The sequence below is a fragment of the Heptranchias perlo genome, chromosome 20, assembly GCF_035084215.1.
Source record: "Heptranchias perlo isolate sHepPer1 chromosome 20, sHepPer1.hap1, whole genome shotgun sequence".
Classification (NCBI taxonomy): domain Eukaryota; kingdom Metazoa; phylum Chordata; class Chondrichthyes; order Hexanchiformes; family Hexanchidae; genus Heptranchias; species Heptranchias perlo.
This window is the reverse complement of record NC_090344.1, coordinates 20,354,814-20,426,902: the sequence shown is the minus strand read 5'-3', so window position 1 is coordinate 20,426,902 and position 72,089 is coordinate 20,354,814. Positions and strand designations below refer to the sequence as shown.

Genomic DNA, 72,089 nt, shown 5'->3' with positions numbered 1-72,089 from the left:
TAGTAAACTGACCGCTACTTTTCCGTTAGTAAGCCGCAACTCAGGCCCGACCCTCCCAGTCTGGTTCAATTGCTAAATGTTCTCGAACTCGAATTCAGACCTGTCATTCTCAGGGAAACTGACGAGGTCTCATTTTTTCTGTGCCGTACCCGAGAGCCAGTTTATGGCTTTAATAAGCTGGCAACAATTTTTTGCAAAGGTGGAAAGAGGAGAAAAATTACACGAGCGATGCCTCAATTCACAAGGGACCGCGAACACTGTGACACCAAATCGAGGGCAACTTATACGGGACACCAAATCCGGGAACAACTTACACTGAGACACCAAATCCAGGGACCACTTACACTGGGACACCAAATCCAGGGACCACTTACACTGGGACACCAAATCCACGAAACACTGACACTGAGACACCAAATCCAAGGACACGGAGACAGGGATACCAAATATAGGGACCACTTACACAGAGACACCAAATCCAGGGACCACTTACATTGGTACACCAAATACAGGGATCAGGTGCTCAGAGACACCAAATCCAGCGACCACTTATATGGTGACATCCTTTTTGCACCTTCTCCAGTATCTCTATATCCTTCATATAATATGGAGACCAGAACTGTTCACAATGCTCCAAGTGTAGTCTAATCAAGGTTCTATACATGTTTAACATAGCTTTCCAATTCTATCCCTCTAGAAATGAACCCCAGTTCTTGGTTTGCTTTTTTATGGCCTTTTTAACCTGCATCACTAATTTTAGTAATTTGTGTATCTGTGTCCCTAGATCCCACTACTCCTCCACCCCATATGGACTCTTATTGTCCAAGCATTATGAGGCCTCCTTGTTCTTGCTACCAAAATGCTCCACTTCATCCTCATCTTTATTCAAATTAATTTGCCAATTACACCCCCATTCTGCAAGTTTATTAATGTCTTCTTGTATATTCTTGTAGTATTCATCAGTATCAGCTATACCCCGCCCCAAACTGGTGTCATCCGTAAATTTTGAAATTGCACATCCAATTCCCGAGTCCAAATCGTTTATATAAATTGTGAACAGTGGTCCCAGCACCGATCATTGTGGAACACCACTTTCCAACTTTTACCAGTCTGAGTAGCGACCCTTAACCCCGACTTTCTGCTTTAGTGCAATGATCAAGAGAAACTTCTTTACACAGGGAGTTGTGAAACTGTGGAATTCACTTCCAAAGTTCTGTAATGACAAGTGGCCTCATGTTTTTATCCAAGACATCACACAGCCAAGTCATTTACTCCAAATATTGATGCAATGGTTCAAGCTAAGAGATGCCAGGTATCGGGAGCAGCAGTAGCAATAAATAAAATCTAAACGTAAGTAAGTACCAATATAGTTCATCTTCATCTACTTCTAGTTTAATAACTTTTGCTGAATGTGGCCCAGGCCAAGTGCCATGATATCGGATCAGGCTCATAATCGAAAATGAGTTTGACAAGTCTGAAATAGAAAATGTGAAGCGGATTACCCTCATCCACTAACCCAGCAAATTCTTCAAAAAACTCAAGCAAGTTTGTAAGACACGACCTTGTTTTCCGGAAGCCCCGTTGAGTATCTCAAATGGCCCCTTCTCTTTCCCCGTGGTCATAAACAGCATCGCTTAGGATCCCTTCAAGCATCTTCCCTCTGATCGATGTCACACTGATGGGCCCGTCATCGCCTGGCTCTGATTTGTCCCCTTGAATGAAAATGGGAACTACGTGAGCTACCTTCCAATCTCAGGCGACAATCCCTGACTCTATTGAGCTGTTGAAGATACAGGCAAGGGGTTCACAGAGCACCCGTCCCATCTCTTTAAACACCCGGGGGTGGATATCATCTGGACCTGGAGCACAATCTATTTTGAGATTTCGTATTTTATCCAAAATGACATCCCTTTCTATTTTAATATTTATGCTGTTATTGTTGACAGCACATCCCACAGCTGGAATCTGAGCATCATCCACAGGAGTGTAGGATGATGAGAAATAGTCATTTAACATCTCTGCCATAGCCTGGGAATCTGTCCTGAACTGCCTTTCAGTGGACCTAAACTATCTTGAATGGTCTTCTGACTCCTGACGCAGCTGAAAAGGCGTTTGCTTTTATTCCCACAATTGTGCACCATCTTCTTTTCCAATGATCTCGTAGCTTCTCTAATGGTTGATTTTGTCTCCCTCGATTGTGGGTGATATTTGACACTATCCTCCTGTCAACTGAATTCATCCTGATCTGACCTGAGTTAAATATGAGGCAGTTCGGGGAGTCTGGAATCATTCACCATGAGACCTAAACTTACAGGTAAAACCCCAGACGGTTCCTTCGTAAGGTTTCCTCTGGTTCCTCGGCATATATTTGTCAGGATGCCGAAACCCAGCTTTCTTACAGTCCACTCCTGGAGGTTCCACTCCCTGAGCCTACAACCTTCAGCAGTGTCAATGGTGGAGTTCACAAATGAACTGAAACCCTTCGGAATGCGAAAACAATTTTGCGTTTCCAAAATAAAAGGACTGACATTTATTGTGGAAACAGTCTGGTGTCGCTCACTGCAGAAACATCCATGTCAGAGTGAAGCGGATCTCCTGCAATCTTTGGACCTTGTCTGTGAAGAAGAATTCTAATTTCCGTGAAGGCAATCTCAGGTTAAATGGTGGAAAAACAGCCGTGCTCAGCTGGCCATCGAAACCGTGCATTTTTTTGCAGACAAAACATATATTTGAAACCAGGAAATACGAGACCATGAATCTGAAGGTAAAAGTTTCCATCACGTCCCTGGGTGGACTCGAACCACCAACCTTTCAATTAACAGCCGAACGCGCTAACCGATTGCGCCACAGAGACACGACCTGTTTTTCTTTGAACCATTGATTCAACCAGCTAAAAATTCAGGTTGCAGCGATCAAAATAACATCTCTCTGCTATCAGTTTACTTTTCCAAAATAAAGGGTGTGAAGTTTGCACGAGTGAAAATCTGTGCTCTATTATTTCTGAACATTAAACTCACCTTGCCATTAAACAGCTGAATGTTGGAAGACTTGGTCCCATTGTGGTCGAGAGGATTGAATTCTCGAGCTGTGATTCTCCATTCTCTATTCCAGTAATATTCAAGTTTGATACAAATGAGAGGAGATGAAACGAGCAGGTCCAACGAGCAGATCTGTGACACTACACGGTGTCGACAAAGTTGTCTCTTGCACTTACAGTGAAGCTGACGTCAGTTTTCACTCTTAAACCAGTAACTATGATGTTAAAAGAAAATGTGGCCGACAAACACTCGATTTCAGCGCGGTGACAACAGGTCAGAGTAAAGTTCAGTCAATGCGATTGCCGAGTGGCGAGAGGGTGGATTTGGAACTCCTGTGCGGCTGCACTGCGCATTGTCCAGATCTGCTTGGAGCGATATTCATTCAATTCATCACGGACAGGGACAGCTTGATTCAACGTTTCTTTTCTCTGGTAATTGGTGAGATTTCAAAAGTAGAAAACAACCCGTGCTGACCCCAACCTCGCCACTTACAAGCTGACAGATACAATGCGGTCACAGTCTGGTCAATTGAGATAAAAACCGAGAGCGATTTCACAGTCGAATGCAACGGCGAACAAAACTCATTTAAAGAAAGTGCAGGTCACAGAGGTACCTTTAAAATCCCGTTTGTTCGAAGCGCAGAACTGGAAAATGCGTAATGCAGCCGCACATGAATTCCAAATGAACTCTACGTGGAGGAAAAGGAGTGACAGGAGCATAAGGAGATGTCACGTGAAATATTTGGACCCAGACCTGCTGCATGAGACTTTAAATGTTGTCCACCTTTAACTGTCGCTCACAGTGTCAGAACTGTCACTGTTATCATTAGCCTTCTTGCACTGCATCTCGTCAATAGCCCCGGGTTATCACAGCATCGCTTTCTTCAAATTGAATCCCAGTGTGAAAACTTACACGATTTCAAACCCAAGCAAAGGTGTGCGAGATTGGAAGGAGAGTGCGAGTGGGGATCATGGGCCGGGGTGGCGGGGTGGGGGGGGCGCGCAGTGATATCATAACCTGAGGATTAAGATATCCGACATACCAAAGAAGCAGGGAGATGAGATTTTTGTGTCTATTTTTCCCGGCATGTGCAAAATCCATCCCTTCTCAAAGGCCAGCACTGTTCTTTCCCTCTCTCTCCCTGCTGTCCAGGTCAGGATGGGATTCATGAATTCCCCTGTGTTTGCATCAAGCATCTAATTCACCTGGCAGCTGGAGGAGTAGAGGAAACAGGAGGGGAAGAAAAGTCAGAAACAGGAGATGCCACGTGAAACGGGCGGAATCTTGTGTGTTTCAGCTGCTTCAAATGAGCCACTGCAGCCCTGCCTCGCCTCGGAGCTTTCCCAGGAGCTGCATCGATTCGGCCCGTGCGTGCGTGCATTTTGGAAATGGAAACAGAGACATCCGCTGCTTGTGGGAGTATTTCACCTCACTTTTCCATTTCATGCACAGGACTATCCCCACTCGGTGTGCGGATATTACACAGTGTGCTGAGAGTTCGGTACGTGTGGGAGTTAGGTGAAGTGGGGGAAGGAGGTGCTGCTTTGCCTTGCTTTTCCTGCAGAGCGGTAGTGGACCTGAGAGCGGTGAGAGGCGGGAGAGAGCGAGACCAGAGCGGGGATAAAAACAGCGCGGAGAGAGCGAGACCAGAGCGGAGATATAAACAGCGCGGAGAGAGCGAGAGTTCAGTCGGTGAGCGGCGGGAGAGAGCGAGACCAGAGCGGAGATACAAACAGCGCGGAGAGAGCGAGAGTTCAGTCGGTGAGCGGCGGGAGAGAGCCAGAGCGGGGATATAAACAGTGCGGAGAGAGTGAGACCAGAGCGGGGATATGAACAGCGCGGAGAGAGCGAGACCAGAGCGGGGATATAAACAGCGCGGAGAGAGTGAGACCAGAGCGGAGATATAAACAGCGCGGAGAGAGTGAGACCAGAGCGGCATATATAAACAGCGCGGAGAGAGCGAGACCAGAGCGGAGATATAAACAGCGCGGAGAGAGCGAGACCAGAGCGGAGATATAAACAGCGCGGAGAGAGCGAGACCAGAGCGGGGATATAAACAGCGCGGAGAGAGCGAGACCAGAGCGGGGATATAAACAGCGCAGAGAGAGTGAGACCAGAGCGGGGATATAAACAGCGCGGAGAGAGCGAGACCAGAGCGGGGATATACACAGCGCGGAGAGAGCGAGACCAGAGCGGGGATATACACAGCGCGGAGAGAGCGAGACCAGAGCGGGGATATAAATAGCGCGGAGAGAGCGAGACCAGAGCGGGGATATACACAGTGCGGAGAGAGCGAGACCAGAGCGGGGATATAAACAGCGCGGAGAGAGTGAGACCAGAGCGGGGATATAAACAGCGCGGAGAGAGTGAGACCAGAGCGGGGATATAAACAGTGCGGAGAGAGCGAGACCAGAGCGGAGATATAAACAGTGCGGAGAGAGCGAGACCAGAGCGGGGATATAAACAGCGCGGAGAGAGTGAGACCAGAGAGGGGAAAAAACAGCGCGGAGAGAGTGAGACCAGAGAAGGGATATAAACAGCGCGGAGAGAGTGAGACCAGAGCGGAGATATAAACAGCGCGGAGAGAGTGAGACCAGAGCGGGGATATAAACAGTGCGGGGAGAGTGAGACCAGAGCGGGGATATGAACAGCGCGGAGAGAGCGAGACCAGAGCGGGGATATAAACAGCGCGGAGAGAGTGAGACCAGAGCGGAGATATAAACAGCGCGGAGAGAGTGAGACCAGAGCGGCATATATAAACAGCGCGGAGAGAGCGAGACCAGAGCGGAGATATAAACAGCGCGGAGAGAGCGAGACCAGAGCGGAGATATAAACAGCGCGGAGAGAGCGAGACCAGAGCGGGGATATAAACAGCGCGGAGAGAGCGAGACCAGAGCGGGGATATAAACAGCGCAGAGAGAGTGAGACCAGAGCGGGGATATAAACAGCGCGGAGAGAGCGAGACCAGAGCGGGGATATACACAGCGCGGAGAGAGCGAGACCAGAGCGGGGATATACACAGCGCGGAGAGAGCGAGACCAGAGCGGGGATATAAATAGCGCGGAGAGAGCGAGACCAGAGCGGGGATATACACAGTGCGGAGAGAGCGAGACCAGAGCGGGGATATAAACAGCGCGGAGAGAGTGAGACCAGAGCGGGGATATAAACAGCGCGGAGAGAGTGAGACCAGAGCGGGGATATAAACAGTGCGGAGAGAGCGAGACCAGAGCGGAGATATAAACAGTGCGGAGAGAGCGAGACCAGAGCGGGGATATAAACAGCGCGGAGAGAGTGAGACCAGAGAGGGGAAAAAACAGCGCGGAGAGAGTGAGACCAGAGAAGGGATATAAACAGCGCGGAGAGAGTGAGACCAGAGCGGAGATATAAACAGCGCGGAGAGAGTGAGACCAGAGCGGGGATATAAACAGTGCGGGGAGAGTGAGACCAGAGCGGGGATATAAACAGCGCGGAGAGAGCGAGACCAGAGCGGGGATATACACAGCGTGGAGAGAGCGAGAGTCCAGTCGGTGAGCGGCGGGAGAGAGCGAGACCAGAGCGGAGATATAAACAGCGCGGAGAGAGCGAGAGTTCAGTCGGTGAGCGGCGGGAGAGAGCCAGAGCGGGGATAAAAACAGTGCGGAGAGAGTGAGACCAGAGCGGGGATATGAACAGCGCGGAGAGAGCGAGACCAGAGCGGGGATATAAACAGCGCGGAGAGAGTGAGACCAGAGCGGAGATATAAACAGCGCGGAGAGAGTGAGACCAGAGCGGCATATATAAACAGCGCGGAGAGAGCGAGACCAGAGCGGAGATATAAACAGCGCGGAGAGAGCGAGACCAGAGCGGAGATATAAACAGCGCGGAGAGAGCGAGACCAGAGCGGGGATATAAACAGCGCGGAGAGAGCGAGACCAGAGCGGGGATATAAACAGCGCAGAGAGAGTGAGACCAGAGCGGGGATATAAACAGCGCGGAGAGAGCGAGACCAGAGCGGGGATATACACAGCGCGGAGAGAGCGAGACCAGAGCGGGGATATAAACAGCGCGGAGAGAGTGAGACCAGAGCGGAGATATAAACAGCGCGGAGAGAGTGAGACCAGAGCGGCATATATAAACAGCGCGGAGAGAGCGAGACCAGAGCGGAGATATAAACAGCGCGGAGAGAGCGAGACCAGAGCGGAGATATAAACAGCGCGGAGAGAGCGAGACCAGAGCGGGGATATAAACAGCGCGGAGAGAGCGAGACCAGAGCGGGGATATAAACAGCGCAGAGAGAGTGAGACCAGAGCGGGGATATAAACAGCGCGGAGAGAGCGAGACCAGAGCGGGGATATACACAGCGCGGAGAGAGCGAGACCAGAGCGGGGATATACACAGCGCGGAGAGAGCGAGACCAGAGCGGGGATATAAATAGCGCGGAGAGAGCGAGACCAGAGCGGGGATATACACAGTGCGGAGAGAGCGAGACCAGAGCGGGGATATAAACAGCGCGGAGAGAGTGAGACCAGAGCGGGGATATAAACAGCGCGGAGAGAGTGAGACCAGAGCGGGGATATAAACAGTGCGGAGAGAGCGAGACCAGAGCGGAGATATAAACAGTGCGGAGAGAGCGAGACCAGAGCGGGGATATAAACAGCGCGGAGAGAGTGAGACCAGAGAGGGGAAAAAACAGCGCGGAGAGAGTGAGACCAGAGAAGGGATATAAACAGCGCGGAGAGAGTGAGACCAGAGCGGAGATATAAACAGCGCGGAGAGAGTGAGACCAGAGCGGGGATATAAACAGTGCGGGGAGAGTGAGACCAGAGCGGGGATATAAACAGCGCGGAGAGAGCGAGACCAGAGCGGGGATATACACAGCGTGGAGAGAGCGAGAGTCCAGTCGGTGAGCGGCGGGAGAGAGCGAGACCAGAGCGGAGATATAAACAGCGCGGAGAGAGCGAGAGTTCAGTCGGTGAGCGGCGGGAGAGAGCCAGAGCGGGGATATAAACAGTGCGGAGAGAGTGAGACCAGAGCGGGGATATGAACAGCGCGGAGAGAGCGAGACCAGAGCGGGGATATAAACAGCGCGGAGAGAGTGAGACCAGAGCGGAGATATAAACAGTGCGGAGAGAGTGAGACCAGAGCGGAGATATAAACAGCGCGGAGAGAGCGAGACCAGAGCGGGGATATAAACAGCGCGGAGAGAGCGAGACCAGAGCGGGGATATAAACAGCGCAGAGAGAGTGAGACCAGAGCGGGGATATAAACAGCGCGGAGAGAGCGAGACCAGAGCGGGGATATAAACAGTGCGGAGAGAGCGAGACCAGAGCGGAGATATAAACAGTGCGGAGAGAGCGAGACCAGAGCGGGGATATAAACAGCGCGGAGAGAGTGAGACCAGAGAGGGGAAAAAACAGCGCGGAGAGAGTGAGACCAGAGAGGGGATATAAACAGCGCGGAGAGAGTGAGACCAGAGCGGAGATAAAAACAGCGCGGAGAGAGTGAGACCAGAGCGGGGATATAAACAGTGCGGAGAGAGTGAGACCAGAGCGGGGATATAAACAGCGCGGAGAGAGTGAGACCAGAGCGGAGATATAAACAGGCGGAGAGAGTGAGACCAGGGAGGGGATATAAACAGCGCAGAGAGAGCGAGACCAGAGAGGGGATATAAACAGTGCGGAGAGAGTGAGACCCGAGCGGGGATATACACAGCGCGGAGAGAGTGAGACCAGAGCGGGGATATAAACAGCGCGGAGAGAGCGAGACCAGAGCGGGGATATAAACAGTGCGGAGAGAGTGAGACCAGAGCGGAGATATACACAGCGCGGAGAGATCGAGACCAGAGCGGGGATATAAACAGCGCGGAGAGAGTGAGACCAGAAAGGGGATATAAACAGCGCGGAGAGAGCGAGACCAGAGAGGGGATATAAACAGCGCGGAGAGAGCGAGACCAGAGCGGAGATATAAACAGCGCGGAGAGAGTGAGACCAGAGCGGGGATATAAACAGCGCGGAGAGAGTGAGACCAGAGCGGGGATATAAACAGCGCGGAGAGAGCGAGACCAGAGCTCACTCTGAGAGCGAGACTCTGAGACCAGCGGCAGTTCGGGGTGACGTCACCAGTCAGAAAGTGACGCGGCACAGGGGAGGCAGCTGATTGGTGAGTAGGTTCAGGTGAGTATTTCTACCATTTTACTGTAAGTAAAGTAATAAGAAAGGGAAGATCTGCAGGTTTTATAGCAGGTAGTGTTTTTTTTAGTGAACCTAGGTCCCTAGTATAGTTAACATTTTCTAATTTCAACGTAATTTAAAAGGGGTAACTCAGCTAAGGCAAGTCATGGCAGCAGACCTCGCACCCGTGATATGCTCCTCCTGCAAGATGTGGGAAGTCATGGACACTACCAGTGTCCCTGCCGACCATGTGTGCGGGAAGTGTGTCCACCTGCAGCTACTGACCGATCGTATCTCGGAGCTGGAGCTGCGGGTGGACTCACTGTGGAGCATCCGCGATGCAGAGAAACTCGTGGATAGCACGTTTAGCGAGTTGGTCACACCGCAGGTAAAGGGTATACAGGCAGGAAGTGAATGGGTGACCACCAGGAAGAGTAAGAGATGCAGGCAGGTAGTGCAGGGGTCCCCTGTGTCCATCCCCCTCTCAAACAGTTATGCCACTTTGGATGCTGTTGGGGGGGATGACTTATCAGGGGAAGGCAGCAGCAGCCAACTTCCTGGCACCACGGGTAGCTCTGCTGCACAGGCTGGGAGGAAAAAGAGTGGCAGAGCTATAGTGATAGGGGACTCAATTGTAAGGGGAACAGACAGGCGTTTCTGCGGCCGCAACCGAGACTCCAGGATGGTGTGTTGCCTCCCTGGTGCAAGGATCAAGGATGTCTCGGAGCGGCTACAGAACATTTTGGAGGGGGAGGGCGAACAGCCAGCTGTCGTGGTGCACATAGGCACCAACGATATAGGTAAAAAAGGGGATGAGGTCCTAAAAGCAGAATATAGGGAGTTAGGAGGTAAATTAAAAAATAGGACCTCAAAGGTAGTAATCTCAGGATTGCTGCCAGTGCCACGTGCTGGTCAGAGTAGAAATAGGAGGATATTTCAAATGAATACGTGGCTAGAGGAATGGTGAAAGGGGGAGGGATTCAAATTCCTGGGACACTGGAAACGGTTCTGGGGGAGGTGGGACCAGTACAAACCGGACGGTCTGCACCTGGGCAGGGCCGGGACCGCTGTCCTAGGAGGAGTGTTTGCTAGTGCTGTTGGGGAGGGTTTAAACTAAAGTGGCAGGGGGTTGGGAACCTGAGCAGGGAGAGAGAGGAAAGCGTAACAGGAAGGGACAGAAGGTATGGAGTAATAGGTAAAGTGTTAAAAAAGGAAAAAGCAGGAACTAAGCGTCACAAAACAGATTTGAAAGTTCTTTATCTGAATGCACGTAGCATTCGTAATAAAATGGACGAGTTAACGGCACAAATAACTACGTATGGGTATGATCTTGTGGCCATTACAGAAACATGGCTGCAGGGTGACAACGACTGGGAATTAAATATGCCAGGGTATTTAACAATCAGGAAGGACAGGCAGGAAGGAAGGGGAGGTGGGGTGGCTATGTTAATAAAGGAAGGAATCACTGTAATACAGAGAAATGATATTGGGACAAAGCATCAAGATAATGAAACAGTTTGGGTGGAGATAAGGAATAATAAGGGAAAAAAAAATTAGTGGGCGTAGTATATAGGCCTCCTAATAGTTGCAACTCTGCTGGAAGAAGTATTAATCAGGAGATAGTCGGGGCATGTAATAAGGGAACAGCCATAATTATGGGGGATTTTAATTATCATATTAACTGGACAAATCAAATTGGGCAGAGCAGCCTTGAGGACGAGTTCATTGAGTGCATCAGGGATGGATTTCTTGAGCAGTATGTAACTGATCCTACAAGGGGGCAGGCAACCTTGGACCTGGTCCTGTGTAATGAGTCAGGATTAATTAATAATGTCCTAGTTAAGGATCCCCTTGGAACGAGCGACCACAACATGGTTGAATTCCATATCCAATTAGAGGGTGAGAAGGTTGATTCTCAAACAAGCGTACTGAGCTTGAATAAAGGAGACTATGATGGTATGAGAGCGGAATTGATTAAAGTGGACTGGGAAAATAGATTAAAGGGTAAGACGGTACATGAGCAGTGGTGTTCATTTAGGGAGTTATTTTACAACTTTCAAAATAAATATATTCCACTGAGGAAAAAAGGGTGTAAAAGAAATGACAGCCACCCGTGGCTAAGTAAAGAAATCAAGGATAGTATCCGACTAAAAACAAGGACATATAAGGTAGCCAAACTTAGTGGGAGGATAGAAGATTGGGAATTCTTCAAAAGACAGCAAAAAGTAACTAAAGGATTGATTAAGAAAGGGAAGTTAGATAATGAAAAGAAATTAGCAAAAAATATAAAAACAGATAGCAAGAGTTTCTATAGTTATATAAAAAGAAAAAGGGTGGCTAAGGCAAACATAGGTCCCTTAGAGGATGAGACCGGGAAATTAATGGTGGGAAACATGGAGATGGCAAAAATGCTGAACAAATATTTTGTTTCAGTCTTTACAGTAGAGGACACTAAGAATATCCCAACACTGGACAAACAGGGGACTCTCGGGGGGGGAGGAGCTAAATACGATTAAAATCACTCAGGAGATGGTACTCAGTAAAATAATGGGACTCAAGGCGGATAAATCCCCTGGACCTGATGGCTTCCATCCTAGGGTCTTGAGGGAAGTGGCAGTAGGGATTGTGGATGCTTTGGTGATAGTTTTCCAAAATTCCCTGGACTCAGGAGAGGTCCCGGCAGATTGGAAAACTGCTAATGTAACACCGTTACTTAAAAAGGGTAGTAGGCAGAAGGCTGGAAATTATAGGCCAGTTAGCTTAACATCTGTGGTGGGTAAAATTTTGGAGTCTATTATTAAGGAGACAGTAACGGAACATTTAGATAAGCATAATTTAATAGGACAAAGTCAGCATGGCTTTATGAAGGGGAAGTCATGTCTGACAAATTTGCTTGAGTTCTTCGAGGATATAACGTATAGGGTGGATAAAGGGGAACCAGTGGACGTAGTGTATTTAGACTTCCAGAAGGCATTCGACAAGGTGCCACATAAAAGATTATTACTTAAGATAAAAAATCACGGGATTGGGGGTAATATTCTGGCATGGGTGGAGGATTGGTTATCAAACAGGAAGCAGAGAGTTGGGATAAATGGTTCATTTTCGGACTGGCAACCAGTAACCAGTGGTGTTCCACAGGGGTCGGTGCTGGGTCCCCAACTCTTTACAATCTATATTAACGATTTGGAGGAGGGGACCGAGTGCAACATATCAAAATTTGCAGATGATACAAAGATGGGAGGGAAAGTAGAGAGTGAGGAGGACATAAAAAACCTGCAAGGGGATATAGACAGGCTGGGTGAGTGGGCGGAGATTTGGCAGATGCAATATAATATTGGAAAATGTGAGGTTATGCACTTTGGCAGGAAAAATCAGAGAGCAAGTTATTTTCTTAATGGCGAGAGACTGGAAAGTACTGCAGTACAAAGGGATCTGGGGCTCCTAGTGCAAGAAAATCAAAAAGTTGGTATGCAGGTGCAGCAGGTGATCAAGAAAGCCAACGGAATGTTGGCTTTTATTGCTAGGGGGATAGAATATAAAAACAAGGAGGTATTGCTGCAGTTATATAAGGTATTGGTGAGACCGCACCTGGAATACTGCATACAGTTTTGGTCTCCATACTTAAGAAAAGACATACTTGCTCTCGAGGCAGTACAAAGAAGGTTCACTCGGTTAATCCCGGGGATGAGGGGGCGGACATATGAGGAGAGGTTGAGTAGATTGGGACTCTACTCATTGGAGTTCAGAAGAATGAGAGGCGATCTTATTGAAACATATAAGATTGTGAAGGGTCTTGATCGTGTGGATGCAGTAAGGATGTTCCCAAAGATGGGTGAAACTAGAACTAGGGGGCATAATCTTAGAATAAGGGGCTGCTCTTTCAAAACTGAGATGAGGAGAAACTTCTTCACTCAGAGAGTGGTAGGTCTGTGGAATTTGCTGCCCCAGGAAGCTGTGGAAGCTACATCATTAGATAAATTTAAAACAGAAATAGACAGTTTCCTAGAAGTAAAGGGAATTAGGGGTTATGGGGAGCGGGCAGGAAATTGGACATGAAGCTGAGTTCGGATCGGTCAATGCCCTGTGGGTGGCGGAGAGGGCCCAGGGGCTATGTGGCCGGGTCCTGCTCCGACTTCTTGTGTTCTTTAGATTTGTGGTTGGGATCAGATCAGCCATGATCTTATTGAATGGCGGAGCAGGCTCGAGGGGCCGATTGGCCTACTCCTGCTCCAATTTCTTATGTTCTTATGTTCTTACTGTCATGGCCTGAACACGTCTTTCGTGTTCTCAGAGAAAATGCCACTTTGTGCGAGCAGGTGTTTGGACTGGACTGCACTGAGCTGAGTCACTGACGATATTCAATCAATGAAATCAGTACTTCAAACAGAAAACATTCTTCACTCACTCATCCTGATACATTAGCGTCTCGATTCTTGAATTATTGTTTCATTCATTGCAAAATAGGAACAGGAATAGGCCATTGAGCCCCTCGAGTCTCCAGGTTAATACATACTTCTTGAGGTGGGGTGCTCAGAACTGAATGCAGTCCTCCAGATGGCGTCTCACCAGAGCTCTGTGCAGCTGTAACATAACTTCCACCTCTTTGTATTCGAACCCTCTATAGATAAACGGGGAGAGTGAGAGCTCAAAAGAGAAAGCGAGAGAGAGCAAAAGAAAGAGGGAGAGAGAGCACTATGCATTGGACAAACTTTCTCAGGAGTTCATTTGAAACCCCACTGAGCTTTCGAACCACTTGCTCTACCGCATCAAAAGTTCATAAGCAGCATATGGGTAATGTGAAATCATATAATTCATAACCGGTTTAGTCGCGCAATGGGTAACACATCGGACTTTTCGCTCAGAAATTGTGTGTTCGCATCGCACCACCGTTAAATTTTAGTTCGTTGATTTCGGAGCTGGGAAGTGAAATGTTGCAGCAAAACCGGAACAGGATCATTAATATCTGTCAAGGAAGGGAAACAGCCCCATCCACTTCCTCTGATACAAGTGGCTCCAGTCCCACCCGAATTTATAATGCTTAAACCACTCTGAGCTGGATTGGCGAAACACTCTCAAGAAGGAGGCTCATCATCTGCTCACCGCGAAAGTCAATCTGCTGGACTTCCAGTACTGTCAGACGGGATGTTCCTTCAGACAGGTTTCTAACTGGACACATTCATCCTGCTGCGGTGCGAGCATTGGTGCTTGAGGGGTAGAATTCTTGCTTGCAGTAATTCTATTCCTGTAAAAGTAGCTCCTGAAGATCGCAAGATGGAAAGTATCGTGGCTGAGCGGCCCAACGCGCTGGTTTAAAGCTCAAGCTAAATCCCATAATTTGTAGATGGATCAAAATCATAGTTTGTGTCTCCAATTCCGAAGCCTCCCTCTGTAAACTAAGAAGACTAAACATCTCATCTGCGATTGCGACAGAGCAGGCCGGAGGAACCACATGGGCTGAACAAATAACTAGATGCATTACGGAACACGCCAATTGTAAATAGAAACTTAGAAAATAGGAGCAGGAGGAGGACATTCGGCCGTTTGAGCCTGCTCCACCATTCAATATGATCATGGCTGATCCTGGACCTCAATACCATATTCCCGCTCTCTCCCCATACCCCTTGATGCCTTTTGTGTCCAGAAATCTATCCAGCTCCTTCTCACATATATTCATTGACTTGGCCTCCACAGTCTTCTGTGGTAGAGAATTCCATAGGTTCGCCACCCTCTGAGTGAAGAAATTTCTCCTCATTTCAGTCCGAAATGTTCTCATCTGCTATTGCAACAGCATACGCCAGAGGAACCACACGGCTATGCAAATAACTAGATGCATTTTGGAACACACCAATTGTACCTTCAACTCCGGCCGAAATTTTCACAAGGAAAAGGATTGGTTGGTTTCGGTGGGCCTCGAATAACAACCTCGCCATTTCCCGGCCCTGGACTGTCATATAAGGACCGCGCACTGACTGGTTGCGCCGATAGAGCCCAGTCACTTTGATCACCTGTCCCACTCTGCTGGAAAGAACCTTAAGGTGAGAGGCCCTTACCTGTGGAAACGTGTCCAGTCATTGCGATGAAAATTATATCTGCACTTTCACTTTCAGCTTCTTTCACATCCTCTGCTCCATCGCACGACAATCGGGTTTTCAGCGAACAAGCCAAAATGAACATTGGCAGAAATTCTAACAGTAGTGGGGTTCAAACCCACGCCTCCGTAGAAATTTGATGGAACACCTGAGACCGCGAGGGCACGCTACCATAATGTCACAGCAACGTTTAAAGAGCTGTTTAATGCTCAAATAAATGAATTGAAGCTAATTGACCGCATTTACCCCGTGCTGGGGTTTTTCTCCTTGGAGCAGAGAACATTTCGAGGAGATTTGATAGAAGTGTTCAAAATAATGTAGGGTTTAGATAAAGTAAATAAATAGAAACTGTTCCCATTGGCGGAAGGGTCGTGAAGCAGAGGACACAGATTGAAGGTGATTGGCAAAAAATCCAAAGGCGACATGGGGAAACACTTTTTTACCAACGAGTAGTTGTAATCTGGAACGCGCAGCCCGAAAGGATGGTGGAAGCAGATTCAATCGTGGCTTTCAAAAAGAAATTTGATAAGTACTTGAAGGGAAAAAATGCAGGGCTACCGGAAAGGAGCGGGGGATTGGGACTAAATGGATTGCTCTTACGATGAGCCTGCACGGGCTCGATTGGCTGAATAACTTCCTTCTGTACTGTAACCAACCTCAAGGGCAATGAGGGATGGGCAATAAATGCTGGCCTCGCCAGCGACGCCCACATCCCATGAACGAACTCAAAAAATAATGACTGTATAATTCTATTTATACAGTTTATTTTCATTGCATGCATTTCTCTATCTCTCCCTGTCTCTGTCTCTTGTGTTATCCCCTGATGGACTTCTCAGGCTTCCTTGCACGGCGATGGCTGTTCTAACCTGCAACACCAGCAGAGGAGGTTAAAGGAAGATTGGGACAGGAGGAAAAGTAAAGGGGCAATCCAGCTGCTGCTGCCAATGTCCACACATTAATGCCTCTTCTCTCTCGCAGTGAGACAGAGGCACCAATTTGATTAAAGTATACTTATAGTAGATTGTATATTAACACCATTCCGAGACAGACGGCAATAATATCATGGAATCATACAATCATAGAAAGTTACCCCACAGAAGGAGGCTATTCGGCCCTTCGTGTCTGAGCCGTCCGAAAAAGAGGTATCGAGCCTCAACCCACTTTCCAGAGTTTGGTCCACAGTCTTTTGGGCCAAACCCTCTGCCTCCATGAATCGATCTCCTTGATGCACCCAAATCAGAGTCGGGTTCTCACGACCCGTTTAATGTTTGCATGCCTGTGGAAGACTTTTGGTTTGCCTTTTATGTTGGCCACCAGTCTATTCTCATACCCTCTCTTTGCCCCTCTTATTTCCCCTTTCAGTTCCCCTCTGAACTTTCCATATTCTGCCTGGTGATTGAATTTAAAAAAAGTTAGGATTTCCATCAGCCTGAAACAGGAAGTTATTAGTTGATTATTCGCGATTTGAACAACTATTCGTCTTTTTTCAGAGTTCAATGAGTATTGCGAAATTAATACAGTAAACTATTTTGTAGAAGTTAATTCCCTGAACGAGAAAGGGACCCGTCTCCCACACTGAGAGCATTTGCAGACGGCAGCTATCTTCTGAGGGTTTCCTAAAACAACGTGTGCAGCACGTTCAAAACCGTACAAAAACATTTTTGGCACCCCCTCTGCCTCCATGAGTCGATCTCCTTCATGGTCCCGAATCATAGTCGGGTTCTCACGACCCGTTTTATGTTTACATGCCTGTGGAAGACTTTTGGCCGCCAGTCAATTCTCATACCCTCTCTTTGCCCCTCTTATTTCCCTTTTCAGTTCCCCTCTGAACTTTCTGTATTCTGCCTGGTGAATGAATAAAAAAAAGTTAGGATTTACGTCAGCCTGAAACAGAAAGTTATTAGTTGATTAATGGCGATTTGAACAAGTATTCGTCTTTTTTTTAGAGTTTAATGAGGATTGCGAAATTAATACAGTAAACTATTTTGCCTTAGTTAATTCCCTGAACGGGAAAGGGACCCACCTCCCACACTGAGAGCATTGGCAGACGGCAGCTGTCTTCTGAGGGTTTCCTTAAATAACGTGCGCAGCAGAGTTTCTGTGGTGTAGTGATTATCACGTCCACTACACACGCGAAAAGTCCCCGATTCAAAACCAGGCAAAAAAAATCTTGGGCTGCCTCCATGAGTCAAATCTCCTTCATGCTCCCCAATCACAGTCGGGTTCTTACGACCCGTTTAATATTTACATGCCTGTGGAAGACTTTTGGATTGCCTTTTATGTTGGCCGCCAGTCTTTTCTCATACCCTCTCTTTGCCCCTCTTATTTCCCCTTTCAGTTCCCCTCTGAACTTTCTGTATTCTGCCTGGTGATTGAATGAAAAAAAAGTTAGGATTTCCGTCAGCCTGAAACAGAAAGTTATTAGTTGATTATTGGCGATTTGAACAACTATTCGTCTTTTTTCAGAGTTTAATGAGTATTGCGAAATTAATAGAGTAAACTATTTTGTAGAAGTTAATTCCCTGAACGGGAAAGGGACCCGTCACCCACACTGAGAGCATTTGCAGACGGCAGCAGTGTTCTGAGGGTTTCCTATAACAACATGTGCAGCACAGTTTCTGCAGTGTTGTGGTTATCACGTTCGCCACACACGAAAAGTCCCCGGTTTCAAACCGGGCAGCAATATTTTTGGGCCACCCACTCTGCCTCCATGAGTCGATCTCCTTTATGATCCCGAATCAGCGTCGGGTTCTTCCCACCCGTTTAACGTTTACATGCCTGTGGAAGACTTTTGGATTGCCTTTTATGTTGGCCGCCAGTCTATTCTCATACCCTCTCTTTGCCCCTCTTATTTCCCCTATCAGTTCCCCTCTGAACTTTCGATATTCTGCCTGGTGAATGAATTTAAAAAAAGTTAGGATTTCCGTCAGCCTGAAACAGAAAGTTATGAGTTGATTATTGGCGATTTGAACAACTATTCGTCTTTTTTCAGAGTTTAATGAGTATTGCGAAATTAATGCAGTAAACTATTTTGTCGTCGTTGATTCCCTGAACAGGAAAGGGACCCGTCTCCCACACTGAGAGCATTTGCAGACGGCAGCTATCTTCTGAGGGTTTCCTATAACAATCTATCCAGCAGAGTTTCTGTGGTGTAGTGGTTATCACGTTTGCCTAACACGCGAAAAGTCTCCGGTTCGAAACCGAGCAGAAGCATTTTTGGGTCTGCCTCCATGAATCGATCTCCTTTGTGGTCCCGAATCAGAGTCGGGTTCTCACGACCCGTTTCATGTTTACATGCCTGTGGCAGACTTTTGGATTGCCTTTTATGTTGGCCGCCAGTCTATTCTCATACCCTCTCTTTGCCCCTCTTATTTCCACTTTCAGTTCCCCTCTGAACTTTCTGTAATCTGCCTGGTGAATATTTTTTTTAAAAGTCAGTATTTCCGTCAGCTTGAAACAAAAAGTTATTAGTTGACTAATGGCGATTTGAACAACTATTCTTCTTTTTTCAGAGTTTAATGAGTACTGCGAAATTAATACAGTCAACTATTTTGGAGAATTTAATTCCCTGAACGGGACAGGGACCCGTCTCCCACACTGAGAGCATTTGCAGTCGGCAGCTATCTTCTGAGGGTTTCCTATAGTGAACTGCATTGCAGATTTTCTGTAGTGTAGTGGTTATCACGTTCGCCAAACACGCGAAAAGTCCCCGGTTCGAAACCGGGCAGAAACATTTTGAAAAAGTTCCCCACTAAAAATCAATACGTCTGAAAAAAAGCAAGAATTCATTCTGTGGTTAAATGTGAATAAAATACCACACCTCACTGAACCGATATATTTTCCATTCTCTGTATAATTCAATACACATTCAAACACTACACATATACAGACAGTGTCTCGCCCTCATTCACGTTTCATGCCCCGACTGTGCAGGAAGCCCCTCTCAAAGCTGCACATTGCGATTGTTTTCAGTTGATTTGTGAGAGGTCATTAAAGGATGCTGCAGCGCTGCCTCGGTTCATAAATACAGTTATAAACAGCATTGCAGCCGCGGCAACAAACAGATCAGTTTTTCGATGTTCGATGTTCCCCAGCTCCCGCATTGAGTGAGGCCACGAGAGCAACAACATTCAGGCCGCCTGTCCGATCACAAGTTGCTGGCGGGAAGCTGCAATTGCCGCTTCAGGCAGCGCATTACTGCCCATCCCTGGGAAACAAGATAACACCGAAGCTTTGACAACACATTGCAGGCATCGTCTGTCCCGTAGTTGTTGCTCCGCTGCGAAGCCAGAACTTGCCAGCTGTTTCAAAATTTACAACCAGAACACTGGATCCTCAGATCACTACCTGTTTTAAAAGTCTGTTGCTCCACCGACTGAGCTACGCAGGCTCGCAATTTGTTAAGTTCCTATCGTACATATTCATTGTAGGACTCTGAATTATCCATCGTAGACGTCGAAATTGGGTGAGGGTGCCTGTTATAAAATTGTCAGCAGCGTGTTGAGGAGAATCCTTGTTTCTGTTGAACATGATGTAAGAAACATGGACAGTGAACTCGTGAGTTTACAATTCTTCGTGTTTGTGCCAAATAAGAACATAAGAACATAAGAAATAGGAGCAGGAGTAGGCCAATCGGCCCCTCGAGCCTGCTCCGCCATTCAATAAGATCATGGCTGATCTGATCCGAACCTCAAATCTAAATTTATGTCCAATTTCCTGCCCGCTCCCCGTAACCCCGAATTCCCTTTACTTCTAGGAAACTGTCTATTTCTGTTTTAAATTTATTTAATGATGCAGCTATAATTTAACAATGTCTTGTCATTCGTTAGCAGCATTTAAAATAACACTTTACATAGTGGCTCAAAAGCTAAACTTGCCCCACACGGGAGCTGGAAAAGGCCTCTCGAACTTTCAGCGTATTAACATCTGTAAGATGAATAATTTCACCCGTGACACAGTGACACCAGGGAGAATATTTCCCATCCAGATTTTCCCCACACGAAACTTCCAACTGATGAATATCCGCTAAACGAAAAGAAGAATTGTATGTTTAGTTCTTTAGATTGAAAGATCTCGTACCGGCCCCTTTGCCATATCAGCTGTCGCTAATCGCTCCCTCTCCCCCTATAAACAAATAAATTCACACCTGCTATTGCAAGACGGTAGGCCAGAGGAACCCAAGTGCTCACATGGGAATACTAAGAAGTAGATGCGTTATGGAACATACCAGTTGTACCTTGAACTCAAAATGTTCGATTGTTCCAGATGAGGCTCAAACTCACAACCTGGGCATTTCTGGAGTTCATAAAAGTACCGCACTCTGAGCGCTTGCGCCACAAGAGCAGCGCACAATCGGTTCTATCAGTGCTCCCGTCAAACAGCTTCATTTTCCGTCTCTGAATTATCGCTTTGTGATCTTTCTCCTATTTCTCCAAGAAGCCTCCAATCAAGATGCGCTTCGATAAATATCCGCAGTGAACTTTAAAAGCCCTGGAATCTGAAACCAAACCCCGGAAGATAAGAACTTTTATTGATCTTATTATTAACTAAAGGACAACTTTTGATGGTGCTTTAAGGAGGATTTGGATAAAGTGTGAAATGAAATTGAGAATCTCTCTCTGGGCTGTCGTTGATTGAAGAGATGGGCGTTATTTCAGTTGAAAACCGAGGCTCGGAACTTTCTGATGGAGAAGTGTGACAGAAGATTGTGATTAGTGGCAGTTACCGGGGAGATCGAGAGCAGAGGGAGAAAAGTCAAAGTCACAGCTGTGACAGCTCAAGTGCTCTGCTTATCTGTAATATTTTTAAAAAGTAATGTACAGTACAGGGCAAACCGATTTGGTATCGGTTCTCAAAAATACTAAAGGATACAGGTTCAAAGGGGGATTTGTGAAGAGGGAACGGATTTAACCGCCAGACCGAAATCATTCCCCATGAATCTGAAGTGTCTTGCGGAAAACGGCAGCGCGAACTGTGATGTTCGTGTCATCACTTCAAAGACCCTCCAATTACCGACAGTATCTTTGAATGAGTTGTGCACAAAACCGTGAGTGAAGCCGCTTTGCATTTGTCAAACGTGCAGGTGACGATATTGGCGTTAATAAGGGTGGATTTCAATTATTTGAAATCTCACCAGACCTCTTGACCCGAAAATCGACTGTAAAATTGAGGTTTTCATGTAAGTCGTGAATTGTAGGCAAAGCCGCATCAAACAGATCAGAGAAATGAAGAGCAGAAAATGTGGATGAAATTTGCACGATTGAAAATCCCTGTTTTTCGGAAGACTCTGTCCCCAATGGTGGAGAGGATTGATATTTCGAGCTGTTGTTCACCAGCCTTAACTTCAGTAATTTCCTGTTTGCTGACAATGAGATGAGACGAAATGAACAGGTCTAACGAGCCGGTCTGTAACACAGGACAATGATTCAGTGCAGCTCGTTACCCAGTCACTGGGCTCCGTTATAGCCGCTCCTGTCAGTCACACACAAAGATAAATTGTAAATCGGAAACAGAAAGAGTTAATGTATAACACTTAATATCAACCACGAGTTTTTCCCTCTTTCCGGCTTTTAAAACAATCTGTTTCACAGTTTGTCAAACCCAAAACAGCCTCTGGTATTTGCTCATCGAGAATTTCAGTGGAAATTGGGACCGTCACTTAGTATCGGAACAAATATACCCGCTGAGGTTTCGGGGTTGTTACTGGTTTATTTATATCAGTGAGTGGCTGATTTTAAACTAGGTGAGGGTCTAAACCTGAGGTAAGAGCTTGGGATAGACAAGAAATTCTACAATATATCAAGTTAAATTACACTGATTCCACCAACTTCCCTTAAACATTGTTACCTGTTACTGTCTAAAACTGGTGTGGGTGGAAATGGGAAATAACTGAAAAAACCTTCATTGTATCAAACTTATTATTATTATTATACAAACAATGTACAGCCTATCCCGTAAAAAAAATTCAATGTAAAACCAGTCGCCAGTCCCAGACCCGCTGTGCCCGTGATGTGATTTGCATCCGATTCTGACTGACTGAGTATCAGACGCGCTCCCGTCCACAGTAAACGGATGGGGCCAGATCCATAAGAGAAAAATGAGGACCGACCTCCGCATAACCTGTCCTCATAATTTAACCATTTTAGCCCCGGTATCATTCTGGTCATTCTGCGCTGCACCCCCTCCAAGGCCAATATTTCCTTCCTGAGATGTGGTGCCCAGAGCTGAATGCAGTACTTTAAATGGGGTCTCAGCAGATATTTCTATCTGTAACATTCTCACCCTTTGAATACCAGCTTCCTTGAGATAAAGACCAACATCCCATGAGACATTTAAATTATTTTTTCTCCCATTCCACTGGCTTTTACCGATTCCTGTACTTGGACCCCTAAATCTCTCTGCTCCTCCACAGTTCCTAACTTCTCACCATTCAGAAAATATTCTGATCTGCCTTGCTTCAGTCCAACGTCAATGAACTCACACTTTTCCATATTGAAAGGTTGAACAGATTGGGGCTCTTCTGTATAGAAAAGAGAAGGCTGAGGGGTGACCTGATATAGGACTTTAAGATTATCCAAGGGTTTGATAGGTTGGACGTAGATAAGGTGTTTGCATTTGTGGAGGTGGGGACTCCAAATCATTGAGGCAATGAATATAAGGTAGTCACTATTTAATTCAACATGTCATTCAAGAGGAACACGTTTACCCAGAGAGAAGTTAGAATATGCAATTCGCTCCCACAAGGAGTAGTTTAGGCGAATAGCATGGATTCGTTTACAGCGAAGCTAGAAAAAGAAATGGAGGAGAAAGAAATATAAGGGTTTGCTCATCGGGTTAAATTAAATGGGGATGGCGTAGGCTTTTTTGCAGCATAAACACCGGCATTGTCTCGCTGGGCTAAATTGCCTGTTTCCGTGATGTGCATTCTATATAATTCTATGTCAGCTCCATCTGCCACAGTTTTGCCAACTCACTTAATTTATCAATTTCCCTTGGCAACTTTATGCTTCCATCTACACGACTCACTGTGACACCTATCTTGGTGTCAGCGACACACGTGGATTTACGGCTCTCTATTCCTTGGTCTACGTCATTTATATGCCGGGTCTCTGTCTCCCACCTTCTAACCAACTCCCTACCCATTTCATTAGGTTGCCTTAAATTCTCCGCACTGTCATTGTCGTTAACAGTCTCTTATATGGTACCTTATCGAATACCTCTGGAAGTCAATATCATATAACAACCATGGACACTCCATTATCTACCACGTTAGTTACATATTCTTAAAGTTCAACTAGTTTTGTTAGACTTGACTTACCCTTTACAAATCCATGCTGGCTCTCTCTGATCAATTCATGTTTATCCAAGTGCTCAATCTTTCTTTCCCCAATAACGGATACTGGCAACTTCCCCACAACGGATGTCAGACTAATGGGTCTATAATTTCGAAAATCATCTCTGCTCCCCATCCCAAATAATGGAGTGACATTGAAATTGTTTCCATCAAAGGAACAATTCCTGAATCAAGAGAGTTTGAACGATCATGACTGAAGCATGTACAATTTCCTCACCGAGTCCTCTCAGTCCCCTGGGATGGTAACCATCAGGTCCTGGAGATTTGTCTATCTTTAATCTAATTATTTTCTCCATTGCCATTATTTTACATATACTGAATCCCCTTGATTTATTTACAGTTTTCCTCATATCTCTGATATGTTAGCCTCATTTATTTCTGTGAAGAACGAAGCAAAGTAAATATTTAGCAAATCTACATTTCATGATTTTCAATTACAATATCACCTCCATCTGTCTTTAAGCGGCCCGCATTACTCTCAGCCTCCCTTCTTTCACTTAATATACTGGTAAAAATCTTGACTGTTGTCCTCATTTTCCCTAACAGGTTTTTCTCCTTTTCCCTCTTTGGACCTCTTCCGGTTTTTTATTTTCAGCACCAAAATAAACAATACTTTGCTGTCAAGTTCGTCTCAATAGTTCTTCACTTTCAGAGCGAGAATTGTCCAAACCGGCAATTTATTTAATGTAACAAACATAAGTACACATGCTCATCCGTATATCAACGCATTGATGGACACACAAAGATAAACAAAACGAAATATGCTGGCAGCATCTCGATGCACAGGTGAACGGACAAGCGAAACAGACAAAGATGAAACGGTCTGAACCCCAAACAGACAGTGACGTATCGCTGATAGATATTAGTGAGAGGAGGTGGGGCGGAGCTGGCATGAATGGGCGCTGTGGCTTAGTTGGTTAAAGCATCTGTCTTATAAACAGGAGATCCTGGGTTCAACTCCCAGCAGTGCCTTGTGTAACGAATTATTTTGACCTAATTTGTGGAATTAAACGACAAAATGGCACTTTGGAATTGGTGTTTGTTCAGGTTTGAGGAGGAAACGGATATCAGATTGACTCTTCCAAAACGCCCGATCATTGTGCAGTCAGACCTCTCATAGAATGTGTCAGCAACGGGTTAACTTAAAGACACGTTCTCGTTTCTGGGCTCGTTGAGATCAGGGTACAATTCACAATTTGAGTTTCAAACCCGGAAGTAGTCCTAATTTGGACCTGGACTTGTGATCTTGACCTGCGGTGAAAATCTTTGCAAAGAGGAAAATGAAGTCCGCAGATCACTCCACCTGAATCTCCAGACCCCGATGAAATATATCCCAGGCTGTTAACAGAAGCAAGGGAGGAATTAACGGAGGCTATGACCATAATTGTCCAATCCTCCCTGGTTACAGGTGATATGCCGAAGGATTGGAGGACTGCTAAAGTTGTACTGTTGTATAAAAAGGGAGAAAGGATAGATCAAGTAATAACAGGCCAGTCAGCCTAATCTCGGTCAGGCTGAAGGTGTTCTATTAAATCTACTCTGCACTTCCTCCACGGCCAATACAGGGAGGAGGGGACTCTTGACTGACAAGCCTCAGCTCTATCAGGAGAGGGAGACTGACCCACGCTTTCTCTTGCTTCTGGGATGTGCCACTTTTGAAAAACAAGGTGAATTGCTCTATATCTTTAAACGCTCTGTCTCATTGCACATGATTTAAAGTGTATTGTGGGACGCTGAGTGTCTCTGTCCCTGTAAACTCACTGACTCACTGCACGGATGTTTAATGTGTACTGTAGGATAGTATGTAAGTATCTCTGTATCTTTAAACTCTCTGTTTCACTGCAAAGTATTGACAGTGTATTGCAGGATGGTGTGTGTGTCTTTATGCCTTTAAACTCTCTGTTTCACTGCACAACATTGACAGTGTATTGTAGGATGGTCTGAATGGAATGAGGGTCTGTGGGGCGAAGTGTAGCCGATTGGGAGCAGCGCCCGTTTGCGGGGTGAGTATTGAACGCTTGATTTTCTCTCTCCCTTCTATCTTTCTTCCTCTCTTTCTTTCTTTCACCTCCCTCTCTCCCATTCTTTCTTTCACTCTCTTTTCATTCCTCTTCTTTCTTTCTTTGCCTTTCTGCCCCAGCACCTTTGTCTGTATCCTGTTTTTGTTCTCTCACGTGTCTCTGTTGGATGATCCAAAATTCAGACCCGCCGCTTCTTCCAGCTTTTCCTTCCTTCCACAATCATGGTCTATTTCATTGAGACTTTACTGCGGCCTTGCCTACTCTAACATTCACTTTCACATTCTTACGCCTTTAAGTTTGCTCTCCATCGACCGCTGTTTCTCGGGGGCACATGTCCCGTTCGCACCAATGTTCATTTGTGCCTTGAAACCAGTCGATACATTTCGATCTGCTCCAGAGACAAGCTCAAAGAAAGCAGGGCTGGCATTCGGTAGGACAGCGCATACTTTTCCGTGAAATTTCCATGGGGTATCTTGTGATACGGGGGATGTTAACTGAAGAACTGGATTTTGTTTCCATGGTCGTTGGCGCTTTTCCCCGAGCAGTTGATGTGCGTGAGAGAAGGGCGGAGCTACATAGCTGCGAATGACGACTGAAAGGTGCATTTTTGGCAATCTGGGCGGTGCAGGAAAGTCGGAAATGTTCCGCTTGATCTTAAAAGGTCTGTGGAAATGTCCGATTGAAAAGAAATAAGGAGAAATGAGAAGAGCGGCAATGGTGAAAAGGTGTCGATTACAGGAGATTGGCCGTGAGCGAAAGGTCCTTTGAATGTTCGGCGCGGAGGGGATTTTGTTCGGAAACGAGAGACTTTAAGCGCGTGAGGAAAATAAAGTGCGAGCTGCGTCCTTGGGTCAAATTGGGTGTTTTCAGGAAAACAGCCATTGTGAAATCACAAAAATGAAAACAGAAAATGCTGAAAACGCTGAGCAGGTCAGGCAGCGCCTGTGGAGAAAGAACCAGAGGGAACGTTTCAGCTCTATGACCTTTATCTTCAGATCTGAAGGGTTTGCCATGTGCGTGAGTAACTTCGCTCTCTGAGATGCTGGCTTCCATCTCTGAATTATGTGGGCTTGAATCTTACTGCTGCCAGAATTTGTAGAGTTTTTCATTTTGGCCGCCTCACCAAAAATCCTTCTTTGACAAGAAGTGCTTTTCCGTATTGATGGTTTACACCTGTTTGCACAATTCAGCAGAGTCTGGATTGCCACCCAACTATTTCTTGGACGGAGGAGTTGGGAGTGTAAGTTGTGATCTCGGCGAAGTATCAATCAATGTGCACAATGGCGCCCTGGTGAACCGAGTACCTCTTATAGTCAGTATAATATAAAAGATATGCACCATAATTATGAATTTCTTCTTTGCATCACACTAGGATTTATTATCAGGGAATGTACATGAGCAGGTCGATTTACGTCACGCTCCGGTCGCTTCGCATCGCCTCCTACAAATAGAATAGAATCATAGAAAGGTCACAGCACGAAAAGAGGCCATTCGGCACATCGAGTCCGTGCCGGCTCTCTGCCAGTGCAATCCAGACAGACCCACTCCCCCACCCTATCCCTGCAGCCCTGTATTTTCTTTCGTTTCAAATACTTATCCAGTTCTTTATTGAACACCATGATTGAATCTGCCTCCACCACCCCCAAGGGCGGTGTATTCCAGATCCTAAACACTCGCTGTGTGGAAAAGTTTTTCCTCATGTCACCTTTGGTTCTTTTGCCAAACACCTTAAATCTATGTGCTCTGGTCCTTGAACCTTCCGCCAATAGGAACAGTTTCTCTCTATCTAATCTGTTCAGATCCTTCATGATTTTGAATACCTCTATCAAATCTCCTCGTAACCGTCTCTGTTCCAAGCAGAACAACCCCAGCTTCTCCAATCTATCCATGAAACTTATACCCCTCATCCCTGGAAACTTTACAGTAAATCTCTTCTGTGGGGATTCGGTATTAACATCGCCGAATCCCCCACTATCAACATACTCGTGGTCACCATTAACCAGAAATTTAACTGGACCAGCTACATAAATATTGTGGCTTCAAGTGCAGGTCAGAGGCTGGATATTCTGCGCCAATTGACTCACCTTCGAATTCCCTAAAGCCGTTCAACCATCTACAAGGCGCAAGTTGAGTGAGTTGGAATACTCATGTGATGGTCATCGACCTGAAACGTTAACTCTGTTTCTGTGTCTCAAGATTCTGCCTGACCTGCTGAGGATATGCACATTCACAGTTTCTATTTCAGGTTGGCAACAGAGCCAGTATTTTCATTTTGAATAAAGGGGCTTTCACGTTTTTCTCCATGCGACGAGGTGGCCGAGAGGTTAAGGCGATGGACTGCTAATCTATTGTCCTGTGCACGCGTGGGATCGACTCCCATCCTCGTCGTTATTGTGTTTAAGTTTTGTTTCTCTCATTCAGTCCACCCAGAATGTCTGGTCAAAGTCCCATCCTTCTCGAAACGGCAGACGGAGGGTTGTGCATTGTTTGCTGAAATCAGCAACAGTTCCTTCCAGGACGGTGTTGAGATTGTATGGTCGCGAAGTATCAGAGTGTACATTGGTGCCATTGTAAAAAGAGTAAATCTTATGGTCAACGTAAGAGAAACTTATGTCCCATAATTATGATTTGTGTCCGGATTATTGCGTGTCTGTGTCTGTTTTAAAGGGGTGTGCTGTAAGTCCCGGATCATTATGTGTGCGTTTTACCCGATTTTCTTGATACCTTTTTCCTTCTGAACTGAAATGACGATCCTCTCTCGAGAAGAAGGTTCACCGCCTGCTTCGGGCAACTGGTAGGAAAAATAACGAAAACTGATGAGACCAAGTTCATTTTGCTGGGCTTCCATTCCAAGCTCCGCACTCTATCCCCCATTCAGTCCCACCCCCGCCTGGACATTGTAAGCTGCGATATTCATAAGGGAATGGAGAAGCCGAATATCACGGTTATAATTTTCTTGGTTCCTCAACAATGAATAGCTTCAATTGCAATGATTCAGAAGGTAATCATAGAATCATAGAATCTTACAGCACAGAAGAGGCCATTCGGCCGTCGTGCCAGTGTCGGCTTTTTCGAAGACCTGTCCAAATTAGACCCACACCCCAGATTTTTCCCAATAATCCTGCAAATTAATCCTCTTCAATTATGTCCAATTGCCTTTTGAATGATCCCATGGAATCTGCTTCCTTTCAGGAAGTGCGTTCCTGATCTTAACAACCCTCTGTGTGAAAATAATTCTCCTCAATTCCCCTCTAGTTCTTTTGCCAATTATTTTAAATCTGTGATCTCCGGTTCCCGACCCACTTGCCAGAGGAAACAGTTTCTCCCTACTTGCTCTTTCAAAAACCCTCATTATTTTGAATACCTCTATTAGGTCTCCCGTTAACCATCTCTGCTGTAAGGAGAATAATCCCAGCTTCTCCAATCTCTCCATATAACTGAAGTCCCTCATCACTGGTATCATCCAGGTCAACCTGCTCTGAATCCTCTTCAATGCCTTTTTATCCTAAAGTATGGTTCCCAGATCTGTACAATATACTTCAGCTGAGGCCTAAGAAATGATTTGTCAGGATTAGTATGATTTCCTTTTTTTTATATTCAATGCCCCTATTTACAAAGCGAAGTATCCCATACGCTTTCTTAACCACCTTATCAACTTACCCTGTTTTATGAATATGAACCCCCAGGTCCCTCTGCTCTTGGAATCCCCCATAAATTGTTCCATTGAGATTATACTGCCTCTCCATGGAATCTGTCACGTGACTTCCCATTTCACCAGTCTGTCCATGTCCTCCTGAAGTCTGCTTTTATCTTGCTCATTACTGACTACGTTGCCAACTTTTATATTATCCGCAAACTTCGAAATTGTACTCTCTATTCCCACATCCAAGTCATTTATATATAACAAGAAAAGCAATAATCCTAATACCGACCCCTGGGGGATTCCACTGCATATTTCTCCCCAGTCAGAAAAAACATCCGTTCACCACTACTCTCTGCCTCCTATCCCTCAGCCAATTACTTGCCCACGTTTCCACCGGCCCTTTAATCCCACGTGCTTCTAGTTTTCGAATAAGTCTGTTATGTGTTAATTTCTAAAATGTGTCCTGAAAATAACTGTAATTTTATTGTTAAGCAATGAGAACACAGATATTAAGACCGAGTGATAGATCGGGTTCATTCCCATTTCCCGAAGGTGACGGGACCCGAGGAGGGGAAATCCCATCTGGGTTTATATTTTCCGAAAACGGAGACGGAAAATAGCAAAACTCATCCCGTCGAAATCCAACAATTGGACGAAGAACCGACAGCCTTTTCCCATCCCGGGTTTCCAGACCTGGCCGTTGAAGGAAGCCGGATAAGTCCATTGGGGAGCAACACCGAAAGTGAAGAAACGCAGACAGAGATAGAGAGATACATGCAAAGAAAAATAGTAGAAATCTCCAATTCTGTGATTGAGCAGAATTTAAGCTGCAGCTTCAAGGAAATTCGTCGAATGTCGTGAAATCTTAGAGGTGTACATAGGGCTGGATTATAACTTTATTTCTGAGAGAAGTAAACACTGCCTGGTAACTGCAGCTCTTATTTATTTGAGCATTTCACAGTGGCGGTGTGAAGTGATTTCGAACCCCCAGTGAATTTCAAGACCATGCTTGACCTACTCTTTTGGTCACCCACAGGTAGCACGCGGCTGTCGAGCAGACTGCGCAGGCTTATCACAGGAACTTTGTCAAACTGCATGTTCTTGACACGTATCCAACGCTACACGTGCAGCCTGCAGCCGTGTGTGCATTGGTGGCTCAGTGTGGAATCCTCGCCTGCCGGCGGGAAACCAGGGGTTGGTTCCAGGCCAATGCAGCTTCCTTTACCTTTTTGTATTCTGTACCCATGAGATCGCCTGAATTGGGATAAATTCATGTTCCGGGTTCAATCTGTACAACTTCTTGAAAGATTATCTTCATTTCGTCGACGTGTGTTGCGTGAACAAACCCTCTGCTTTCTGTCCTCTGGTGCTCAAACAAGCTCTGCTGGAGATTCGTCAAACCTGCCTTTTACATCGCTGAAAAGATGTGAGAAGCCAATTGGTGATTTTTGACCAAAAACGGGGACACAACAGGGGTCATCCGGGATTTGAGCCAGTAAAACTCCCTGAGCGAGAATCAGATCCAAAGTCCAACTGGCAACAGAGCCGTGCAGCCACTGTAAAATTTCACTGCCACGCTGCCGATCCGCCATCCTTTCAGCACACTATGGCCATCCAAACTCGCTTTCTTGTACGATATACCACGTAGAGCAATATCAGGTTCTACACTAATTATTTCATATCAACAATATTAGCCTCTCTTTATCAAATTTGTTTTGAATGTACGACTTGTATTATCAAGTGACTCTTTACAGAATGAATTACTCTGAAACGACATTGTCGTCTGTCTCGGCAGCGTCATAGTTTACACTCGACCATAAGTACACTTTACTCAAATTGCTGCTTTCATTCACTATGAGAGTGAAGAGCCATGAATGTGGAAGCATTAGCTACGAATTTATCAGCTAGTTTGCACCTTTCCTTTTCCTGCTGTCTCAGTCTTTTTTTTCTTTACCCTTCTGTGCTATAGTTGAAGGTTAGATCAGCCATCGCCGTTCGAGCAAGCCTGAGAAGTCTATCGGGGACAACACAGAGAGACAAGAGACAGAGACATGGAGAGACAGAGAGATGCAGGCAAAGAAAATAAAGAGTATAAATGTCAGGTTTTGCAAACTAGCAGAATTTAAGTTACAGATTGGGAGAGATTCCTTCTTGGGTCTTGAAATCTTGCAAGAGAAAATTGGACACACGTTAAAATCATAGGCCTCGCTGGAGAATCTCTCATTCTGGGAGAGAGATAAATGCGGTCAATTAACTCCAATTAATCTATTTCAGCACTGGAGTGATCTTTAAACAGTAGCCCTGCGAGCAGAATTCAAACCTGGGCAGGAAAACCTCAATTGAATTTTGAGTCCAACGCAGCTGTCAACGGCATGTTCATTCAGATCGGATTCCAAATGGACACATGCTGCTGTTACAAACGCGCGCATTGGTTGTGCAGGGGTTGAATTCTGACCTGTTGCGCTGGAGACCTTGGTTCGATTCCCAATACAATGCAGGATCACTCTGCAACAATGAGGAGCTGAGGAGCAAAAGTATACCATTTCGCCCCTCGAGCCTGTTGCGCAATTCAGTGTGATCCTGGTTGATATGTAACCTAACTGCATATTATCGCCTTAGCCCCATGTCCCTTAATGCCTTTGGTCAACAAAAATCTATCAATTTCAGTCTTAAAATTGACAATTCAGTTCGCATCAACTGCCGTTGGTGGAAGAGAGTTCCAAACTTCTGCCTCCCTTTGCTTGTAGAGGTGTTTCCCAACTTCACGCCTGAAAGTCCTGACCCTAATGTTTAGGCTCTGTCCCCGAGTCCTCGACACGCTAACGGGCGAAAATATTTTTTTTCTGTTTACCCCATCAGTTCCCCTTAATATTTTGCAATGTTCGATCAAATCAGCACTTAATGTACTTATTTCGAGGCAAACCCGAGTTTATGTAATCTCTCCGCGTAATTTAAACTTTGGAGCCCAGGTAGCACTCTAGTAAATCGACGCTGCACTCCCTTCATTGTCAATATATCCTTCCTAAGGTGCGTTGCCCAGAACTGAAGACAATACTCCAGGTGTGGTCTAAACAGATCTTTGTACAGCTGTATCATAATGCCTATCTCCTTGTATTCTAGTCGTCTAGATAGAAAGACCAACATTCCATTAATCTTTTTGATTATTTTTATACCTGTCCATGACATTTTAATGATCTATGTACATGGGCCCCTCAGTCTTTTTGGACCTCCACTGTTTCGAGCTTTTCACCATTTAGAAAGTACTCTGATTTATCCTTTTAGGTCCAAAGTAGATGACCTCACACTTGACGAAATTCAGAACCATTTGCCACAATTTTGCCCATTCATTTATTATATTAATGCCTGTCTGTAATTTTATGCTTTCATCTGCACTGCTTCCAATGCTGCCCATCTTGGTGTCATCGGCAAACTTGGATATGTGGCTTTCAATCCCGTCATCTAATATCCGCCTGAATTGGGAAAAATCCAAATTCAGTTTCAATCTCCTCATCATCTTGAGACATTTTATTTGCTTCATGTGTGTTCCGCCGACGAAACTTCGGCATTCAGTCCACTGGAGCTCAAACATCCTCTGGCCACAATTCAGTTCTCCCAACAACAAAACTGAAAAGATGTGAGAAGACAATTGGTGACTTTTCACTAAAAGAAGCAACACATGAGGGCTCGTCCGGGATTTGAACCCGGGACCTCTCGCATATTACTCAATGAAACGCCCTAAGCGAAAATCATACCCCTAGACCAACGAGCCGCTGTTAGCTTAGTTGTGAAGCCAGTGTAAATGTTCGTTGCGTCTCACAGCCGATCGGCCATCCTTTCAGACCACTTCTGTCCATCCAATCTCGTTTTCTATTCGGGTGCACAGCAATATCAAGTTGTGCACCAACTATTTCCATTCACCAATATTAGTATCTCTTTACCAAATTGCTTTCGAGTCCACGACTTGAGTTATCAAGTAAGACGTTTCAGAATTAGCTGCTCTTAAACTACATTGCTTGGGAGGATACTGAGAGTCGTGTCGATTCGTGGCACGCTCTGTTCCCTTTGCATTGCATCCGAAACATAGAATTGAATCATAGAAATGTTACAGCACGGAAAGAGGCCTTTCGCGCCAACGAGTCCGTGCTCGCTCTCTGCAAGAGCAATCCAGCTAGAACCAATCCTCGAAGCCCTGCATTATTTTTCCTTTCAAGTACTTATCCAGTTCCCCTTTGAAGGCCATGATTGAATCTGCCTCCATCGTACAATCGGGCAGTCCAGATCCGAACCTCTCGCTGTGTAAAAAAATTTTCCTCATGTCACCTTTGGTTATTTTGACAATCACCTTAAATCTATGTCCTCTGGTTCTTGATCCTTCCGCCAATAGGTACAGTTTCTCTCCATCTCCTCTGTCCAGACACTTCGTGATTTTGAATACCTCTATCAAATCTCTACAAAACCGTCTCTGTTTCAAGGAGAACAACCTCAGATTCTCTTGCTTATCGACGTAACTAATGTCCCTCATCCATGGAATTATGCTAGTATTTTTTATCTGCACCCCCTCGAAGGCCTTCACATCTTTCCTGAAGTGCCATGTCCAGAACCGGACACAATAATTCAGTTGTGTTGAAACCAGTGTGTTATAAAGTTTCATCATGACAGCTATACTTTTGTACTCTATAGATCTATTTATAAAGCCCAGGATCCCGGATGCTTTTTAACCGCTTTCTCAATCTGCCCTGCCACATTCAACGATTTGTACACATAAACCCCTCTTTGTTCCTGGATCGCTTTTACATTTGTGCCCTGGAGTTAAGATTGCCTCTCCTCGTTCTTCCAACCGAAATGTATCACTTCTCATTTTTCTGCATTAAATTTCATCTGCCACGTCGCCGCCCATGCCACCAGCCTACCAATATCCTTTGAAGTCTATCACTATTCTAATCACTGTTTACGACCATTCCAAGGTTTGTTTCACCTGCAAATTTTAAATTGTGCTCTGTGCACTCAAGTCCAAGTCATTAATATGTATCAAGAAAAGCAGTGGTCCCAGCACTGATCCCTGGGGAACGCCAATGTACAACTCTCGCCAGTTCGAAAAACAACCGTTCACCAGTAATCTCTGTTTCCTGCTCTTAGTCAATTCTGCATTCATGTTGTTACTGCCCCCTTTATTCCATGGGCCGCAATCTTGATGATAAGCCTACCATGCGGCACTTTATCAAACGCCTTTTGAAAGTCCACATACACCACATCAACTGAATTGCCCTCATCTATCCTCTCTGTTACCTCATCAAAAAACTCTTACAGGTTAGTTAACCACGATTTGACTTTAACAAATCCGTGCTGGCTTTCCCGAATCAATCCACCCTCGTCCAGGTGACTGTTAATTCTATCCCGGGTTATCGTTTCTAAACCTTTCCCCACCACTGAGGTTAAACTGACTGGCCTATAGTTGCTGGGTTTAATCGTACACCCTTTTTTGGGCAAGGGTGTAATCTTTGCAATTCTCCAGTCCTCTGGCACCACCCACATATCTAAGGATGTTTGTTGATTATGGCCAGTACCTCCGCAATGTCCACCTTTACTTCCCTCAGCAACCTAGCATGCATCCGATTTGGACCTGGTGGTTTATCTACTTTAAGTACAGCCAGCCGTTCAAGTGCCTCTGCTTTTTCAATTTTTAGACCATCCAGTACCTTAACTATACCTTCTTTTGCTGAGACTCTGGCAGCATCTTCTTGGTAACGGCAGATGCAAAGTACTCATTTGGTACCGAGGCCATCCCCTCTGCCTCCATCAGTAGATCTCCTTTATCGGGCCTAATCGGCCTCTCCCCTCCCCTTACAATCCGTTGAATGTTCACATGCCTGTCGAAAACTTTTGGATTCCCTTTTATGCTGGCCGTCAGTCTATAGTCATATTTCTCTGTGCCTCTCATTTCCTTTTTCACTTCCCCTCTGAACTCCCTAATTTCGGCCTGGTGAATGAGCGCATAAAAAAAGTTAGCATTTCTTTCAGCCGGAAACAGAAAGTTACTGGTTGATTAATGGCGATTTGAACAAATATTCGTCTTTTTTACAGTGTTTAATCAGTTTTGACAAGTTAATACAGTGAACTAATACAGTAAAGTATTTTGTAAAAGTTGAATTCCAGATCGGTAACCGCCTCAGACAGCGCATTACTGCCCATCCCTGGGATACAAGATAATACCGAAGCTTTGACAACACATCGCAGGTCCCGCTGCAAAGACACAGCTTGCCAGCTGTTCACCAATTTGGAGCCTGGAGAGGCAGTTAAACGCTGAACCATCATCTCACTACCCACTTTAGTCTGATACTCGACCGACTGAGCTACCCAGGCTCGATACTACATAAGCTCCCATCGTACGTATTCATGGGAGGTCTCTGAATTATCCCTACAGCCGTCGAGCAACGGTGAGGTCCGTTTGATAAAATTCTCAGTAACGTGTTGAGGAGAATCCTTGTTCCTGTTGAACATGATGTAAGAAACATGGACAGTGAACTCGTGAGTTTATAATTCTTCTTGTTTGTGCCAAATGTCTTGTCATTCGTTAGCAGCAATTAAAATAACACTTTACCCAGCGGCTCAAAAGCTGAACTTGTCCCACACGGGAGCTGGAAAAGGCATCTCGACCTTTCAGCGTATTAATATCTGTAAGCTGAATAATTTCTCCCGTTACACAGTGACACCAGGCAGAATATTTCCCTTCCAAATTTTCCCCACACGACACTTCCAACCGATGAATATCGGCTTAACGAAAAGAAGAATTGCTTGTTTGGTTCTTTAGATTTAAATATCTCGTAACGGCCCCTTTGCCATGTGAGATGCCGCTAAAAGCCCCCTCTCCCCCTATGAACAAGTAAACTGGCACCTCCTATTGCAAGACGGCAGGCCGGAGGAACCCAAGAGCCCACATGGGAACACTAAGAAGTAGATGCGTTATGGAACATACCAGTTGTACCTTGAACTCCAGTCAAAATGTTCGGAGTAAAAGGTTTGATTGTTTTAGAAGACGCTCGAACTCACAACCTGGTCATTTCAGGAGCCCACACTGCTGTAAATAAGTAACGCACGCTTAACAATTGTGCAAAACGAGAGCAGCGAACAACCGAAAGCATCAGCGCTCCTGCCAAACAGCTTCATTTTCGGTCTCTCAATTATCACTTCGAGATCTTTCTCAAACAGAAGCCTCCAATCCAGATGCTCTTCGTTAAATAACAATTCCCGAATCAAGAGAGTTTTGATCAATCATGACGAAAGCATGCACAATTTCCTCACCTGTTCCTTTTAATCCCTGGGATGGTGAACATCAGGTCCTGGAGATTTGTCTATCTTTAGCCTAATTATTTTCTCCATTGCCGTTATTTTACTTATACCAATCCCCGTGATTTATTAACAGTTTTCCTCGTGTCTCTGGGATGTTATCCTCATCCATTTCTGTGACAACTGATGCAAAGTAAAAATTGAGCAACTGCCATTTCCTGATTTTCAATTACAATATCACCTCCATCTGTTTTTAAGCGGCCCAAGTTACTCTAAGCCTCCTTTCTTTCTCTTAATATACTTGTAAAAACGTTGAGAGTTGTCTTCATTTTCCCTCACAAGTTTTTCTCCTTTTCCCTTTTTGCTCCTCTTACGATTTTTTAGCATCAGCACCACAACAAACAACACTTCGCTGTAAAGTTCGGCTCAATAGTTCTCCAATGTCAGAGCGAGAATTGTCTGAAGCCCTAATTTATGTAATGTAACAAATACAATCACACGTAATCATCCGTGTATCAACGCACTGATGGATACACAAAGATAAACACAGCGAGAAATGCTGTCAACATCGGAATGCACAGGGAAACGGACAAGTGAAATGGACAGAGATGAAACGGCCTGAATCCCCAATAGTGAAGTGTCGCTGATAGATATTAGTGCGAGGAGGTGGGGCTACTGCATCATCACTTGGCGCTGTGGCTTAGCTGGTTAAAGCATCTGTCTAGTAAACAGGAGATCCTGGGTTCAACTCCCAGCAGTGCCTTGTACAGCTTATTATTTTACCTAATTTGTGGAATTAAGCGACAAAATCACACTGTGGTGTTTGTCTTTTTTCAGGTTTCAGGAGGAAACGGACAGCAAGATGACTGTTCATAAACGCCCTTTCATTGTCCAGACAGACCTCTCATAGAATGTATCTGCCACACGTTAATTTAAGGACACGTTCTTGTTTCTGGGCTCGTTGTGGTGGGGGCATAATTCACGATTTGAGGTTCAAAGTCGGAACTCGTCCAAATTTGGACCTCGACTTGTGATCTTGACCTGCGGCAGAAACGTTTGCAAATAGGAAAAATAAGTCCTCAAATCGCTCCACCTGAATCTCCAGGCCCAGATAAAATATATCCCAGGATGTTAACAGAAGCAAGGAAGGAAAAAGCGGAGGCTCTGACCATCATTTTTCAACCCACCCTGGCAAAAGGTGTCGTGCAGGAGGATTTGAGGATTGCTAACGTTGTAACATTGTTTAAAAAGGGAAAAAGGGATAGATCGAAAAAATACAGGCCAGTCAGCCTAAACTCGATGGTGGGTAAATTATTGAGCACAATTCTGACGGAAAGTATGAATCGTCATTTCGAAAGGCCCGGATTAATCAAGGACAGTCAGCGTGGATTTGTTAAGGGAAGGTCGTTTGAATTGAATTATTTGAGGAAATATCAAGGAGGATCGATGAGGGTATCGCGATTGATGTAGTCTATATGGATTTTAGCGAGGCTTTTGGCAAAGTCCTACATGGCAGATTGGTCAAAAATGTAAAAGCCCATTGGATCCAAGGGACATTGGCAAGTTGAATCCAAAATTGGCTGAGTGGCAGGAACCAAGCGGTTGTGATCGACGGGTGTTTTTGTGACTGGAAGGCTGTTTCGAGTGGGGTTCCATGCTGCTTCGTACTAGGTCCCTGCATTTCGTGGTACAGATCATTGATTTGGACTTAAATGTAGGGGGCATGATTAAGAAATTTGCAGATGATACAAAAATTGGTCCTGGGTTGATAGTGAGGAGGAAAGCTGTCGACTGCAGGAAGATATCCATAGAGCGGACAGGTGGATAGAAAAGTGGCAAATGCAATTCAATCTGAAGAAGTGTGAGGTAATGCATTTAGTCGGGGGGGGGGGCAAAAAGGAAAGGGAGTACACAACAAATATTGTAATTTATTTGCCATTTACACTCCCATTCTGCAATTTTACTAATGTCTTCCTTTATTTTTCGCATTTTTCCTTTGTATTAACTACAGCTCGCAATTAGGTGTCGTCCCTAAATTTTGAAATTGTACTTCTGATTCCTGTGTCCAAATCATGAATGTAAATTTTGAACAACAGTGGTCCCAGCACAGATAAATTGTGAACAGCAGTGGTCCCAGCACCGATAAATTGTGAACAACTGTGGTCCAAGCACTGATAAATTGTGAACAACTGTGGTCCTCGGTATTGTGATCTTGAACTGCAGTTGAAACTTTTGCATAAAATGAAATAACGTCCCCAAATCGTCCCAAATGAATCTCAAACGCTTTGGGAAGAAGTTCAATGGAAACAATCAGGACTTTTAAGGCACCTCAACGACCTGAACTTTCGTTGAATGAATTTTGTTAGCCATTACATTCGACCATGAAATCGCCCTTGACGTTCATCTCACTGAAGCAGAGTGTGGCCGCTTTGTATCTGTGAGCATGTCGGTCGCGTGTTTAGCTTTGATATTGATCGCTTCCAATTTGTAAAATTTCATCAATCGTCAGGGAAAAGAAACCGAGAATCGAATTGTCCATGTAAATGATGAAGTGAAGGGATTGGTGATCCAAGCAGATCTGGAAAATGCGTGGTGCAATCGGTCAGGAGTTCCAAATCCACCCTCCAGCCACTCGGCAATCATATTAACTGAGCTTTACTCTGGCCCAGTGTCACCGCACTGAAATCGAGTATTTGTGCGGCGTGTTTTTCTTCATAGTTGCTGGTTTAAGAATGAAGACCGGCTTGTTGGATTTTCACTCCTGCAAGTTTCAACCATTCATTTTTCACTGACTGTAGACAGTTGTTATATTGGTCGCTACAAACTCAAAGTTTAGCCCAGTGAATTATTGGTTTAGCAGGTGATCTCTTCACCTGTTCTCGGCGGTGTTATCGGTTAGCGTGAAAGTTTGATGGTTCGAGCCCTTATTTTATTTTATCCTCAGGATTCATCGCCTCAAAGTTCCAGGGTTTCAACGCATGTTTTGGAATCAAGAAAATGTACCGGAATCATTGCCAGCTGAGCAGGGCTGATATTCTACCATTTACCCTGCGGTCGGAAATCAGGCACATGAATCATATAAAGGAATGGAACATTGGCTTCACGGTAATTACAATTCTCCTTGACAGGCAACCCCCCGAAAGGCCCGAAGGGAGGCCGCACTCGCTGCAGGAGAACTGGTTCGCTGTGACATGGAGATTTCTGTAGTGAGCGAGACCAGACTGTTCCTATGTTCAGAGAATAAATTTCACACCCTTTATTTTGGAAAAGCAAAACGGTGGGGATTTTTGTCATAGCCCGATGCCTTTCGTGTTGTATCAGATGTTCCTCGTTGCGTTCCTTTCATCTTGATCGGAGAACCAGTTCGGGCGCTCCTGTGATAAACAGCGACAATTGCCAGTTAATGTTAAATTTAACAACGACTCCACTGCGTTTTTAATCCCACTCTTAAGATGCAGTCTATAAAATGAAAAAAATTCATCACATTCAAAGCATAAAAATCTTATTAAAGTTTTGACTGTCTCTCGGGAACCACGTCAACATCGCCTTCAGTCTGAAATAGAAAGTTATCGATTGATTCATGGTGATTGAAACAGGGATTCAACTACGAACAGGATTTAATTAGCTTCATGTAATTAATTTAATAAGTTCATAACTCTTTTTAAAGTTAATTCCCTAACTGGGAATCGAACCTCGCGGCGGTGAGAGGACCGAATTCTCACCACCAGGCCATTGGGGAGCTCCCAAGATTGCGCAAGAGACAAAGTGGAACTGATGACATTAGTTTTTCTTTCGCTCTTTCAAAATTAATTCAGCTCTGTGTTTATTCTCAGGCCTCTTATCTCTCCTTCTTTTCAGCTTCTGACTGCGGATGTTCCTGTGGCTAAATATGAATAATATAGAACATCTCACAGCCCCGGTATATTTGCTGTTTCTCTGTGCAGTTCTGTGCAAAATCAAACTGCACGCAAATACCGACAGTGCCTCTCTCTCACTCCCCACAGAAGCAGGAGGAGATGCCACTTTAAACTGTCAGTTGCTTCAAACGATTCACGATGGACCTGCGTGGCCTTGCAGTTTTCCAAGGAGCTGTATTCAGTGCGTGAATTTTGGAAATGGAAACATGTCCATCAGCAGCTTATGGGAGTATTTTACCTCACTTTCCATTTCATGTACATGCCTACTTGCACTTGGTGATGTCATTGCCTGAACATCACCTCTGTCGCGATATTATTTCGAACAGAAAATGCCATTTTGTACGAGCAGTTTGTCTGGCAGGAAAATGACCTGAATTACAAAGGGCCAAGTCGGGAAGGCTGCGTTGCTCTGCTTGTTCGCAGCAAAGAATTTTCAGCGTTTCCTTGGGGTTCAGTGTTTAGGATTCGGCGCTTTCATCACCACGGGAAAGGTTCGATTGTCGGTCTCAACATCCGCATATTATACACTCTACCATAAGTGTACTGTACTCAAATTGCTGATTTTTTCATTGTGAGGGGAAGAAACATAAATGTGTGGACATTAATTACGAATTCATCAGCTGGGTTGCACCTTTTCTTTTCCTACCGTCTCAGTCTTTCCATCTTTACCCTTCTCTGCTAGTGTTGCAGGTTCCATCATTCTTCGCTGTTCACGATGCCTGAGAAGTCCATCAGGAGAAAACAAGCAAATTCAAGAGACAGAGACAGGGAGAGATTAAAACATAGAAATAAATTGTATAAATGTCAAGTTCTGCGAACAAGCAGAACTTCGAATGGAGCTTGGGAGAGATTCCTTCACGTGTCTTGCAATTTTGCGAGAGATCATTGGGCTCCGAGTTAAAAGCGTCGTTGGCGATGGAGCACCTCTCTGAGGGAGCGAACAAGGTCCGTTCGTTCAAGTTCATATTAATTTGAACACTGAGCAAACTTTAAAAAATAGCGCTGCGAACAGGATTCGAACCTGTGCAGGGAAGCCCCATTGGATTTCAAGTCCAACGCCTTAACCACTCGGCCATCGCAGCTGCAAACATTGATGATGCACAGCTATAAATCAGAATGCGTAGGGTTATCACACGAGATCTGTGACACTTTGTTCTCTCAGACAGGTTTCCAACTGGAAACTTACAGCTTGTTGATGTGCTGACTTTGCTGTTTCGGTGATAGAATTCTCATTTATCACGTGAGAAACCGGGGTTCGATTTCCGGTTCGTTTAGGATTATTTTCATTCTCCATTCATAAGATCGCGTGAATTGTGCGACATTCGCCCTCAGCTTCAATCTGCGCACCATTTGAGACATTTTCCATTCTCCACGTGTGTTGCGTCGAAGCTGGGTTGGAAAATCACATTGCAAGTCGAACGCCTTAATCATTGGGTCATCGCAGCTGCAAGCGACAAATCCGACACGGCTGCAGAAGACAATGAAGAAAGTTATGACAGGAGAACTCTGAGACTGTATGTTCTTTTAGACAGGTTTCGAACTGAACACATGCCGCGGGCTGCGATGCGGACTTTGTTATTTCAGTGATAAAATTCTTGATTTCTGCGCGGGAGGCGCGGGTTCGATCACCACCCAATAGAGGAGCATTTTTCATTCTCGATTCATGAGGTCACGTGAATTGGGATACATTTACATTCAGCTTCAATCTGAACATCATCTTGTGATATTTTCGTTTCTCCATGTGTGTTGTCGTCGACAGAACCTCTGCATTCTGTCCTCCATGCACTGGAATTAAGACAATCCTGCCGACGACACCGCTGACAAGACGCGAGAAGCCAATTGGTGATTTTGAACTAAAAATGGTAACACCGCAGGGCTCGTCCGGGATCTCTCACATAACAATCAGCAAATCCACAAAGCGAGAATCATACCCCAAGACCAACGAGCCACTGATAACAGAGGGGTGCAACCAATGCAGAATTCTGTGCCACCCACAGCCGATCGGCCACCATTCTGTCCATCCCATCACTTTTTCTATTCCGATGTACGGCAATGTGAAGACGTACATTAACTATTTCATATCAACAATATTAGCCACTCTTTACCACATTCGTTTCGAATGTGCGAGTTGTATTATCAAGTGAGACTTTGCAGAATTAATTGCTCTAAAGCTACATTGTTGTCTGTCTCGGCATCCGCAGATTACCCACTCTCCTACAAGTATAACAGTGACCACACTTCAAAAATACTTCATTGGATGTAAAGCGCTTTGGGAAGTCTTGAGGTCGTGAAAAGCGCTTTATAAATACAAGACTTTGTTTTTATACTGGGCTAAAAGTACTGATGTTTTCACTATGAGGACGAAGAGACATCAATATGTGGACATTGGCTACGAATTCATCATCTGGGTTGGTCCTTTACTTTTCCGACCGTCTCAGTCTTTCGATCTTTACCGTTCTCTGCTGGTGTCGCAGGTTCGATGAGCTTTGGCCGTTCAACGAAGCTTGAGAAGTCCATCAGGGGAAAACAGAGAGGGACAGAGACAGGGAGAGATAGAGAGATATCAGTATCGAAAAAAAGCTTGATTATCAAGTGAGCAGAATTTGAAACGAAGCTTGAGCGAGATGGAATCATACATTCATAGAATCGTTACTGCACAGAAGGAGGCCATTCGGCCCATTGAGCCTTCCCCGGCTCTCTTTAAGAGCAATCCAGTTCGTCCCATTCCCCCGTTCTTTCCCTGTAGACCCGCTAATATTTTTCCTTCAAATACTTATCCAATTCCTTTTAGAGAGTCACGATTAAATCTGCTTCCACCACCCTTTCAGGCGATGCATTCCAGATTATAACTACTCGCTGATTTAAAACGTTTTTCCTTATATCGCCTTTGGTTCTTTTGTCAACCACCGTAAATCTGTGCCCTCAAGTTCTCGACCCTTCCGCCAACGGGAGCAGTTTCTCTTTATTTACTTTATCTGAACCCGTCATGATTTAGAACACTTCTATCAAATCTCCTCTCAACCTTCCTGCCCTAAGGAGAATAAGCCCAGCTTCTCCAGTCGATCCACGTAACTGAAGTCCCTCATCCCTGAAACCGTTCCAGTAAATCTTTTCTGCGCCACCCCTAAGGCCTTCACATCCTTCCTAAAGTGCGGTGCCCAGAATTGGACACAATTCTCCAGTTGTGGATTATTGTGAAGTTTCCTTCAAGCACCTTGAAGTTTTGCAAGAGACCATTGGGCTCCCAATTAAAAGGCTCTGCCGCGGTGGAGGATCTATCTGAGAGAAGGAAATGCGGCCCGTTATCTCCAGTTCATATTTATTTGAGCATTGAACAAAACTGTAAACAATAGCGCCGTGAGCAAGATTCCAATGTTTCACCGAAAGACCCTGTCGAGTTTTAGATGTAACGGTTTAACCACTCGGCCATCACAAGCAGCGAGTGCTGGTAATGCAGGGCTGCAAATCAGAATGCGCAAGGTACTCAGAGGAGATTTGTGAAATTATATGTTGTTTCAAACAGGTTTCCAACTGGACACAGAGAGCCCGATACCATGCAAACGTTGCTGTTTCACTGGTAGAATTTGCACTAACCACGCGAGGGAACAGGGTTCGTATTCCCGACCAATTAAGGCGCATTTTTATTCTGCACCTCTGAGATCGCCTGAATTGGGATAAATTCACCTTCAGTTTCAATCTGCACACCGCCGTGAGACATTTTACTCTCTCCGTGTGTGTTGCGTCGATAAACCGGCTGCATTCCGACCCCTTGTCCTCAAATATGCTCGACAATTAAATCAATCCTGCTTTCTGCAACGCTGAAAAGATGTGAGAAAGAAATGAGTGAATCCTCACTGGAAATAGTGAAACAGGAGGGTTCTGGGATTTGAACTGGGGACCTCTCAGATATCAATCAGTGAAACGCCCAAAATGAAAACCATAATCCGAGAACAAGGAGCCGTCAGCAACACAACCGTACAGCCAGTCGAAAATTTCCCTGCTCCCCACAACCGATCGCCCATTCATTCAGACCGCTTCTGTCCATCGAATCATAGAATGGTGACAGCACAGAAGGAGGCAATTCGGCTCATCGAGCCCGTGGCGGCTTTTTATAAGATCAATCCAATTAGTCCCATTCCCCGGCCCTTTCCCGGTGCTCTGTATTTTTCCCCTTCAAATTCCTTTTTCAAGTCACGATTGAATCTGATTCCACCATCCTTTCAAGCAGCGCATTCCAGAGCAGAACTACTCGCTGTGTCATTAAGTTTTTCCTCATATCGCCTTTGGTTCTTTTGCAATCACCTCAAATCTGTGTCCTCTGGTTCCAGACCATTCCGCCAATTAAAACAGCTTCTCTTTGTTTACTTTATCTAAACTCTTCATGACTTTGAACACTTCTATCAAATCTCCTCTGAACCTTCTCTACTCGAAGGCGAACAACCCCAGCACGAGGCAAATGCGGTCAAATGGCTTCCAATTAATTTATTCGATCATTAAACAGACCTTTAAAGACAGGCCTTGTTTTGTGGAACTGTGAGCTCGTGGTTTAAATCGCTGGTTTCAATGTTTGGTGCGTTTCTCGATTCTAATTTTACCACTGACAGAATTTCTGCAAATATCCATTTTGACCTGTTCACAGAAATCCCGATTGCAGTGCAATGGAGCAGAGGATGTGAAAGAAGCTGAAAGTGAAAGTGCAGATATTAGTTTCATCACAGTGACTGGACACGTTTCCACAGGTAAGGAAATCTCACCTTCAGATTCTTTCCAGCAGAGTGTGACAGGTGATCAGAGTGACCAGACTCTAGCGGCGCAATCAGTCCTTATTTGAGTTATAGGCTCAGGAAATGCTGGGTTTTTTAATTCGAATCTCAGTAAGATCAAACAAACCTTGTTTGTGAACATTTCGACCGGAGTTGAAGGTACAATTGATGTGTTCCACAATTCATTTAATTATCTGAATTGCCATGTGGTTCCTCCGGACTATGCGGTTGCAAGAGCAGATGAGATGTTTAGTATTACTTGTTTACAGGAGGGAGGCTGCGGTTTCAGAGACACAAACTATGACTTTGATACATCTTCAAATCGTGGGATTTAACTGGAGCTTTAAACCAGCGCCAGAGGCCGCTCAGCCAGGATATTTTCCATCCTGCACTTCAGGAGCTAGTTTTACAGGAATAGAATTACTGCAAGCAAGAATTCTACCCCTGAAGCACCAATGCTGCCACGGCAGCAGGATGAATGTGTCCAGTGGAAACCTGTCTGAAGGAACATGCAGTCTGAGAGAGCCGGAAGTCCAGCAGATTGACTTTCGGTCTGAGCAGATGTTGAGTCTCCTTCTTGAGAGAGTTTCGCCAATCCAGCTCAGAGTGGTTTAAGAATCATGAATTCGGCTGGGACTGGAGCCACTTGTGTAAGATGAAGTGTCGGGGGCAGTTTCACATCCTTGACGGACATTAATGATCCTGTTGCGGTTTTGCTGCAAAATTTCACTTCCCAGCTCCCGAACTAAAATCCAACGCCGTTGCAACTCGAATCCACAGCCTTTGAATGGCTTATCAAACAAAACAAGTAGAAGTCCAACACACGAGCCATTGCACCACAGGGTCAGTTGCTAAAAAAAAACCTGAATAAAAAGAAAGACGTGTTTCTCCGGTCCAGGGGCAAAGTGACAATGGATGTTATTCAAAAAACTGTCCCCTCGAATCTGTCTTTATACATTTTTTTGTAAGCTTCGATTTTAAAAGTTATAAAAAGCCAAAATAAATAAAGTAAATTATAAGAATCGAATCCGTGATTAAGGCGTTATAACACACTCGAAGCAACTGAGTTAACCGGCCGTACTGACGGTCCATTAGACATTTTAATTAATTTCTGGACCTGTACGCTAGTTGGTAGCGCTTTCTGTACTTGGACTCCGAAATCTCTCTGCTCCTCCACAGTTCCTAGTTTCTCACCATTTAGAAAACATTCTGATTTACCTTTCTTAGATTTAAATTGGATGATCTCGCTCACCCCCCATTGAACTATATTTGCCGCAGTTTTGCCCACTCACTGAATTTATCAATTCCCACTTTTCAACTTCCTGCTTCAATCTTCATGAACTATTGCGTCACCAGAAGGCTGCGTGTTCAAATCACGGGGTAACCGTTACTTTTCGAGCTGATCGGATTCTGGATCGTTCCGGGATGAATATTGTATCTGCTTTTTCTCAATAAACAGAACCTTGCTCGAAAGTCTGCTTCGCTGGTTCTAAAATTTCAGGAAGGCGTCTCATTCCGCCCTAGACTTTTGATTTTGACCTGCGGTTGAAACTTTTGCAAAGATGGAAAACAAGTCCCCAAATCGCTCCACGTGAGTCTTAAACGCTTTGGGAAGACGTTCAATGCAAACAATCAGGAATTTAAAGGCACCTCAATGACCTGCACTTTCTTGGAATGAGTTTTGTTCGCCATTGCATTCCACCGTGAAATCGCTCCCGGCTTTCATCTCACTGAAGTGAAGAGTGTGACCGCGTTCCATCTGTCAGAGTGGAAGTGACGAGTTTGGGGTCGGTATGGGTCGTTTACAACTTTTGAAATCTCACCAAGCAGCAGAGAAAAAGAATCTTGGAATCAAATTGTCCCTGTCAGTGATGAATTGAAGTGAATATCGCTCCAAGCAGATCTGGACAACTCGCAGTGCAGCCGCACAGGAGTTCCAAATCCACCTTCTCGCCACTCGGCAATCGCATGAACGGAACTTTACTCTGACCCAGTGTCACCGCGCTGAAATCGCGGATGTCTCGGCCACACTTTTTCTGAACATCATGGTTCGTGGTTTAAGAGTGAAACGTGCCGTCCGCTTCACTGTAAGTGCAAGAGACATCTTTGCAAACACCGAGTCGTGTCACAGACCTGCTCGTCGGACCTGCTCATTTCATCTCATCTCATTTTCAGCAAACCTGAATTTTACTGGAATAGAGAATGGCGAATCACAGCTCGAGAAATCAATCCTCTCGACCACGAGGGGACGGAGTCTTCCAACAGACAGGTGTTCAATGGCAAGGTGAGTTTAATGTTCAGGAATAATAGAGCACAGATTTTCACTCGTGCAAACTTCACACACTTTATTTTGGAAAAGTAAACTGATAGTGGAGAGAATTTATTTTGATCGCTGCAACCTGAATTTTTAGTTCGTTGAATCAGGAGTTCAACAGCAAACGTGTGCTGTCTCTGTGGCGCAATCGGTTAGCGCGTTCGGCTGTTAACCGAAAGGTTGGTGGTTCGATCCCACCCAGGGACGGTCGGGAAACTTTTATCTTCATGGTCTCGCATTTCCTGGTTCTGATGTTTGTTTTGGCTGCAAAACAAATGCCCGGTTTCGATGGCCAGCTGAGTGCGGCCGATCTTCCATCATTTCACCTGTGATTGGCTTCGCCGAAATCTGAATTCTTCTTGACAGACAAGGTTCGAAGGTTGCAGGAGAGCCGCTTCAATCTGACATGGATATTTCTGCAGTGAGTGACGCCAGACTGTTTCCACAATGAATGTCACTCCCTTTTATTTTGGAAACGCAAAATTGTATTCACATTCCGATGGGTTTCAGTTGATTTGTGAGAGATCATGAAAGGATCCTGCAGCGCTGCCTTGGATAATAACAGTTCTAAGCCGCATTTCAGTCGCGGCAACAAATCCCTGCATCCGAGTATCGGCACCCTTAAATCCGAGTATCTGCGCCCTCACACCGGAGTATCTGCGCCCTCACACCGGAGTATCTGCGCCCTCACACCGGAGTATCTGCGCCCTCACACCGGAGTATCTGCACCCTCACACCGATAACTCATCAACTGTCCCCAATCATCTTTATGAGCGTCAGGAGACCTAAACAAAACACAAAAGTGAAGAAATTGGCTTTATGATTCTTCACTAATGTGCGGACACATTTTTGTTTACGGTACTTTCAGGGAGATTTGGGGAAAGTGGCCGCTGATACTCAGAAACTACTACTTGTTGCTTTCTTTTTTCAGCGGGCTCGTTGGTCGAGGGGTATGATTCTCGCTTCGGGTTTGTTGTTTAAAATATGTGAAAGATCCCGGGTTCAAATCCCGGACGAGTCCGCATTTTCCCCCCCAGACTTTTGATCTTGAGCTGCTGTTCAAACTGGCAGGGTGTTTGGAGGTATCTCAATGATCTCACGTCCTCTGAATGCTTGCAATTGCAATTGACCTTGAAACCGCTCTCGGATTTAATCTCACTGAAGCAGAATGTGGCCGCTTTTTATCTGTCAGCGTGAAGGTGACGAGGTTGTGGTTGATAACCGCGGGCACACCTGTCCGGACGTTGGTATTCAGAATGTACATAATGTTGTCTCAAATACTCTGTTGTCATCCTGGGAGCTCTAGTTTTCCATGCCCAACCTTTCCTCGAGTAAGAATGTATCCAGTCTGTACCCGAACTATCTCCTCACTCAAAGCCTCCAATTGCTCATTTCCTGTTTTAACTGTCAATTTTTGATTCCAATCCACCTGGACCCGATCCCTTTTCAACTCGCTGAAATTCGCTCTTCCCAGTGGAGTATTTTCATACCTGATTTTTCCTTGCATTTTCCATAACTACACTAAACCTGCTGCAAATGCTCCCCCAGAGAATCATGCTCCACTTGCCCCACTTCTTTCCCCTAAATAAATCCAACACTGCTTCCTTCCTCGTTGGGCTGAAAACATACGGATTAAGAAATTTCTCTTGTGCACATTTCAGGAATTGCTCGCCCTCTTTGACTTTTACACTGCTATTTCCCAGTCTATATTCTGATAAATGAAGTTCCCTTTGATCACTACTCTAAAATTATTGCATCTTTCTCCAATTTACCTGCCAATTTGCTCCTCTATCTCCTTCCCACTATTTGGTCGCCAAAAGAATGCATCCAGCAGCGTAATAGCTCCTCAATTGTTCCTTAATTCTAAACAAATAGATTATGCCTTTGAACCCCTAAGCAGGGCGACCCTTTCTACCGCTGTAACAGTATTTTTGATCAATAGTGCCTGCTCCCCTCCAGCCCCGCCCCCCCTCCTTTTTTTCCCTGCCTTTCCTGAATACGTTGTAGCCTGGAATATCTAAGTGTCCACTCCTCCGCTTGTTTGAGCCAGGTCTCCATTATTGACACTATAACATAATTCCATGTTACCACTTGTGTCTGCAGCTCACCAACCTTATTTACCAAGTATGTTGAACACAACATCAGGGCATAAAGGTCGGACAAGTTCTAATGCCCAATTAAATGTTCTATACACTAATGTACGTAGCATAAGAAATAAAACAAGTGAATTAGAAGCGTAAATTCAGCTTACAGTGCATGACGTAGTGCTCATCACTGAGACCTGACGACAAACTGGGCATGACTGAGATAAATATTTCAAGTTATGAGCCGTTTGGAAAGGATAGGGACATTGGAAAAGGCGGTGGAGTAGCGATATTGATGAGGGATACTATTACTGCATTGGAAAGAAGAGATATCAGTAAAGGTGAGCACGCAGAAATGAGTAACAGAATAGAATACAAGACTTTGGTGGGAGTTGTTTACAGACTTCCGGATAGCTGTGAAAAAGTAACAGGATACACAAAAGCGAACAGGTTGTTAGGGGACTGGAACTCACTGTCTGAAAGGGTGGTCGAGGCAGAAAACCTCAACTCATTTAAAAAGTACTTGGATGTTCATTTGAAGTGCCGAAACCTCCAGGGCTATGGACCAAGTGTTGGAAAGTAGGATTAAGTTGGATAGCTCTTTTTCGGCCGGTACAGACACGATAGGCCGAATGGCTTCCTTCTGTTCTGTAACTTTCTATGATTCCATGATTCCGTGTGTGGGAAGGGATTCATTCAGTCATCACACGTGCTGAGACACCAGGGAGTTCAAAAGTGACTGCAGGAGTTGGATTCTGCTGTTAATCCCATCCAGAACTGAACCATTTTCATTCTGACATGTCGGGTTTGTTTCTTCTGATGTTAATAACCCCTATAACTGGGCTGGAGTTTAATTTTCTGGATATCTGTTGAATAAATCAGCTTTGTTTTAAACATCTTGTTGTAGATTTTGGTCTTTCCCACCTGAGTGTTTAGCATCACCTGACTGGAGCTCAGAAAGGACAATCTGGGGGCAGGATCGTCCGGTGGGAACAGAACTTCAACCTGGACACAGTCCTTCAGGGCCACACTGAGAGGGGCAAACGGCACTTTGGTCTTTCTTGGCTCTGTTCACTGATAGCAAAGTGGCCGTGCGGCATCCAGTCTAAAAATGACTGTGGTAATTATTCTCTGAAGATTTAACCTCTTTGTCTGACAGTCCTGAGTCGACCATTTAAGGCAGGCGTTAACTCATTTAAAATAAACCCGCTTAAAATAAATGGGTTATGAATTGTGATTTCCGTGAAGCCAATGTTCCATTCCTTTATCCGATTGATGTGCCTGCTCTCCAACCGCAGGGTAAATGGTGGAATATCAGCCCTGCTCAGCCGGCAATGATCACGGTACATTTTCTTGCAGACAAAACACACATTGAAACCCTGGAACTTTGAGGTGATGAATCCTTAGGGAAAATAAAATTAGGGCTCAAACCATCAAACCTTCGCGTCAAACGATAGCACCACGAGACAGGTGAAGAATTTACCGACTGAACCAATAATTCACTCAGCTAATCTTTGAGGTTGCAGTGACCATTGTAACATTTGTCTACTGTCAGTCCAAAATGAATGATTGAAGCTTGCAGGAGTGAAAATCCAACGAGCCGGTCTTCACTCTTAAATCAGCAACTATGAAGTTAAGAGAAACGTGCCGGATAAATACTCGATTTCAGCGCGGTGACACTGGGCCAGGGTAAAGCTCAGTTAATATGATCGCCGAGTGGCGAGAGGGTGGATTTGGAACTCCTGATCGACCGCACTGCGCATTTTCCAGATCTGCTTGGAGCACCAATCCCTTCAATTCATCATTTACAGGGACAATTCGATTCTCGGTTTCTTTTCCCCGATGCTTGGTGAAATTTTAAAATTTGTAAGCGACCAATATCAAAGCGAACCTCGTCACTGACATGCTCACAGATACAAAGCGGACACACTCTGCTTCAGTGAGATGAAAGCCCAGAGCGGTTTCAAGGTCGAATGCAATTGTAAGCAAAGCTCGTTCAATGAAAGTGCAGGTCATTGAGGTGCCTTTAAAGTCCTGATTGTTTGAACTGAACTTCTTCCGAAGGTGCTTGAGATTCAGGTGGAGTGATTTGGGGACTTCTTTCCCCTCTTTGCAAAAGTTTGAACCGCAGGTCAAGGTCAAAAGTCTGGGGTTAAATTCAGGCTTCTCCGTGCTATGACTCTCGAATTGAGAATTAGACCCCGACCATTACCATCCCAGAGACAAGAGCGTGTCCTGACATTGATGTGTTACGGTCACATTCCATGAGAGGTCGATCTGAAAAATGAAGGGGCATTTTTGAAGCGACATTCTGATCAGTTCTGTGTTGGCTCTCTGAACAAGGACAAACACCGCACTGCATGTTTTCGCTTGTCAGATTCACTAAACATTATAAACTACATCAAGGCGCTGCTGGGAATTGAACCTAGGATCTCCTATTTACTCGACAGGAGATCCTGTCTCGTAAACAGGAGCCAATTCCTGGCTGTGGTTTTCACCTCCTCTCATTAATATCTATCAGCCACATGCCACATTCTGTTGGGGGTTCAGACTGTTCCATCTTTGTCTGTTTCGCTTGCCCGTTTCCCTGTGAATCCCGATACTGACTACGTTTCAGGCTGTGTTTATCTGTGTGTGTCCATCAGTGCGTTGATACACGGATGGATATGTTTGCTTGTGTTTGTTTGTTACATTAAATAAATTAGAGGATCAGACAATTCTCGCTCTGACACTGAAGAATTAATGAAGCAAATTTCACAGCGAAGTGTTGTTTATCGTGGTGCTGAAATTTTAAAAAATCTTCAGAGGTGCAAAACGGGAAAACGAGAAAAACTTGTGAAGGAAAATACGGACAACTCTCACGGTATTAACAGTATACAAAGAGAAAGAAGGGTGACTTAGAGTAATGTGGCCCCTTGAAAGATGGTTGGGGGCGATATTGTAATTGAAAATCAGGAAATGGCAGACTTGCTAAACACTCAAAGAAAAGGATGAGGGTAATATCCCAGAGACACGAGGAAAACTGAAAATAAATCAAGGGGATTCAGTGTAAGTAAAATAATAGTAATGGTGAAAGTAATTGGACTAAAGATAAACAAATCTCCAGGACCTGATGGTTACCATCCCAGGGGATTAAAAGGAATCGGTGAGGAAATTGTACATGCTTTAGTCATGATCGTTCAAAACTCTCTTGAATCAGGAATTGTTCCATGGATTGAAAAATTGGCACTGTCACTCCATTATTTAGGAAGGGGAGGAGAGATAAAGTAGAAAATTACAGACCTATTATTCTGGCGTCTGTTGTGGGGAAGTTACCAGTATCTGTTATTAGGGAAAGAATGACTGAGCACTTGGATACACATGAATTGATCAGAGAGAGCCAGCATGGATTTGTAAAGACGAAGTCAAGTCCAACGAAACTAGTTGAACTTTTTGAAGATATAATAACGTGGTAGATAATGGAGTGTCTATGGGTGTTTATGTGTATTGACTTCCAGAGGCATTCGATAAGGTGCCACATAAGAGACTGTTAACACAAATGGGAGCACATGGAAATTAAAGCAACCCATTGACATGGGTAGGGAGTTGGTTGGGAGGTAGGAGACAGAGAGTAGGGATAATGGATCTGTGCTCAAATTGACAGGATGTGATTAGTGGTGTCCCCCAGGGATCTGTTCCGGCCCATCAGCTTTTTACTATATGCTTAAATGACGTAGATGAATGAATGAGAGCCGTATATCCAAGTTTGTCGACGACACCAAGTTAGGTGGCACATTGAGTAGTGCAGGTCGGAGCATAAAGTTATAAGAGAAATTGATAGGTTAAGTGAGTTGGTAAAACTGTGGCAGATGGAGCTTACATAGAATTACATAGAATGTACATCTCAGAAACGGACAATTCGGCCCAATTAGACTATGCCGGTGTTTATGCTGCAGACGAACCTCCTCCAACCCCTCTTCATCTAACCTTATGAGCAAACACGTTTATTCCTTTATTCCTTTCTCCTCCATGTGTTTATCTAGCTTCCCCGTAAACGCATCCATGCGATTCGTCTTAACTACTTCTTGAGGTAGCGAGTTGCACATTCTAACGAGTCTCTGGGTATATCTGGTTCTCTTGAATGCCATATTGGATTAATTAGTGACAAACTTTTATTTATGGCACCAAGTTTTGGAATCCTCACAACCAAAAGTTCAAACACCTTATCTACATCTGATCTATCAAACCCTTGCATAACCTTGAAGTCCGATATCAGCTTAGCCCTCAGCCTTCTCTTTCCTATGGAAAAGAGCCCCAGTCTGTTCAATCTTTCAATATGGGGAAGTATGAACTTTGGACCTAAGCAAGATAGGTTAGAATATTTTCTAACTGGTGAGAAGCTAGAAACTGTGGAGGAGGAAAGATGTTTTCGGGTCCAAGTGCAGAAATCACTAAAAGTCAGTGGACATTTACAAAAAATAACCCAAAAGGCTAATGGAATGTTGGCCTTTACCTTAAGGGAGCTGGAATTTAAAGTGGTGGAAGCTATGTTACTGTTATATAAACTCTGCTGAGACCACATTTCGAGTCCTGCATTCAGTTCTGAGCACCACACCTCAGGGAGGATATATTGGCCTTGGAGGGGGTGCAGCGCAGATTCACCAGAATGATACCGGGGCTAAAACAGTTAAGTTATGCGGGACAGGTTGCACAGACAAGGTTTGTATTTCCTTGTGTATAGAAGATTAAGTGATGATGTAATCGAGTTGTTGAAGGTGATTAAATGAACCAATGGTGTGTGTGTGAGCTGTGAAACAGCTTGAAATACCAATCCTCTCCACCACTGGGGACTGGGTCTTCCAACAGACAGGGATTTTCACTCGAGCAAGTTTCATCCACATTTTCCGCTCTTCATTTCTCCGACTTGTTTGTAGCGCCTTTCCCTTCAATTCAGGACTTACAGGGAAAACTCGATTCTGCCATCAATCTTCGGGTCACATGGTGAGATTTCAAATAATTGAAAACGTCCCTTATCACTCTCAATATCGTCACGTATACGTTTGACGAATGCAAAGCGGCTTCAATCGCGGTTTGGCTGCACAACTCGTTCAAAGCCACTGTCGATAATTGGAGGGTCTTTCAAGTCATGACACGAACATAACAGTTCGCACTGCCGTTTTCCGCAAGACGCTTCAGATTCATGTGGAATGATTTCGGTCTGGCGGTTAAATCCGTTCCCTCTTCACAAATCCGCCTTTGAACCCGGGACTTTTAGTAATAACCGACACCAAACTGGTTTGTCCTGTATTTTACATTACTTTCTAAATATTACAGATAAGCAGAGCACTTGAGCTGTCACAGCTGTGACTTTGACTTTTCTCCCTCTCCTCGAGATCTCCCCGGCAACTGCCACTAACCACAATCTTCTGTCACACTTCTCCATCAGAAAGTTCCGAGCTTCGGTTTCCAAATGAAATAACGCCCATCTCTTCAATCAACGACAGCCCAGGGAGAGTTTCTTAGTTTCAGCTCCCAATTTCCCCAAATCCTCAAAGTAGCATGAAAATAATTGTCCTTAAGTTAATAATAATAATATAATTAAATGTTCTTGTCGTCTGGGGTTTTGTTTCAGATGCCACGGCTTTTAAAGATCACTGCGGATGTTCAACGAATCGCCTCTTGGTTGGAGGCTTCTGTGTGGGAAAGATCACGAAGCGATAATTGAGAGACCGAGGATGAAGCTGTTTGATGGGAGCACTGGTGACACAGACCGTGCGCGGCTCCAGTGGCAAAATTGTTCAGCGCGCGTTACTTCTACAATAATTATACGCTCGAGAAATGCTGAGGGTAAGAGCTCCAGCGCCTTCTAAAGTAGTTGAAACATCTGAACATTTTGACCGGAGTTCAATGTACCACCGTTTCCATAACGTAGCGACATCTTCGTCTCTCCATGTGGGCAATGAGGCTCCTCTGGCCGACCGTCTTGCAATAGCAGGTGAGAGTTTATTTGTTAAAAGGAAGGAGAGGGGGCAATTGGCGACAGCTGGAATGGTAAAGCGGCCGGCACGACATCTTTAAATCTAAAGAACCAAACACACAATTCTTATTTCCGTGAAGCAGGGATTCATCGGTTTGAAGTGTCGAGTAGGGAATATTCGGGAGGCAAATCTGCTGCCTGGTGTCACGGTGTATCGGGTGAAATTATTCAGCTTTCAATTGTTGATCGGCTGAAAGGTCGAGAGGCCTTTTCCAGCTCCCGTGTGGAACAAGTTTAGCTTTTGAGCCATTGGATAAAGTGGTTTTTTTATTGCTGCGAACGAATGACAAGACATTTTGTACAAACAAAAAGAATTGTAAACTCACGAGTTCATTGTCCATGTTTCTTCCATCATGTTCAAGAGAAACAAGGATTCTCCTCAACATGTTGCTGAAAATTGCATCAAAGGGACACTTCCCCAAATTCGACATCGACAGGGATAATTCAGAGTCCGACCATGAATCTGAATGATGGAAACTGATCCACCAGTGAGCCTGGATAACTCAGTCGATAGAGGATCTGATTTTTAAACTAGGTAGTGATTTGATGTTCCCGGGTTCAAGTCTTCTGCTCAGACTAAAAGTTTTAAAACAGCTGGCAAGCTCTGCTTTTCCAGCGGCCCAAGATCAGCGAAAGGAGCAAGAGTTGGCCATTCAGTCCCTCGAGCCTGCTCCGCCATTTGATGACGATCGCTGATCTTCGACGTCAACTCCACTTTCCTGACCTATCCCCATATCCCTTGAGTTCCTTCGTGTCCAAAAATCTATCTATCTCAGTTTTGGACCTATTCAATGGCTCAGCATCCACAGCCCTCTGGGGTTGTGATTTCCAATGGTTCACAACCCTCTCAATGAAGAAATTATTCATCATCTCTGTACTAAATGGCCGGCCCCTTATCTTGAGATTATAACCATTAGTTCTAGACTCTCCAGCTGGGTAAAACAATATCCCAGCATCTACCCTGTCAAGCCCTTTAAGAATTTTATATGTTTCAATGAGATCACCTCATTATTTTAAACTCCACAGAATATAGGTCCATTCTACTCAATCTCTCCTCACAGGACAACCGTCTCATCCCAGGAATCAAGCTAGTGAACCTTTGTTGCACCCACTCTCAGGCAAGTATATCATTCCGCAGGTAAGGTGATCAAAACTCTACACAGTACTCCAGATGCGGTCTCACCAACGCCCGATATAATTACAGCAAGATTTCTTTATCCTTATATATCAACCATATCGCAATAAAGGCCAACATACCATTTGTTTTCCTAATTGCTTGCTGCACCTGCACGTTAACTTTCTGTGATCCGTGTACAAGGACACCCAAATCCCTTTGAATACCAACACTTCTTAATCTCTCACCTTTTAAATGTATTCTGCTTTTCTCCTCTTCCTACCAAAGTGAATAACCTGACATTTCCCCACTTTATTCTTCATTTGCCACCTTGTCGCCCACTCACTTAACCTGTCTATATCACTTTGCATCTCTTTGCGTTCGCCGCACAAGTTACTTTCCCACCTATTTTGTATCGTCAACAAATCTGGATGTCTTATTCTCGGTGCCCTTATCTAAGTCATTAATATAGATTGTAAATATCTGAGGCCCAAGCACTGATCCTCACGGCACCCCACTAGTTACAGCCTGCCAACCCGAAAATGGCCTGTTTATTCCGACTTTCTGTTTTCTGTCAGTCAACCAATCCTCAATTCATGCTAATATATCACCCACAATCCCATGAGTCCTAATCTTGTGTACCAACCTCTTGTGTGGCACCTTATCGAAAACATTTTTGAAAATCCAAATATACCACATCCACTGGTACTCTCTTATCTATCCTGCTAGTTGCACCCTCAAAAGCTCGAATAGATTTGTCAAACACGATTTCCCTTTAATAAAACCATGTTGCATGTGCCTAATCATATTATGTTTTCTAAGTGCCCTGTTACCAATTACCTAGTAATAGATTCTCGGATTTCCCCTACTACTATTGGCAGGCTAACTGGCCTGTAGTTCCCTGTTTTCTCTCTCCCTCCTTTCTTGAATAGAGTGTTTGCATTTGCTACCTTCAAATCCACGGGGACTGTTCTTGAATCGAGGGAATTCTGGAACATCCATTTTTATATTTCTTGCTAGTTTACCCTAATTCTATTTTCTCCCTTTTTACAAATTCCTTGGTTATCCATTGCTGGTTTCTAAAACTCTACCAATCCTCAGGCTTACTACACTTTATGGCCACATCGTGAGCCTCTTCTTTTAACCTAATACTATCCTTAATTTCTCGAATTAGCCAAGGTTGGACCACTTTTCCAGTGGAGTTTTTAATCCTCAAGGGAATATATTTCGTTGAGAATTATGAATTATTTCTTTAATTGTTCGCCATTGCTTAAAACCATCATAATTTAATCGAATTTCCCAATCTACCTGAGCCCACTCCCCCCTCATAACTACGTAATTGGCCTTGTTTAAATTTAAGACACTAGTTTCGGATTTAACGACATCACTTTAAAACTCAATATGAAATTCGATCATATTATGATCATTCTTCCCCAGAGGATCATTTACTCTAAGATTCTAATTAGCCCTCTCTCATTACACAAAGCTAGATCTAAAATAGCCTGTTCCCGAGTTGGTTCCTCTACATATTTTTCAAAAAAAACTGTCTCGAATGCGTTCCATGAACATAAAATAGCTTATCTTGAGTTGCTAACATGCTGTCACACGGTGGGATGAAATAAGACTGGAAGACGAGGCCATGTCTGCCAGTTGAATGAGATGTTTGATGCAAACACGGATAATTAATGAAACGAAGCCTTCCCTGCAGAGCAGGGAGTTGGAAAGAAAGATGCTGGGCCTTGAGATGCGATGGATTTTGTAGATAGCAGGACGAATAGACAAACGGATCTCAACTCCCTGCATCCTTCAGATAATGAACAACTTAATGCTGAAGAGATCACTGATCCAAGCCAATTATCCCCAGTCGCACTCTCCTTCCAATCTTGCACACGTTGCTTAGCTTTGAAACCGTGCATTTGTTCACACTGGGATTCAATTTGAAGAAAGTAGTGCTGTGATCAGCTAGTGTTGTTAAAGAGATAAAATGCAGCAAGATACATAAAAGGCTAATGATAACAGTGACTGTTCTGACGTTGCGAGCTACAATTAAAGGTTGGTAATATTTAAAGTATCAGGCAGTAGGTGTTTTCCAATTCTTGACAGAAATGGCAAGAAAACTTCATGCAGACTTTGAAAACGTAGGCATTCTACCCAAAGTAAGAAAGTGCATTCTGTATTGGTGGATCGCGATAATGGTTTGTAAGATTAAAGACTGATGGGCTGCTGGCTGTTAAGGCAGGAGCAGTCGTGGTGAAAAGTCTCATGTTGATGATGGGGATTTTGGTAGTTTGGGGTCTTTCAGGTGCTGACTATCTGAACGCTCACGAGGTTCTCTCACTTTCCAAGGCCCATTATCCCCAGTCGCAACTCCTTCCAATCCTGGACACGTTACTTCCATTTGAAATGGTGCATTTTTTTCACACTGGGAATCAATTTGAAGAAAATGATGCTGTGATCAGCTGGTGTTGTTCAGGAAATATAGTGCAAGAAGGTACATAAAAGGCTAATGATAATCGTGACTGTTCGGACACTGTGAGCTACAGTGAAAGCTTGGCAACATTTAAAGTGCCAGGTAGCAGACATTTTCCAAGTTGTGACAAAAATGACAAGAAGACTTCATGCAGACTTTTATGAGCGTCATGACTTTCAAAAAGGAGACATTTTACACGAGGCTTGAAAGTGCATTGTGTATCGCTCTCATGGGTTGTAAGATTAAAGGATGGCGGGCTGCTGGCTTTTAAGAAAAGAGCAGAAGTTGCTCATGAGCAAGTATTACACGCTGTTAAGGGAATTTGGTTGGTGTCAGTTTGAACAATACCAACAAGGTTAATTTCCCTAAAGGGGAATCGAACATGGGCCACAGAAACAACAGCGCCGTATCTTTATCAGCAGGGAATCTACTGTAATGCTGCGGCAAGCAAGCAGACCAATGCTGCCTTTACGAATTGTCCCTTTGTTACTCAGGTCACTTTCGCCCCAGACAAGTTACTCGGACAAACAGGCATTTCGTTTTGGAACACCGACAGCACAAAGTGCTGGTAGGCAGGTACATGAAATGGACAGTGAGGGGAAATACTGCCACAAGCTGCTGGTGCAACTGTTTCCATTTCCAAAATGTACGCACCTAATCTGTGCAGCTCTTCGGAAAGGTGCAAAGCAATGCAGGGCTGCCATGTCTCACTTGAAATAATTGACACACACAAGATTTTGTCATCACATGTCATCTCCTTTTGTTTCTGTCACTACTTTATCTCCAGGTTCCTCTGCTCCTCCAGGTGCCGGTGAATTAGATGCTCAAAGCAAATACAACGACTTAACAAAAAAATAACGCTTAACTGGAAAGCAGGAGAGTGGAAGAAGGATCCTGGGCAATGAGAGATGATGTATTTTGCATACCAGGATAAATAGACACAAAATCTCATGTACCTGCTTCTTTCAGATACTGACGATCGAAAGCTCAAGTGATGCTCTCCTTGCCCCAGGCCCATAATCTCCAGTCGTATCTCCTTCCAATCCTGCATATGTTGCTTCGCTTGGAAATTGTGCATTTTTGCACACTGGGATTCCATTTGAAGAAAGCACTGCTGTGATAAGCTAGTGGTGTTAAGAGCCCCGACTACCCCCCGGCAGTAGTGCTGAAGACTTGTGCTGCAGAACTAGCCGCGCATCTAGCCAAGCTGTTCCAGTACAGCTTAAAAACTGGCATGTACCGACAATATGGAAAATTGCCCAGGTATGCTCTGTCTACAAAAAGCAGGACAAATCTAACCTGGCAAATTACCACCCCATCAGTCCACTCTCAATCATCAGCAAAGTGCTGGAAGGTTTCGTCGACAGTGTTATCAAGCGGCACTCACTCACCAATGACGTGCTCACCAATGCTCAGTTTGGGTTCCGCCAGGATCACTCGGCTCCAGACTCCATTCCAGCCTGGGTCCAAACATGGACAAAAGAGCTGAATTCCAGAGTTGAGGTGACAGTGACTGCTCTTGTCATCAAGGCAACATTTGATCGAGTGTGGCACCAAGGAGCCCTAGTAAAATTGAAGTCAATGGGAATCAGGGGGAAAATACTCCAGTGGCTGGTGTCATACCTAGCACAAAGGAAGATGGTAGTGGTTTTTGGAGGCCAATCACGTCAGCCCCAGGATATTGCTGCAGGAGTTCCTCAGGGCAGTATCCAAGGCCCAACCATCTTCAGCTGCTTCATCATTGACATTCCCTCCATCATTAGGTCAAACATGGGGATGTTCGCTGATGATTCCACAGTGTTTAGTTCCATTCGCAACCCCTCAGATAATGAAGCATACCGTGCCCGCATGCAGCCAAACCTGGACCTCATCCAGGCTTGGACTGATAAGTGGCAATTAACAATCGCGATGGACAAGTGCCAGGCAATGACAATCTCCAACAAGAGAGAGTCTAACCATCTCCAATTGACATTCAACGGCATTACCATCACCGAATCCTCCACCATCAACATCCTGGGGGTCACCATTCACCAGAAACTTAACTGGACCAGCCACATAAATACTGTGGCTACAAGAGCAGGTCAGAGGCTGGGTATTCTGCGGCGAGTGACTCACCTCCTTTCTCCCGAAGCCTTTCCACCATTTACAAAGTACAATTCAGGAGTGTGATGGAATGTTCTCCACTTGCCTGGATGAGTGCAGTTCCAACAACACACAAGAAACTCGACACCATCCAGGACAAAGCAACCGCTTGATTGGCACCTCATCCACCACCCGGAACATTCACTCCCTTCTTCACTGGCGCACAGTGGCTGCAGTGTGTACCATGCACAGGATGCACTGCAGCAACTCGACAAGGTTTCTTTGACAGCACCTCGCAAACCCGCGTCCTAGAAGGACAAGAGCAGCAGGCACATGAGAATAACACCACCTGCACGTTCCCCTCCAAGCCACACACCATCCCGACTTGGGAATATATCATCGTTGCTTCATCGTCGCTGGGTCAAAATACTGGAACTCCCTTCCAAACAGCACGGTGGGAGAACCGTCACCACACGGACTGCAGCGGTTCAAGAAGGCGGCTCACCACCACCTTCTCAAGGGCAATTACGGATGGGCAATAAATGTTGGCCTTGCCAGCGACGCCCACATCCTATGAACGAATAAAAAAAGATATGGAGTATGCAAAGATGCATAAAAACCTGATGATAACAGCGACTGTACGGACACTGTGAACTACATTTAAAGCTGGGCAATATTTAATAGGTCAGGCAGCAGGTCCTTTCCAAATCTTGACAGAAATGGCAAGAAAACTTTACGCAGACTTTGATCAGCGTCATGACTTTAAAAAAGCCGGCCTCTTATACAAGCTTTCCACACTCTGTACCTTGACCCTTCCCCTGGGTTTCTCACTTTGAACAGGTGGGATTTATTTTGAGGCAGAATATCCCAGCTCTCCACCTTTAAAGGGACAAGGAGAGAAACAGATGGGCTGAGTGGCACTGCTTTATGCCATCCCTGCAGTGCCTAGGAACCCTGCTCAGTATGGTCTGTGAGTGTTTGATGGGACGGTGTAGAGGTAGTTTTACTCTGTTCCTAACGTGTGCTGTCGCTGCCCTCGGAGTGTTTGATGGGACAGTGTTAAGGGAGCTCTAGTCTGTATCTAACCAGATCTGTTCCTGCCCTGGGAGTGTTTGATGGGACAGCGTAGAGGGAGCTTACTCTGTATCTAACCCGTGCTGTACGGGACTGGAGAGTGTTTCAAGGAGACAATAGGTCCTCAGAATGCCACATTCTCCGGCGCTGACATCCATCACCTCGATGAGAACATTTAACCCGAAGATAGAATCATAGAATCGTCAAAGCACAAAAAAAGGCCCTTCGGCCCATCGAGCCTGTGCTGACTCTTTTTAACAGCAATCCACTTAGTCCCATTCCCCCCCACCCCCTCTTTTCCTGTAGCTTCCGTAGATAAGAGAAACCCATCAGTTTCTCCCCTGTCACAGATCTGGAAGTGCAGTGAGTGACCCTAACATTTTTGTACAGTGTGTTCGATATTTTATCCCTGGAAATGAGTTTTTTGGTGATGATTTGAAATTGATTCCCTCCAGTTACTCACTCACCGACCATTGGAAATACTTTTTCTTGATTCACCTGATCAATTTTTGAACACCACTTACCCTTCTTTGTTCCAATGAAAAGAACCCCAGTTTCTCTATCTCTCCCCATAACTAAAGGCTCTCGTCCCTGGTATCATCTCCCTGAATCTCTTCTGCACCCTCTCCATGGCCTTGGCATCTTTCCTAGTTTAAGTTGCCCGAAATTTTACACAATATTCTAAGTGCAGATGATTTGGACAGTTTTACATGACCTCTGTCCTTTCGTACTCTATACCTTTATTTGTGAAACATTGGGTTCCATGTGCTTTTTTAACCACTTTGTGAACTTGTCCTCCCACTTTTAACGATCTGTGTATCTGAACCCCATGGAGATTTTAGAGAAATTAACATAACATGTTTAAAATACATTGACATAAATCTGATATTTTGTGTAATATGTGAAAGAGAAATTTAGTCTGAGTTAGAAACTCAAACAAGCGCTTCACAGCAGATAGGTCGCCATGGCAGCACTGATTAGACATTCCATTCCACAGAATCGGTTAGTTGGAAACTCTAATCAGATAAGGAGAAAGAACAGGGCTTTTTCTGTTATTAACCATACTATAAACTTAAACCAGAATGAATAATAGAATAGATTAGATTATAATGTGTGATGTTTCTACCTTTAATTGTATAAGTATAAGGAACAACATGATTAGCAGTAGGCAGGGTAGTTTAGGGATAATGGGAAAATTGCTGAAGTAAACTAACTGCTGGGAACCAAGGAATGTGTCCTTGTCAATCACAGATCAGAGAAGTTCCAGCAGTCTTTACCTCGCTTCCTGCCTAAACCCAGCAGAGAAGACAAAGAAGAGTCAGGTGACAGAGATAGGTCACTACAGGGCATAAAAGTGAGGGGACACTGTTGTAAGGGGGCAGTCGGGACTGGAGACACCAGAGACCAAGCTCAGGGCGTCCGAGGTTCCACCTAGCAGGCTGACCTCGTGTCAGTTCCAGTGGACACGGGGGACTTGCATGTTTACTCTGATCGATGGATCAATATAAGATACGGTAGAGGACAGAGAATCTGCTCATCTGGTATTTCTTAATAAAGTATTAAAGTTGCTGACACTAGACTCTCGAATCTGCCAATTAAAAGACAACGCGTTGTTTAGAATTTTACACCCCGCTACTGTTCTGCTCCTCTACTCCTTTTAATCTTTTGTCATTTAGTCCAGATTTTATCTTTTTTTCAAAATCACAAAATGTATCACCTCATATTGCTCTGCGTTAAATTTCAACTGACACCTACCTGCCCCATTTACTCACCTGTGTATGTCACACTGAAGTCACTTACAGTCCTCTTCACCATTAGCCATGATTCCTTTTTTGGCGTCAACTGGTGATTTTCATCTTGTGCCCATATACCCAAGCCCAGATCATTTCTTTATACTGAGAAGAGCAATGGTCCCAACACTGACCCCGCGGGACACTATTGTTTACATTCCTCCAATCTGAAGACCATCCATTAACCACTACTTTCTGTTATTTGCCCTTTGCCAAACTTCCTATCCGTGCTCCCCACTCCCTTTAATTTCTTTAGCCTTAATTTTATCAACAAGGCTCCAGTACGGCACCTTATCAAGCACCTTTTCAAAATCCATCCACACAACATCCGCTGCATTTCCTTTATCATTACACTTGAGTTATTAACTCAAATAATCCATGTTGTCGGTAATAAATCCATTTTACCAAACAAATGTTGAAACGTTAACTCCACTTCTGTTGAAAGCCACAATGTAACGGTCCGGTTTTCTCCTGGTGTTTAAGATAAATTAAGTTTTAAAAATGATGCAGACTTCCAGACAATTAGGGACATCCAGTCTCAAACCCGCCCACTCTGTGCCGTAAGTCCCGCTCCTTATCTGCTCCGACTGGTTGGACGACCAGTTCTCCAGTCCATCTCCGCTCTTCCTATTGGTCTGGAACTCTCCTAATTCACCAGCGCGGGGTTAATGGTGGGAGTGACGATCCTAAGGGACAGTTGGGAAATAAACATTAATTGAACCTGTCAGTTACAACATTTAATAAAACGAAATTAATAGTCACGGGAAGAAATCATATGTGGAGTTCACCAAAGTAGCGGGTCACGGCTGCGCTGAACATTTGTTGCGGTTTTAATGGCACCAAGCGTTGGGGTTTCAGTTTATTTTATTATCCTTGGTCCAAACGCGTTCTGCCTGATTCCAATCACTTTGCTGTCAGTCCGGAGATTAAAAGCATCAATGACGGTTGCAGCCCCCTGCATGCAGCGCGGTACAGAATGTCCCCTATCTAAACCAGTAGAGCCCAATGCGCAGGCGCGGAAGAGGCGCATTGTCGGGCAGTGTGTTCTGAGCATGCGCCGCCATTGGTGGTTGAAGGAGTCGGATTGGTCGGTGCAGGTAGGGAACAGCTTAATAAACCCAGGGGGGGCCGGGCCCCGGGCCCGAGCATAAAACAGTGAAAGTTATTCCCCCCCACCCGACCCGATCGACGGATTCCGATTTCTCCCCTTTCGCTTCGGCCGAACTCTCAACCAAAGGCCCGCGGCCCTGCGCATGCGCCAAACTCCGGGACAGTATTGGGAATTTTCAGGGAGCGTCTGTAAATGAAGGAGAAATTTTGACTGGTCAGGCAGCGTCTGAAAATGAAGGAGAAAGGGTGACGGGCCAGGGAGCGTCTGTAAATGTGGGAGAAATGATGACGTGTCAGGGGGCTTCCGTAATTGAAGGAAAATGGTGACTTGTCAGGGAGTGTCTGTAAATGAAGAGGAAATGGTGACATGTCAGGGACTGTCTTTAAATGAAGGAGAAATGGTGACGGGTGAGGGAGTGTCTGTAAATGAAGGTTAATTCGTGACTGGTCAGGGAGCGTCTGTAAAGGGAAGTGAAATGGTGACTTGTCAGACTATCTGTAAATGATGAAAAAATGGTGACCACTTGGGGAGAGCCCTTCAGCAGAGCTGGGAGATATTACAGATGGACAGATTACAAGGAGGGACAGGGTGATATGACTTGGGGAAGAGAGGGAGAGAGAGAGAGAACACATTGATAGGGGGAGAAAAGTGAATATGACAGCACAATAGCAAGAAATATAAACAACAAATTGTAAGAGCTTCCTCCGGGAAGTAAAAATGAAGAGATTAGCGAAAGTTCCCAAAACTGAGCACCGTTCTCCAGATGGGGTCTGATCAAGGCTCTAAACAACTGAAGCATCACTTCCTCCCTTCTGTATTCCAGCCCCCTCGAGATAAAGGCCAATATTCCATTCGCCATCTCGATTCCGTATTGTATCTATTTAGTAGCTTTTAATCATTTGTGTACTTAAACGTAAATAATATATTTTGCAATTGGTTGATGGATTACGATAATTGGTAAAATTGGGGGATTCCCTAACAATGGGGCACAATCATAAAATTAGAGCAAGGACATTCAGCAGTGAAATCAGGAAGCACTTTTTCACCAAAAGGTTTGTGGAATTCTGGAATTCTCTTCCCAAAATGCAGTGGAGGCTGGGTGAATTGATATTTTCAAAAGTAATAGACAGATTTCTATGAGATAAGTGTCTCAAAGATTTTGGATCAAAGGCGGCTAAATTGAGTTGAGTTACAGATCAGCCACGGTCGAATGAAATGACGGAACAGGCTCGAAGGGCTGAATGGCCTCCTCCTGTTCCCGAGTTCCCTCTGCTGGCGAATATTGGAGGGTGCAGCAGTTAGTCTGTAAAAGTAATGGACGCCCTCTGTTGCTGAATAACTGCAGTATTTAGCTTTTAAAATTAAAGTCCAAAAACATTGGCCCTGAAATTGTGATCAGATTCTCCTGATCTCCCGCCACACTCCGGAATCCCCAGGTATAGGTGTAGGGCAGTGAAACAACATTGTGGTGTGTCTGGGAACAGTTTGTTTTTCAGACTGTAGGGAAGAATAGAGTTTAAAAAAGCATATGGGATCCTTAGATTAATTAAAAGCCTTCTTAACTTGTCCTGCCAGCTTCAAAGATTTGTGCACGTATATCCACAGGTCTCTCTGTTCCTGCATCCTCATTAAAATTGTACCATTCAGTTTATATTGCCTCTCCTCGTTCTTCCTTCCAAAATGTATCATTTCACACTTCTCTGTATTAAATTTCAGCCGTCATGGGTCAGCCTCTTTCACCAGTCTGTCTATGGCCTCCTGAAGTCTGTTACTGTCCTCCACATTGTTTACTACATTTCCGGGTTTCGTGTCATCTTCAAACTTTGAAGTTATACCCTCTATACCCAAGTCCAGGTCATTAATATATATGAAAAAGAGCAGTGGTCCTAATACTGACCTCTGTGGAACACCACTGCATACTTCCCTACAACCGTTTCCCAGACACACCACAATGTTGTTTCACTGCCCTACACCTATACCTGGAGATTCCGGAGTGTGGCGGGAGACAAGGAGAATCTGATCACAATTTCAGGGCCAGTGTTTTTGGACTTTAATTTTAAAAGTTAAATACTGCAGTTATTCACCAACAGAAGGCGTCCATTATTTTTTCAGACTAACTGCTGCAAAGTCCAGCATTCGCCAGCAGAGGGAACTCGGGAACTAGAGGAGGCCATTCAGCCTTTCGAGCCTGTTCCGTCATTTCATTGGATCGTTCATTCTGGGCACCACACTTTAGGAAGTCAAGACCTTATGGAGGGTGCAGAAGACATTTATGAGAATGGTACCAGGGATGAGGGACTTCAGTTACGTGGAGAGACTGGAGGAGCTGGTGTTGTTCTCCTCAGAGCAGAGAAGTTTCAGGGGAGATTTGATGGAGATGTTCAAATTCATGAACGGTTTTGATAGACTAAATAGAAACATATAAAATAGGAGCAGGAGTAGGCCGTTCAGCCGTTTCAGCCTGTTCCGCAATGCAATATAATCATGGCCGATTGTCTATCTCAATGCCATATTCCCGCTTTCTCCCCATACCTCTTGATGCCTTTTGTGTCTCGAAATCTATCCATCTCCTTTTAAAATATAATCAGTGACTTGGCCTCCTCCGCCTTCCATGGTAGAGAATTGCACAGGTTCACCGCCCTCTGAGTAAAGGAATTTCTCCTCATCTCAGTCCTAAATGTCCTACCCCATATCCTGAGACTGTGACCCATCGTTCTAGACCACCTAGCCAGGGGAAAGTTTATCCCTGCATCGAGTCTGTCTCGCCCTGTCAGAATTTTATACGTTTCAATGAGATCCCTTCTCATTCTTCGAAATTCGACTGAATACAGGCCTAGTCATTCCAATCTCTCCTTATACAACAGTCCTGCCATCCCACGAATTAGTCTGGTGAATCTTCGCTGCACTCCCTCTATGGCAAGTATATCCTTTCTTAGGTAAGGAGATCAAAACTGCACACAATCCTCCAGGTTTGGTCTCACCTAGGCCATGTATTACTGCAGTAAGACATCCTTCCTCCTGTACTCAAATCCTCTTGTAATGAATGCCAACATACCATTTGCCTTCCTAACTGCTTGCTGCACTTGCATGTTTGCTTTCAGTGGTTGGTGTACAAGGACACCCGGGTCCCTTTGTACATCAGCATTTCCCAATCTATCACCATTTCAATAATACTCTCCCATTCTGTTTTTCCTTCCGAAGTGGATAACTTCACATTCATCCACGTTATACTGCTTCGGCCATGTATTTGCCCACTCACTCAACTTGCCTAAATCGCCTTGAAGCTTCTTTGCATCTTCCTCACAACTCACGATCCCATCTGGTTTTTTGTCGTCAGCAAACTTGGAAATATTACATTTGGTTCCCTCATCCAAATCATTGATATATATTGTGAATAGCTGGGGCCCAAGCACTGATCCCAGCGGTACCCCATTAGTCACTGCCTGTCACCCGGAAAAAGACCCATTTATTCCTACTCTCTGTTTCCTGTCTGTTGACCAATTTTCAATCCATGCCCAGTATATTACCTCCAATCCAATGTGTTTTCATTTTGCACACTAACGACTTATGTGGGACTTGCTGAAAATGCAAACACACCACATCCACTGATTCTCCCTAATCGAATTCTAACAGTTACATCCTGAGAAAGCTCCAGTAGGTTTGTCAAACACGATTTCCCTTTCATAGATCTATGTTGACTTTATCTAATCCCGTTGATACATTTAAGTGTCCTGTTATCACATCCTTTAGAATAGACTCAAGCATTTTCCCTACTACGGATGTTAGGCTAACCAATCTGTCGTTCCCTGTTTTCTCTCTCCCTCCTTTTTTAAGTGGTGGGGTTACATTTGCCACCCTCCAATCTGCAGGAACTGTCCAATAATCTATAGAATTTTGGAAGATGACAACCAATCCATTCATTATTTCCATGGCTACCTCTTTAATACTCTGGGATGCAGATTGTCAGTCCCTGGAGTTTTATTGGCTTTCTGTCCCGTTAACTTCTCCAGCACCATTTTTTTACTAATACTAATTTACTTTAATTTCTCCTTCACTAGACCCTTGGTTCCTTAGTATTCCTGGGAACACAGATTTTGTTTAATTGCTCTGCCATTTCCTCGTTCACATTGTAAATTCTCCCGTTTCTGAATGTAAGGGACCTACATTTGTCTTCACTAATCCTTTTCTCTTTAGATACTTGTAGGAGCTTTTAATGTCCGCTTTTATGTTCCTTTCAAGTTTACTCGTACACTTCATTTTTTCCCCTCTTAATCAATCTCTTGGTCCTTTTCTACCGAATTCTAAACTGCTCCCAATCCTCAGGCTTGGGACCTTTCCTCGCAACTTTACATGGCTCATTTTTGGATCTAATGTTGTCCTTAAATAAGGAGAAATTGTTTGCAGTGGCAGAAGGGTCGGTAACCAGAGGGTACGGATTTAAGGTGATTAGAAAAGAACCAGAGGAACATGAGGAAACATTTTTTCACGCAGCAATTTGTTATTATCTGGAATGCGCTGCCTGAAAGAGCGGTGGAAGCAGATTCAAAAGTTACTTTCAACACGGAATTGTTTAAATACTTGAAGGGAAAACATTTACAGGGCTATGGAGAAAGAGCAGGGATGTGGGACGAGTTGGATAGCTCTTTCTCAGGCATGATTGGCCAAATGGCCCCATTCTGTTCCATACCATTCCGTGAGCCTATAATACAATGTTAATAATTTGAACATCTTAAACAGGTTAACACAATAAAGGCACACATTCCAACTAAAATATTTAACAAATGTATTTTATTTTGTTATTGAACGCTATTTAAGCTGTACATCACCACTTACGTTATGAGATTGCAGCAGTCTCTGTACATTGAGTATAAGGTTGGAAATCATCTGTTGTTTCAGCTTCTGTGGTTCTGGAGGGACCAGTTACAATAAAGGGAGATAAAACAGACAGACCATTCATTGGACCCCCTGCGGGATCTTAAACTCCTTTAATGATGAGATATGAAAAAGTGAAGTGATCACAAAATGAAGTTCCTGTAAACCCACTTTAATAAACACATGTTGCCTATTAGAGAGTTGGTCCATCCATGCAGAGCAGCGTATGTGCAATATTAACACAGACTGAGCAATGATCAGAAATACATTGTTTCTGTTTTACATTTGTCAATTAAACAGAACACAGACACTTCCAGACAGAATATAGAGAAAAGACAAATCCAGTTTTTTCAACATAACGTAACATGGTGATCGATTAAAATAAAGTGATGTTTACATCGTGATGAAAAGCACATTCAGCATGATCACACTGTTGGAAAAGTTAATGGACATTCTCTCAGAATTAACACAGAACATTTCCCGCCAGTCTGTGACACGTCTCGGGACACCATATCCTTCATTTTACATGACTTTTAACTGGAAGGCAAACAAACGGTGAGAGAGAGAGAGAGAGAGCGGTGAAAACAATTCCCCCCAGCACACCCTAGATTCAAATATAGTCTTTCTTCATCTGATAGTTTCTGTATCATTAACTGTAGTTACTATATCCCCACTATCACACAATAGAATAAAATGCGGTTGATAGAAAGGGAACTTCTATTAAATTATAAAGATACAGCATGTTCTCTTTTATAGTTTATGAATCATAAATTGTAGGAAAAACACTCCCCACAATCAGACAATATAATTAAATACAGACAGTATTAAATGGGCTTTTTATTTAAACAGTAAAGACACAGCATGTTCTCTCTGATACTTTCCATCACTAAGCGTAGAACACAATCTCCATTATATGACAATAGATATCACCCGGGTCTCGACTCTTATCCAGCACAGAGATATCAGTTAGAGAAACAACTGCAGCCCTAGGTTAATATGTGTATCATTATATCATAGTAGATACAGCACAGAAGGAGGCCATTTGGCCCATGGTGCCTGTCCCGGATCTTTAAAAGAAGTCCTGCTCCCCCTGTAAATGTTTTCCCTTCAAGTATTTATCCAATTTCCTTTTGAAAGTTACGATTGAATCTGCTTCCACCACCATTTCGGGCAGTGTATTCAAGATCATAACATCTCGCTGCGTTAAAATATGTTTCCTCGTGTTCCTCTGGTTCATTTGCAATCACGTTAAATCTGTATCCTTTATTTACCGACCATTCTGCCACTGGAAACAGTTTCTCCTCATTTACTCTATCAAAACGGTTCATGATTTTGAGCACCTCTAACAAATCTCCACTTAACCTTTTCTGCTCTAAGGAGAAAAATCCCAGCTTCTCCAGTCTCTCCAGGTAACTGAAGTCCCTCATTCTTGGTATCATTCAGGTAAATCTCTTCTGCACCTTCTCTCAGACCTTGACATCCTTCCAAAAGTGTGGTGCCCAGAATTGAACACAATACTCCAGCTGCGGCCTAACTAGGGTTTTATAAATGTTTACCATAAGTTCTTTGTTTTTATACTCCATGCCTCTATTAATAAAGCCCAGGATCCTGGATGTGTTTTTAACGGCCCTTTCAACTTGTCAATGTCGCGGAAACGGGGTGGTGGTTGGGTGCGGGGAGGCCTCCTGTCAAGTACTCAGGAAGTAAGCCGCCTGTCCCTTCCCGTTGGACATGAGTGTCCAAACTGCAGCTCATGGACATACGTCACGCCTCACCTCGTGCTGGTAATTGGGCCCTCAAAGCCCAGACAACTCAGTCCTCTTTGCGCTTACATTTCTCATTTGCTTTTGTCCAGTTTGAATTTCGTTGATCTGGTGGTTTGCACAGGGCTGCTCTTAGCACTGT

General features: G+C 44.6%; 8 non-coding genes across 8 annotated transcripts; 5 read left to right on the top strand and 3 right to left on the bottom strand.

The window, feature by feature from the left end:
* Positions 1 to 2,780: 2,780 nt before the first annotated feature.
* On the bottom strand, positions 2,781 to 2,854 carry trnan-guu (transfer RNA asparagine (anticodon GUU)). Its single transcript has one exon. It is a non-coding gene; the product is annotated as a tRNA-Asn (tRNA).
* A 15,562-nt stretch (positions 2,855 to 18,416) lies between these two features.
* trnav-aac (transfer RNA valine (anticodon AAC)) lies at positions 18,417 to 18,489 on the top strand. The gene has a single exon. It is a non-coding gene; the product is annotated as a tRNA-Val (tRNA).
* Positions 18,490 to 24,527: 6,038 nt separating this feature from the next.
* Positions 24,528 to 24,601, top strand: trnai-uau (transfer RNA isoleucine (anticodon UAU)). The gene has a single exon. It is a non-coding gene; the product is annotated as a tRNA-Ile (tRNA).
* Positions 24,602 to 27,956: 3,355 nt separating this feature from the next.
* On the top strand, positions 27,957 to 28,038 carry trnas-gcu (transfer RNA serine (anticodon GCU)). The gene has a single exon. It is a non-coding gene; the product is annotated as a tRNA-Ser (tRNA).
* Positions 28,039 to 32,973: 4,935 nt separating this feature from the next.
* On the bottom strand, positions 32,974 to 33,062 carry trnap-agg (transfer RNA proline (anticodon AGG)). Its single transcript is given in 2 exon segments — positions 32,974 to 33,009; positions 33,027 to 33,062. It is a non-coding gene; the product is annotated as a tRNA-Pro (tRNA).
* Positions 33,063 to 37,266: 4,204 nt separating this feature from the next.
* Positions 37,267 to 37,340, top strand: trnat-agu (transfer RNA threonine (anticodon AGU)). The gene has a single exon. It is a non-coding gene; the product is annotated as a tRNA-Thr (tRNA).
* Positions 37,341 to 41,494: 4,154 nt separating this feature from the next.
* trnas-uga (transfer RNA serine (anticodon UGA)) lies at positions 41,495 to 41,576 on the bottom strand. The gene has a single exon. It is a non-coding gene; the product is annotated as a tRNA-Ser (tRNA).
* Positions 41,577 to 47,704: 6,128 nt separating this feature from the next.
* On the top strand, positions 47,705 to 47,778 carry trnan-guu (transfer RNA asparagine (anticodon GUU)). The gene has a single exon. It is a non-coding gene; the product is annotated as a tRNA-Asn (tRNA).
* The last annotated feature ends 24,311 nt before the right edge of the window (positions 47,779 to 72,089 follow it).